Source organism: Primulina huaijiensis, unplaced genomic scaffold, assembly GCF_012295235.1.
Source record: "Primulina huaijiensis isolate GDHJ02 unplaced genomic scaffold, ASM1229523v2 scaffold23605, whole genome shotgun sequence".
NCBI classification, from domain to species: Eukaryota; Viridiplantae; Streptophyta; class Magnoliopsida; order Lamiales; family Gesneriaceae; genus Primulina; species Primulina huaijiensis.
Window position 1 is genome coordinate 425,780 of NW_027355821.1, and position 68,773 is coordinate 494,552.

The 68,773-nt window shown below is 33.8% G+C and overlaps 12 protein-coding genes and 1 pseudogene across 18 annotated transcripts in view; 6 read left to right on the plus strand and 7 right to left on the minus strand.

Moving 5' to 3' along the window:
• The window catches only part of LOC140967132 (plant UBX domain-containing protein 10-like), a 4,194-nt gene extending 3,133 nt beyond the window's left edge, over window positions 1–1,061 (plus strand). The window contains exon 4 of the mRNA XM_073427541.1: window positions 670–1,061. Coding sequence (XP_073283642.1) covers window positions 670–897 — 228 coding nt within the window. The 3' untranslated portion in view covers window positions 898–1,061. The remainder of the gene's footprint in view (window positions 1–669) is intronic.
• A 360-nt stretch (window positions 1,062–1,421) lies between these two features.
• On the minus strand, window positions 1,422–3,110 carry LOC140967151 (probable methyltransferase At1g29790). Its single transcript, XM_073427564.1, has one exon. The coding sequence runs from the start codon at window positions 2,855–2,857 to the stop codon at window positions 1,466–1,468; it is 1,392 nt and encodes a 463-aa protein (XP_073283665.1). The 5' UTR covers window positions 2,858–3,110; the 3' UTR covers window positions 1,422–1,465.
• Window positions 3,111–5,326: 2,216 nt separating this feature from the next.
• LOC140967123 (oligopeptide transporter 7-like) lies at window positions 5,327–9,532 on the plus strand. The gene is made up of 7 exons (XM_073427524.1): window positions 5,327–5,545; window positions 5,616–6,109; window positions 6,218–6,315; window positions 6,982–7,551; window positions 7,781–8,036; window positions 8,126–8,308; window positions 8,797–9,532. The coding sequence occupies exons 1-7, from the start codon at window positions 5,509–5,511 to the stop codon at window positions 9,403–9,405; spliced, it is 2,247 nt and encodes a 748-aa protein (XP_073283625.1). The 5' UTR covers window positions 5,327–5,508; the 3' UTR covers window positions 9,406–9,532.
• A 1,507-nt stretch (window positions 9,533–11,039) lies between these two features.
• On the minus strand, window positions 11,040–12,986 carry LOC140967088 (uncharacterized). 2 transcript variants are annotated; one of them, XM_073427457.1, is made up of 6 exons: window positions 12,684–12,986; window positions 12,390–12,596; window positions 12,209–12,288; window positions 11,628–11,703; window positions 11,420–11,521; window positions 11,040–11,331 (listed from the first exon to the last, which is right to left on the minus strand). In XM_073427457.1, exons 1-6 carry the CDS (start codon window positions 12,798–12,800, stop codon window positions 11,314–11,316), a joined length of 600 nt encoding a protein of 199 aa, XP_073283558.1. In that variant the 5' UTR covers window positions 12,801–12,986; the 3' UTR covers window positions 11,040–11,313. The 2 variants fall into 2 exon arrangements, with proteins under 2 accessions (XP_073283558.1, XP_073283557.1); XM_073427456.1 differs by having other exon boundaries at window positions 11,040–11,336; window positions 12,684–12,985.
• Window positions 12,987–13,508: 522 nt separating this feature from the next.
• Window positions 13,509–20,040, minus strand: LOC140967122 (protein HLB1-like). The gene is made up of 14 exons (XM_073427523.1): window positions 19,483–20,040; window positions 18,177–18,299; window positions 17,589–17,658; window positions 17,207–17,320; window positions 16,634–16,717; window positions 16,347–16,397; window positions 16,155–16,184; window positions 15,933–15,995; window positions 15,777–15,842; window positions 15,508–15,636; window positions 14,875–14,910; window positions 14,648–14,767; window positions 13,877–14,062; window positions 13,509–13,768 (listed from the first exon to the last, which is right to left on the minus strand). Exons 1-14 carry the CDS (start codon window positions 19,935–19,937, stop codon window positions 13,658–13,660), a joined length of 1,638 nt encoding a protein of 545 aa, XP_073283624.1. The 5' UTR covers window positions 19,938–20,040; the 3' UTR covers window positions 13,509–13,657.
• A 1,086-nt stretch (window positions 20,041–21,126) lies between these two features.
• On the plus strand, window positions 21,127–25,310 carry LOC140967164 (methionine gamma-lyase-like). The gene is made up of 2 exons (XM_073427576.1): window positions 21,127–22,526; window positions 24,583–25,310. The coding sequence occupies exons 1-2, from the start codon at window positions 21,737–21,739 to the stop codon at window positions 25,158–25,160; spliced, it is 1,368 nt and encodes a 455-aa protein (XP_073283677.1). The 5' UTR covers window positions 21,127–21,736; the 3' UTR covers window positions 25,161–25,310.
• Window positions 25,311–25,716: 406 nt separating this feature from the next.
• Window positions 25,717–27,609, plus strand: LOC140967091 (mediator of RNA polymerase II transcription subunit 10b-like). 3 transcript variants are annotated; one of them, XM_073427464.1, is made up of 5 exons: window positions 25,723–26,099; window positions 26,333–26,413; window positions 26,495–26,597; window positions 26,955–27,064; window positions 27,275–27,609. In XM_073427464.1, the coding sequence occupies exons 1-4, from the start codon at window positions 25,813–25,815 to the stop codon at window positions 27,051–27,053; spliced, it is 570 nt and encodes a 189-aa protein (XP_073283565.1). In that variant the 5' UTR covers window positions 25,723–25,812; the 3' UTR covers window positions 27,054–27,064; window positions 27,275–27,609. The 3 variants fall into 3 exon arrangements, with proteins under 3 accessions (XP_073283566.1, XP_073283565.1, XP_073283564.1); XM_073427463.1 differs by having other exon boundaries at window positions 25,725–26,099; window positions 26,955–27,044; XM_073427465.1 differs by lacking the exon at window positions 26,333–26,413 and having other exon boundaries at window positions 25,717–26,099; window positions 26,955–27,044.
• A 4,486-nt stretch (window positions 27,610–32,095) lies between these two features.
• Window positions 32,096–35,127, minus strand: LOC140967094 (probable lysophospholipase BODYGUARD 3). 2 transcript variants are annotated; one of them, XM_073427467.1, is made up of 4 exons: window positions 34,203–35,127; window positions 33,610–33,941; window positions 33,245–33,444; window positions 32,096–32,657 (listed from the first exon to the last, which is right to left on the minus strand). In XM_073427467.1, the coding sequence occupies exons 1-4, from the start codon at window positions 34,738–34,740 to the stop codon at window positions 32,333–32,335; spliced, it is 1,395 nt and encodes a 464-aa protein (XP_073283568.1). In that variant the 5' UTR covers window positions 34,741–35,127; the 3' UTR covers window positions 32,096–32,332. The 2 variants fall into 2 exon arrangements, with proteins under 2 accessions (XP_073283568.1, XP_073283569.1); XM_073427468.1 differs by having other exon boundaries at window positions 32,098–32,657; window positions 33,610–33,938; window positions 34,203–35,126.
• Window positions 35,030–38,747, plus strand: LOC140967075 (GDSL esterase/lipase At5g41890-like; annotated as a pseudogene).
• Window positions 38,748–42,290: 3,543 nt separating this feature from the next.
• On the plus strand, window positions 42,291–43,923 carry LOC140967083 (protein BRANCHLESS TRICHOME-like). Its single transcript, XM_073427446.1, has one exon. The coding sequence runs from the start codon at window positions 42,408–42,410 to the stop codon at window positions 43,485–43,487; it is 1,080 nt and encodes a 359-aa protein (XP_073283547.1). The 5' UTR covers window positions 42,291–42,407; the 3' UTR covers window positions 43,488–43,923.
• A 2,082-nt stretch (window positions 43,924–46,005) lies between these two features.
• Window positions 46,006–49,942, minus strand: LOC140967095 (protein IQ-DOMAIN 18-like). Of its 3 annotated transcripts, none has more exons than XM_073427472.1 (5): window positions 49,646–49,942; window positions 49,260–49,526; window positions 48,454–48,690; window positions 48,233–48,370; window positions 46,006–47,315 (listed from the first exon to the last, which is right to left on the minus strand). In XM_073427472.1, the coding sequence occupies exons 1-5, from the start codon at window positions 49,769–49,771 to the stop codon at window positions 46,542–46,544; spliced, it is 1,542 nt and encodes a 513-aa protein (XP_073283573.1). In that variant the 5' UTR covers window positions 49,772–49,942; the 3' UTR covers window positions 46,006–46,541. The 3 variants fall into 3 exon arrangements, with proteins under 3 accessions (XP_073283573.1, XP_073283571.1, XP_073283570.1); XM_073427470.1 differs by having other exon boundaries at window positions 49,260–49,517; window positions 49,637–49,942; XM_073427469.1 differs by having other exon boundaries at window positions 46,009–47,315; window positions 49,260–49,529; window positions 49,646–49,940.
• Window positions 49,943–55,242: 5,300 nt separating this feature from the next.
• Window positions 55,243–57,338, minus strand: LOC140967153 (NAC domain-containing protein 43-like). The gene is made up of 3 exons (XM_073427567.1): window positions 56,940–57,338; window positions 56,564–56,844; window positions 55,243–56,087 (listed from the first exon to the last, which is right to left on the minus strand). Exons 1-3 carry the CDS (start codon window positions 57,124–57,126, stop codon window positions 55,449–55,451), a joined length of 1,107 nt encoding a protein of 368 aa, XP_073283668.1. The 5' UTR covers window positions 57,127–57,338; the 3' UTR covers window positions 55,243–55,448.
• Window positions 57,339–65,927: 8,589 nt separating this feature from the next.
• Window positions 65,928–68,773, minus strand: part of LOC140967161 (probable plastid-lipid-associated protein 10, chloroplastic) — a 3,997-nt gene continuing 1,151 nt past the window's right edge. Inside the window, exons 6-9 of the mRNA XM_073427572.1 lie at window positions 67,630–67,716; window positions 67,179–67,234; window positions 66,974–67,102; window positions 65,928–66,305 (exon numbers count right to left, since the gene is read on the minus strand). Coding sequence (XP_073283673.1) covers window positions 66,979–67,102; window positions 67,179–67,234; window positions 67,630–67,716 — 267 coding nt within the window. The 3' untranslated portion in view covers window positions 65,928–66,305; window positions 66,974–66,978. The remainder of the gene's footprint in view (window positions 66,306–66,973; window positions 67,103–67,178; window positions 67,235–67,629; window positions 67,717–68,773) is intronic.

A 68,773-nucleotide genomic window follows, 5' to 3' on the forward strand; every position in this document is an offset into this window, starting at 1 on the left:
TGGTCTGTTAAAGTTTATTTTAAAGGCTACAGCAAGTTATTTTATCACATTACCAGCCCATTTAATCCCAATATTACCGTGATTGGACAAAATCTCGGCTGTATTTTGAGTCTTTGACTAATAAAAAGGTAATCGATGTTTCTTCAAACCATTTCAAATCTTCCCAACAAAATCTGTGTTTATTGTTTAGTAGGAGACTTGGTGTCCCACGAGGAGTCTAAAAGTGCTTGGTTGCTAAGCATAGTTGAAGAAAGGAGATTGTAAGAAATTCACGAGTATTTAATTGTTTTGTCCCACCAAAGGTAATGAAAACCGAAAAACAAATCAAATAAATAGGCAGGAATCCCTTCTCCATTTCCGTAATCAGTGATCATCTTCATTCTTGCGTGCTCACACTAGTGACTTTTACTATGAGTAGCATGCTAGCTGTGGCTTTGGTCCCTGTCATTTTCAAAAAAAGTGAAAGCTTATCTGTTAGCGTTGATACATTTCCAGAGAACGGTGTCGGTTGACATTTGGTGATAACGGGAGGGTGAGAAGATAATTAATGTTGTGTCACAGAGAGACGGGAAGGGATTGCAAAACTTAGATCAATGGTCCTAGAACCCAACAGGGTTTAGGTGTTCTCTGCTACGGCCTATGTATTTGACACCTATTGTCTCTTTTCAGGTTTTGGTTCGTTTTCCTTCTGGAGAGCGAAAAGATAGGAGGTTTCATTGTACGTCAACAATACAGTCTCTGTATGACTATGTTGATTCTTTAGGCTGTTTGGAAGTTGACAGCTACAGGCTAGTCTCCAACTTTCCTCGTATACAATACGGGCCGGAGAAACTTGCTTTATCACTTAAAGAAGCAGGATTACATCCTCAGGCGAGTCTTTTTGTGGAGTTGAACTAATGAAGCTAGAAAGCATGTATTGAGGCGTGATCAAGAAATCCATGCTTTTTGTGGTAGGAAATCTTGTAATATTGACATAAATTCGAAGACAGATTCAGCATGATGAAATGTGACATTATTGTTTCTAGTGCAAATGTTCGTCAATGACAATTCTTAAATTGGGATTTCGAATATCCTCATCAATTCGAGGAAAAATTTGCAATTTGATGGGTTAAATGCCTTTTGGGTATTACCCTCAAGTGCGCAAGTAGACAACAACTTTGTGTGATCGCACAAATTCAACAGTCTCGTGGAGTAAACATTGCTCAAATTAGACAATCGAATCTATTAACAGACCCTTTCTGCTGAACACTTAATGGAAGATTCATTCCTATGAAAGCGGAACACTTGTATCTCATCTCTATTCTATCTATCAATAATCATTGATATACATGAATGCACCGGTAGAATAAAATTTGATTTTGTATGCGAATGAAATTATATGATACCGTGTAAAATAAGTTAATTGATAATTAATAATGGGGACAAAACGAGAAGAGGAAGAATCATTATTGCATTAACATGTTATTTAAAGTGATCTAGGAGGCTTCTCCAGCAAAGCTGAAAGAAAAACTTCATCCTTAGATTTGGGAGCAATGGCCCACTTGTGTTTCCTATATCTAAACTGCAAAAACATATACATGTACTCATCCAAGTCTTTCCTTTTACAGAAGAACCTATCGATCCATAGCAATCCACCTGGCCTCAAAACACGATCCCAGTCGAACAAGATGAAATCTAACAGCTGTAAGTCGAGCCATCCATCCATAAAGCCTGCAGTGTGAATCAAGTCCATCGTGTTATCAAAGAACGGTAGGCGTTGGTTCAATGTCAGATATAAATGGATCAAGCCTCTTAAAGCAATGGTTTCACTAAAAGGGGCTCCTAAGTTTAAGGCTGTAGAAACTATGGTCACGTTTTGCTCTCTCATTCGTGCTGCAAATGTCCCTGTGCCTATACCAAAATCCAAACCGATTCGTATCTCACCCGGTTTGATTGACAAAACATCTTGGATCAAGAAATCTATAGGAAGGGTAGTGTTTGTAATCCACTTGAGTTTTTCCTTGTCCATTTCGAAGCATCCGGTGCACTTTGAATAACCTCGTTTTGGATTCTTGCTAGATAAGCACTCAAAGTTTCTGCACTGATAATTACTCCACCGCACATTTCTTCCCTCTGGTATCCTCCAAAGTGACTCGTTGATCGAATAAGGTCTCAAGTATAGTTTAGAGGCTCGTGTCAAGCAACGTCTTCGTGGCAGTGGATCACACCCGTGAACCATAAGCTTTTGACCCAAGTTCCAATCATCTTTACAATAAGATCCAACATCATAATCCATATACTCTTCCAATTCTTTCTTCATAAGCACGCAAGCATGCCCTATCGTGTTGTAGACCTTATCGGATCCATATATGTTGATATTGCCCAACCTATTCCCTTTAGGTGTTATGTACTTCCGAATCTCCTCGACTACGAAAGTATTGATCAAAGGATCCTCTTTTATAGTAATGTTTTCGCTCCCTTCGATTTTCGGGAAACGAATTTGCCTGAGAGCAATGTAGGCTCTATAGATTGGCCTAATCACCTCGTCTTCCAAGAACTCCTTGTACTCCAAACTTGAAATACTGCCTTTGTTGTTATTCATTCGATGCACGGCTGATTCAAGATTCTCTTGGAGGCTTTCCATCTTGTTAAGCACTTCATCTACTCGAGCTGCTAGAGCTCTGAAATCGATTTCTTGAAGCACTACATGCTTAACATCATAGAGATGGGGACACACATGGTCACTGTGTAAGAAAATTCCTGCAGAGTAGAGCTTACCCAGTGTCGATAAGCTCACGATTATAACAAGACCTCCTAGCACAACTTGAACCCAACCCATTATTCTTCCTATTCTACAAGAAGGAAAACACGACGCCATTCTTTTTCCCAAACCCAAAATACTACAGAACCATAAAATGGGGAAAATGTGAAATTTGAAGATATATACTCTAAATTCAAACAATGACTTTGTCGTGCAAAAACCAAGATGAAATAATTTAAAATAGAAATTGCCTTGGAACAAGTCTCTCTCGCACTTAATTCATAGCTGGAAAAACTTCGATCACAATCATATACAAGTAGTGACCATTGTTTTAGAGAGAAATCGCTGGATAACTCGTGAAAGGGACCAAAAATTCAGCAAGAAAATACGGCGACTATCGATTAATGTGCTACTATTAATTTACATGCAAGACACACATGGAGTAGTAAAAATAATTTTTATGGAATTTATGGACGTTGACCGGTGCATGAATCTGGGCTGATATTGCGCCAAATGAGTTTGGATTATGACTGGTTCAGATTCAATTCAAATATATGTTATTATAATTCCAAAGTGGGGAAAACATTTTCAAATGAGCCCCCACCCAAATGCAATTGGGGGCTCCAGATTTAACAATGACCCTTACCTTTCTTGTACTCTCCAAAGTAGACGAGTGTATCCATTTTGGTTTTTGGTATAATTGACAAGAGTGACATATCCACATATAATATATTGGAGAGCTTTATTCATGCAGTTTATATGAATATACAGATACAGTAAATGTCATAATTCAACAAAATATTAAAATAAAAATTGTTTTTACATAAGAATTAATAAATCTTAAGTCATAAATTGACTTACTGAACATCTACTCTATAATCTCTCACTTGTCCTATAATCAACCATTCATAGATCTCAAACTTATTGTTTCACGATGCTTATCAAACAATGATCATGACAAAAACTTCATAAGTGTATCAACAATGTTACGTGCAAATGCATCAATCATAAATATTTCGATGTGGTTTTTAATATAACATCAATAATAATAAAAAAATAAGAAAAATAAGAGTTACATCAACTTTTTTAATTCGGAAGAATTTCCATGTACCATGTACCGACATTCTAAAAAATTGAGTCGAGGAGGTGTAAATGAACCTATCGAGGTAGTTAAATAATGTTACTTAAATTTTATGATTTGAGCTCCACGACTCATATGTGAATGAATATAAGGCACATCCTTACGTGACTTAAATCTTTTTAAAAAAATTTACGTCCGTGTCGTCTATGATTCAAATTAAAGGGCAAAAGTTTTAGATATACACACATTTTTATTTTTATTTTTTTTCCTTTTACATTGTTTCGATCTAAATAATTTGTCCACATTTCGACACAAATTTATTTTTTCATTATTTTAATTTATATATTTTGTGATAAATGCTAGGAGAAAAAAACAATATTTTCTTACACACCAATAAATGCATGAGTGAAGGCCACTCCCAATTAATTCACTCGAAGAAATGGACGAAAAAGACTCGTGTTTTTATATTGTATGTGGCTCCGCCACTGTACCCCACCCCCATGCCCCAAATAAATTGCGCAGCAGTACGCAGACATAATTAACGACCCATATTTTTATTACATGAAAACAATGTAACATCATAAGGACTCTTCGTACAAAAAAATTTTTTAAATTAAATGAGAAATTTATTACATCCATATATTTATTTTTTTAAAACTTGATTTCATGATATTATTAATACCCACATAAATAGTTGTAATTGGGATATTCTACTATATATATATGCATGTTTTAATCATGCAAACAATATATTCATTGTGGGCTAAAAATTTTAACTCAACACTTTTAGTTTTTAAACTTTTGAAAACATAACAAAATTAGTCATCATTGTTAATTTTATGGTTAAATATAATGGTAAGGACTAAATTGTTATAATTTAGAGACAAAAAAAAAAGAACACATTTTTTAAATTCAAGAGTATTAAAATATAATTTTCTTAAATATAGCTTTTTTAAATAAAAATATATAATAAATTTTTATTTATATATAATAAAAATAAATATTTTTGTAAGGTAGATATGTGATTATTTATGGTCTTTAATTTTCCTATAATATTTATAGTGACTAATTTAAATATTAATTTTTGACCTAGAATTTAATAAATATCACAAATTAGTCCCTACAATTACGTTTAACCATAAAATTAATGTTGAGGACTAATTATGAATCATTTTTTAATGTGTATATTTTTAAAATTTAAGAACTAAAAGTGTTACGTTGAAATATTTAAAGACGAATGTTTCAGCAAGAATGAATGATGACTAAAAATTTATTTATTTTCATTAATTGTTTTTTTTTTATCATAATGATATGATATAGAATACAAAGTATTGGAGTAATCAAGTTATTTTTTTTAAAAAAATAGTAAAAGATAAAATAATGTAACTTAACATTTTAAAAAAATTAAGTTAATATGAGATGTAAATAGTAGATTTAAGACAAAATAATTGAACAATAGGAATTAAGTTCTCATTACAAAACATTGAGTGTGGATCCAACTAACCTATGTATGATTGATTTGTATTCAAACTATCTACCTAACCAAACCAGTCTACCCTTGTATCAGTTTTGTCATTTATCAATGTTAAATATCTGATTCTTTCCAAATACTGAGAAGATTCATGATTTGAAACAGATTCCACCATACATATTTGCAGCACTTATCCTTTCAAGAATTCGACAGAAAATGGAGTTCTCCGATCAAATAACTCATCCTCTCTTAAGTAAGTCTTTCTTTCGATAATAGACACATGATCTTGAAGGACTTTTAACCAAGAATCTTGTAACCTGCAGCATCAAAAAAAGAGGAGAGCAACGACCCTTCATCCAGCTTGTATCAATACTCGGAATCGGAAGAAGAAAACTCACCAATCCCACAAGTGGCCCTCACGGTTTCAACAACAGATGATCCTTCCCTCCCAGTTCTCACTTTCAGAATGTGGTTCTTAGGCACACTTTCTTGTGTTCTTCTATCATTCCTTAACCAGTTCTTCTGGTACAGAAAGGAGCCATTGTCCATCACGGCCATCTCGGCTCAGATCGCTGTGGTGCCATTAGGCCAACTGATGGCTGCAAAGATCACGGATCGTGTGTTCTTCAAAGGGAAGAGATGGGAATTCACGCTGAATCCGGGGCCGTTCAACATGAAGGAGCATGTCCTTATCACCATATTTGCGAATTCAGGGGCCGGAACCGTGTATGCAATCCATGTTGTGACTGCTGTTAAGATTTTCTATAAGCAGCACCTCACCTTCTTTGTTTCCCTCCTTGTTGTCATCACAACACAGGTATTTACATAGGATTTTCATTCCTCTATTACGTATGAGTACTTATGGTTAATTTGTAAATATTATAATTAAATGTGATGAGTTGCATGATTGGGTGTTGAATGGTAGGTACTGGGATTTGGATGGGCTGGCATATTTAGAAGGTATCTAGTGGAACCAGCAGCAATGTGGTGGCCAGCCAATTTAGTGCAGGTTTCACTCTTCAGGCGAGTTTACTGCATTCTTAAAATTTACCAAGAAAGTATGCCAACGAAAAAATTACTAAGAAAGTCATACATCAACAACCATTGTACTTTAATTACCGAAAATAGATGGTTACCAGAAATAATTGTAAAGATAAAAATTGTTGTCATTTATATTTAATTCAACAAGTTCTCGAGGTCCAGATCTAATCCTTATGTCCAAACACAAAAGGGTTTTTTAGTGAAAAAGATGCCGTCGTGTTTTCACTTTAAATTTGTTCAAGGTTTTAAATGAAAAAAGTGATTGTCTTACTTTTGCCTAATATTGCCTAAAATGCATTTTCAATTCAGTACTTCCTCGTTTCCAAAATATACAATCATATTCCATTCTTGTTATTATATCTCACATATGATTCAAAAACGTAGACATCACATAATTTGACACCATTTTTTCATCAAATTCTAGTTGTAGGTATGGGTTATATTGATTAAAAGATATTGTAATTCAAAAGGTATCATAAAAAAAAAGGTATCGAAATACCCAATGTTTTCATTTAACCTCTTGAAGCATATATTTGTTATTTTTAACAGAAATAACAAACAAATGGAATCCAGATACACTAATTTTTTTTGTCTAAATCCCCCACCAAATGTTGGAGAATCTGATTCAAAATTTTAACATTGTGACAGGGCTCTTCATGAGGCCGAAGAACGACCTAAGGGCGGCATAACTCGAACTCAATTCTTCATCATAGCATTCATCTGCAGTTTTGCTTACTACATATTCCCTGGCTATTTGTTTGAAATGCTTACCTCCCTCTCATGGATATGTTGGATCTTTCCTCAATCAGTTCTAGCCCAACAACTTGGGTCGGGTCTACAAGGACTTGGGTTAGGAGCTATCGGGCTAGATTGGTCCACTATTTCATCATATCTTGGAAGTCCACTAGCAAGCCCATGGTTTGCCACAGCCAATGTGGCCGTTGGCTACTTCTTTGTTATGTATGTTGTCACTCCCCTTAGCTATTGGTTCAACATTTATGATGCTAAAACCTTTCCAATATTCTCCGATGGTCTCTTCACCTCGTCCGGACAAGTATACAACATATCTAACATAATCGACTCGAATTTCCATTTGGACACGGAGGCATATATGCGCCTAGGCCCTCTTCATCTCAGCACTTTTTTTGCCATGACATATGGTGTTGGATTTGCTGCACTCACCGCTACAGTTGTGCATGTGCTTCTATTCCATGGAAGGTACTTAATATTCGGCTGCCAAAAAAATGCACTAGGAAAATCTATTTCTATATTATGCTAAACATCAACATATGAGGTGGGATTATACAATAAATTTAATATATGCGGTGTCAAAACTTGATTTTCCCAATATAAATCTTTTCTTTTTAATCTTATCTAGATTGTGTAAGAATGCATGCGTGATCTTTTTGCTAAATCGCGGTTTGGATCATGGATTGCGTTATTTTAGGGAAATATGGGAGCAAAGCAGATCAAGCTTTAAGGAAAACAAAATGGACATACACGCAAAACTGATGAACAAGTATAGGCAAGTACCGGAATGGTGGTTTTGGTGCATTCTTGCGGCAAATATAGCTTTAACTATGTTTGCCTGTGAATACTACAACGAACAACTTCAGCTTCCATGGTGGGGAGTCATCCTAGCCTGCGTAATCGCCATTTTCTTTACCCTACCAATCGGGATTATTACTGCTATCACCAACCAGGCGAGTCTTCTTTCTTTTCCTTTCATTTATTGAACCTTTGGAGTAAATTTTCGCAACTTACAGAGGCATACTTTTTGCAAAAATGACAGTCACCCGGTTTGAACATCATAACCGAGTACATAATTGGGTACATATATCCTGGATATCCGGTTGCCAACATGTGCTTCAAGGTTTATGGTTACATAAGTATGACACAAGCTATTACTTTTCTTCAAGACTTCAAGCTTGGACATTACATGAAGATCCCACCAAGGACTATGTTCATGGCACAGGTAAATATGATCCAAAATTGTGTATAGGGGTAAATACAGAGGGGTTGAGTAGGGTTAGCAGTCCTCTCCAGCCTCCCTCGATACATGTGGCTGCTAATGCAGAAGAATAATCAAATTTGATGCTTGGACTATCGGACCGATTTCAAAAACTTTATTTCCACCCTCACCTCCAACTATCTTTTAGCACAGTTTCAAAAGTTGGATATTTTAATTGGTACATTAATAGAGACGAGGCACTTCTTTGATCTCAAGGATTGGATTAGCAATTGTTAATAGGGGAATGACAGAATGTATGAGCGGCATCGTCCTCATAGCATGTATAGTTATCTATATGATACGCATTAATATTACTATAAGATTTAAAAGATTTGTGTTGCATATTTATGTTCAACGATTACAAGGACAAATTCTCTATTTTATATTTGTTATATCGATGGTTTCATTATGTTCAAATGTGCATTAACTGGGAAAAAATAACGTATTTCCAGGTTGTGGGCACCGTTATAGCTGCCTTCGTGTACTTGGGAACAGCATGGTGGCTAATGGAAACCATTCCAAGCATATGTGACAAGACCACTAACAGTGTGTGGACTTGCCCCGGTGACCACGTATTCTACGATGCTTCTGTGATATGGGGATTGATCGGCCCTCGAAAGATCTTTGGAGATCAAGGAACATACAAAATGGTAAACTGGTTTTTCCTCGGTGGAGCCATAGCTCCTCTGTTAGTGTGGTTCGCTTCAAAAACCTTTCCAAATCACGAATGGATCCGACTCATTAACATGCCCGTCTTGATTGGTGCCACTGGGAACATGCCTCCGGCAACAGCTGTGAATTACATAACTTGGATAATTGTGGGATTTTTGTCTGGTTATGTAGTGTACAGATACAGGCCGGACTTGTGGCAACGACACAATTACGTTCTTTCGGGTGCGTTGGATGCTGGATTGGCCTTCATGGGAGTTCTGTTGTACATGTGCTTGGGACTTGAGAACATTGGACTTGATTGGTGGGGAAATGATCTTGATGGGTGCCCGTATGCAGCGTGCCCTACAGCAAAAGGGATAGTTTACGAAGGGTGCCCCGTTGTATATTAGCATCGAAGGGGTTTGTGAATAATAAAGTCTGCATTTGTCAAATTGGACTTTCATTTTTTTGCACAGAAACTTTGGTGTTGTAAAGACAGTCAAAATTAATTCCATAATGGAAGATCAAATTCATCCATTCTCCTTTCCACCTCCTTTACTCCCGAATTACACCACCTTAATGTTTGAATTGAATGACTAATTTTTTTTTTTTTTATCCCTTTTATGCCTTCGTCAAATTAATTCTAAATGTTTCATAATGTTACCTATTTCGGTCTCTCCTGTCATCTCCTTGTTAAAGATCCGATCTATATTACATGATATGTTTCCAATTTTTCCCAAATTGAAGAACCCTAGGTCGAACCACACCAAATCGAAGCACGGAGATTACGGAATTGGGTCGTTTGTTGGTAAGTCTGTTGCTTTTGTCTCAATTTCCTTCGTTTTCAAAGTCCGATTCATGATTTGCAGTCGTTGTTCAGATTATATTTTCTTCGTGAAAATAAAATATGGTATTTAATTTAATCTAAATTGTGAGGTTGAAAGAAGGGGAAGTTGGTGAAAAATCCCTAACCAAAACATTTATTTGGGTTCACTCCCTACCCACAAAATTGTGGTACTATGTCATACAAATTGTGGTACACTTCATGTGGAAAAGTGGTACACTTCATGTGAAAATGTGGTACTAAAAAAGTACCCAGGGACTGAACACAAAAAAAAAACGGCGGCTGGGTAGTTAAGTCCAATTTCCCGTTGAAAGAACAATCGAACTACAACAAACGTGGACAATGTGACGTTGAAATATGAGGTTATAACCTAACTTTTAGCTATTCCAAGTTCCAATTGAGTAGTTTCGTAGCCAAGCCGTAACAATTTATGCAATTGTGATTTGTTTTTGTTGTGATATAATTTGTATTGTATCACTTAGTTTATCTTAATTTATTTTTTCCACTTCATAATCAATAAATTTCTGCGAATTGTTTTTTTATGTTGTTTCAAATTATATTCTAATACCAAGTAAAAACATATGTTGCTTTTGTTGGGGAAATGAGAAAGAGATAGTGTATCATATGATTGAGTAGGTTTTTTGTGAGACGGGCTCACGAATCTTTATCTGTGAGACGGTCTCACGAATCTTTATCTGTGAGACGGGTCAACCCTACTGATATTCACAAAAAGTAATATTCTTAGCATAAAAAATAATATTTTTTCATGGATGATCCAAATAAGAGATCCGTCTCACAGAATACGACCCGTAAGATCGTCTCACACCAAAAAAAAAAAAAATTTATATAAAAGAAGTCACTTTTACAGTATTAGAGACCACGTATTACTTCGTGTAATAGTCTCTCACGTAAGCCGAAATCCATATATTTGGACTACTGCTCGAATTCAAGTTCTACCAATACAACATTCGTAATAAAAACGAGGTTTGTTTAAAAATATTTATATATCATAACTCTTAACCTTCTTTTTTTTATATTCGAAAAAAATGTATTTACAACATGCATAGTTTGTAGTACTAATAAATTCACATTTATTCAAAAAATTCCCCGCCTGGTTGGTTAACCAGTGAATTCGAATGGATGTTCATTAGCCTCAGGGTTTGATCGAACTACTAAAGTTTTCCAAACCTAGTTGACACCTTCGGCTAAAATGAAATAAAACTCTTAAAAATGGGATTAGAACTTGCTACTTCATCAGTCCGACGGAAGAACCAAACCAAGTATACTACCTTCTAAGAGGAACAACAAGAGTCCAAGAATGTTAATTCATAAGAAGATGTGAGATATTGTTCAGTAATCATAATCTTCATCTTCATCTTCATCTTCACTCGAGCGTTCTTCATCTTGGACAAGTTTCTCAGGGTCGTTCCAATCCTTTATCTGATTTCTAAAATTTTCGGAAGCCGATGAGAGATTATGGCGGCCCTTTTCTCTATCCTTTATAAAACAAACAAAAATTAAAAGAGATCAAACCAATTAAAGATTAACCAAAATCTTTACGTATATCTCTGTGTTTGTACCTCTTCATAGTTCTTGTCATGCGTACGAGATGAAACACGTCTTGCTGCCTCATTAAATAACTGGAAGCCCTGAAGATCTCCATTTTTAATACTTGCTTCGAGCTGCCAACAAAAAATAATAATAAATGATGATATAAAGTGTTGAATAAAGTGGCTTCAAGAAATTGGTTTTCAGAAAATTGATGAGTGAGATTTAAAAGTTATAGACCTGAATGTGAGCGATGCAAAGAAGAATGCTAGCAATTGGCAGCCAGCTCTCCTCTGGAGATATTGACAAATTTGGCCTATGGCACAAGAAGATCAAATATGTGCTTCCATGATAATGATAACATTCAAATACTGGCACAATAATGCTATATGAATTATACACATTCCAAATATTTTTAAGTCAAGCCAAGCCAACTAATGCAGCAACTTATAAACAAGTCATATGAATGCCACAAATGCCTTATAAACAAGACAAGCCAACTAATGCAGCAATAAACAAGTGTTCTATAACAAATATAGAACAAGGGCAATTGAGGCTCGTCATCAGGGTCGATCCAGTGTAACGTATTTACTGAAGCCAGACGACTTCACCATCTCTGCATTTCAAGAACATCAAACTGATTGAGAGATTTTATGCATCAAATAATTGTAGGTCTGTAAGCTCGTTCAAGTACAATAACATTTGTTCCATAAATATGCAAGTCTCGTTCTCACTTCTTACCACTTATTATCTCCCAAAACCATTTCACACCAAAAAGCACGCAAGATTCACTCAAGAAAGCAACGAGGGAAGGATCAAACCTCAAATAAGGAGCTAAATAGACAAGAGCATAGACTGCATAGCGTCGATTTCCGGTATCCAACCAAGCAAACACCCAACTCTACATGAGAATAAGACCAAGCATATAAAAATGAATACATAGAAAAAATAAATAAATCAATACAATTATCGAATCACAAATAAGTTTAAAATAATTTATACCATCCAATTGAAATAAGGGATGAAGCTAATGATTCCCATCACGGCAAACCTCGCGTCAGCCGAGTCAATAAGTGATTCTGCTTCCACATCTTCCGGCGAGGGAGCCACAGGAAAAACCAGAGAGTTAAGTATACACGCGCCGATTGCCACGGCCACCGGCGCGTCGGCCGAGAACTCCGCTCTACACTTCCCACCCCTTAACCTCCTCTGATCAAAACAGAGAAAAAATTAACTTCAGAAATAAAGAACATATATTTTTCAGTTAGAATACTAATTATACGTGTTCCTTCGTACCTGTCTGAGTATTTTGAATCGATTATATCTGGTATGACAAGGTTTGAGGGAGGGTATAAAACTGGGTTTTAGCGAAATGGAAGATGCAGGAGATGCGGTGGAGGTGAGAGGAATCATTGGTCAGCGGCGGTGGCATCCGACGTTCGGAGGTGACGATCGGAGAGGGTAGTTGCTAATTAGATCCTCTAATTTCAACTTAATCGATTAGTAATAGTGATATTCCCGCGGATTGGAATCAGCTCGGCAGGTGTTGAAAACTGTGCCAAATACTAATATTGGTCGGCCAAAAAGCACATAATTTATTTTTACAATTTTCTTCGAGCTATCATAATAATTTTTTGAAGTATGATTGTGAGAATTATCTCATAATTTCTTATTCTTATACATTGCGGCATTTTGTGTTGAAAGGCTTTCAGATCGATGCATACTGCACCATCAAAAGCGTGCGACAAAATGCTGCTTGCTTCCGGTTCCAACGGGGGTCCACCGTCCAGCGCACCTTGGCCTGCATCGAGGATTATATCATGGGGTTAACACATTCGATGTCATCTTCATAAGGTGGACTATAATTTCACTGGGAAACATCCTTCGATGATATTTAGGATTGTTCCTGTTTGTGTTATACAGTGTATGGACTCCATGATGGTGAACAATTCGGTCTGTTTCTTAGGTTAGGTTTGAATTGAGTTATGGTAAAAACAAGAATTACAAATCCATTCAAGTGACGAAAAACCATGAACTGTAGTGTCTATGCTTTTACACAGAAGAAATCATCATAATGATTAAAAAAAGTAAAAGGTATTTTTTTTAATGATTTAGAGAAGTTTTACATTCAATAAAATTGGCACGACAAACGCGGATAATAAACCTCATTTTATAAACTATCATCAATAAATAAATATACAAGTCTCCTGGAACAAACAAGCTCACGGGTTTCTAAAGCCAAGGCCTCCGACAAAATATTTCCACATGAATTACCCAGTTATGACACCTGCCAAAACATCACTCTTACCCCGTGCAAAAATTGTGTAAACTAGTCGAATAGCATCAATCCAACCCTCCAAAGCTTCCCAAGAATCACTAACCTGCCGAACAAAATTGAAAATATATTTTAGACACAGAAAAAGCTTTGTAAAAATCGAAACTGAAGCAACACATGCTCTCCAAAACCATTAATAAAAAGACAGATATACCAAGAAAACTGGTTCATCAATTGTTTCAATGCGGAGGCCTGCACCAGGTGGCAAGCTTAAATCAGCACAAGCTGATACGCAGATTATATCCGTGACATTCACCTTTATTGCATGTTTGCTAACAGGTGAATCTGCTGATTTTGATAAAAGGCTTGGTGAGGATTGCCTTTGCTCCAGTTTGATAATCTGAAAGTTGCAAATTATGATTACAATCAAAGCAAAAATAATAATAAATTTGTTAGAACCACGAAAGATCATAGTTAAAGGCTAGCATTCTAGTATGTCACGAATAAATAATATAAAATAAAAAGTAAAATTACAACTTAGAAGGCAAACAATTCGAGTTACTGATTTCGTAGAACACCTAGTGCTCGGGGAGGGGAGAAAGCCTGTAACAGTGAGCTGCAAAAAGTTTCCTTCCCGCAGAAAACAGAATCACAAGTAACAGTTAACTCGATTTGTAGCAGAATGCACAGCAGAAAGATGAAGAGATGTGAGGCTGACAGTAACTTCCGTGGCAACATCACCCACTTTTAAAGTTGGGCCTCTTTTTATTACTGGATGAGCTAAAGATATTAAATTTCATCAAGCTAATTGATAAAATTAGAGGACGATTGAGAGGTATTATTGAAATCGGAGAGAGGGTTAATTATGAGTTGAAAATAGAATGTCATGAAATTCTTGGATTAGTTATATTCAATCATATATTAAGTCTTAACAGTAAACAAAAATCAAATGCTTGAGAAGAAAACCACATTGACAACCATCTACCTGCTGGAGACCTTCATGATTTAGTACAAACTGAGAACGTTTCCAATCACCATGAGGTGCAACCGGAATACCCACTGGTGGTGCAGTCAGATATCCAACCTTGAGATATGGTAGAGGCAGCTGAAAAACAAAATTCCAGAGTTTCAGATTCTCTATCCACATATAGCACAAAGCATGTGACTAATGAAGGTACATGGTAACAAATGTTGAGAAGCCAGCATACTAACCATAGAGCGTACAAGCTTCAATGCACTAGTGTAAACCTGTTTCACATCACAGATATTTTAAAACTCGCAAAAACTCAACAAGGTAGGGATAATCCCAAAAAAAATTTCAACAGTTTAAAAAGAATTTGCTAAGACTTTATCTTTTTGCGATTATGAGTGGAAAACATGTGGATGATTGTACCTACCACATAAAAATTTGGATGTCCATTAGGTTTTGAAAATTTTCACTGGGCAGAATGTCACGGATATAGGAAAGAAATCCCTTTTTAATCTCAGTGAAGGTCCATTTTTTTATAAGAAGCAAGTAAAATAATATATTTTTAACAAGACGGAAAACTGAGCAGATAGAAAGAATGGACAAAAGAAAAATAAATTCATAAAAGAGATGGCCTGGTAAGGATAGAGTCCTGTGAAAGAATACCAGAGAAGGATATGCAGAGTTCAAGGTTGTGTTGCACAGGATTTTACTGTAGATGGAGAAATTTGTTGAACAAAAAAAGTAGTATTAAAGTAAAAATTCTTGGATATAATGCAAGGCATCATTCGAGCACATAACAATAGCGAAAAATGACCGAGATGTGAAAAGGTAAAAATAATGCTTAAACCAGATGTGGTTCGAAAATAAATGCATACTGAGTAATTAGGTTTCAGTGAATGTGCAGCTGCAATGTAGATAGCAGACAGGCTATATATCTCATCAGGAGTGACCGCCTTTGCACTAATGTGACCTCCAGTTCTTGAAATGTCCTCTGCTAATCCATACTGCAAATTTGTCCCACATAACAGCATATGTCATATAATCAGTCCACGAATCACATTATGATCAGAGGGTAAAACTATAATATGAAGATAATGCCAGTGTGTTGCGAGGTCATGAAGGAATAGGCAAGTGGTTAACTAACCAGGACAGTTCCCAAATTATAAATTGCCCGATGGAAATCAAACTGCAACTGAATCGCAGCACGAAACTGCTATGCACAGATGAAAGGAATCAAATGCAAAATTAATGTTTAATAACACCATTCAGGCACTCCTCCAGAGCCAAGTGAAGTTCATACCTTACTGATAGCAGTTTTCACTATGGTGTGTTTTTCACGAGCAGGAACAATGGCACTCAGTTCCTGAAACATGGGTTTGACATATAAATGAAAGGCAAAGAATTTCAGGCACAAAGAAGTATTAAAATGCAAAGTAGCTATCCAGTTATTATATCACAACAGCAATATACAACATCAAAAAATAAAAGAGGTTCTCAAAAGGTATATATAGTTCTTAAGTACCTGCAAAGCAAGTCCCCAATTGTTAAGCGCCTGAAAATTTATCAGAAGATTAGATAAAGTTAGTAAAATAGTATTTAAAAAAACAGCAGAGATACACTTAAGATAAAAAGTTAAATAATAATGTGGAGATTTTGAACCTAAAAAAGTGATTCAAAGTTAACTCTTAATTTGATTAAGAAACGCAAAAATTACCTGGGGACTGTTCCAATTGAGTCGGACTGCCTTTTCATAATTTTTTGTAGCCTGAAAATTTAATTACAAAAGGAAATTTTGTAACTGTTTATTACTTGTATGGTTAGAACAAATGTCTTGGAATGCTAGTCAGGCGTTCCCTATAGTCAGAAAAAATCGCATAGTAGATTCACCAGCACATGATGCCTACTCAAGTCAAAGATCATGAGAGAAACATGCTAATAAATTTATATACACAACATTATAGAATCATAGCATTATATAAAAAAAATTATAAAGGATTCAACCTGTTTCCAAAGTTCTTCAGCTTCCTTTGTACGGCCACGCATTTTTGCCCGATCAGAGATTGCTATAGCCCAATTATAGTAAGCCTAATATCACGTGTCAAGCTTTAAAAATCTTTTAATTAAAAAAGGACACCTCCTATTAAAAAAATCTACAAAAGAAATAGGAATAAACAATGTGTTAACAGCTTAAACAGACAAGTGATATTAAATATAATACATGACATCACGAAAGCTACATGCGATAGCGATTTCGGGTATGAACATATATAGAACTTCCCATCTGAGTCATGTTTCAACAAAAAGATTCAAGTGCTTAAAAGCTCGCACCAACCATTAAATTCGCGCTATCTTAGTCAAGTCCTGGCATGAAGATGAAAATTCTAGTAGAAAACATTTGCACTGCATTCACGTATTCTTGTCAACAATCACATATATTATTGTAAAACAAGGCTCACCATAATTCTGGAGCACCAAATGACACCGCAAGATTCTTCTTTCTATTTTAACAATCAACAATGCCTAAATGGCAGCATGCAAAGAATAACAGAAAACACTACATCTGTTGACACATACATCATTTAACGTAGGGCAGAGACGGGTAGCCTCCTCGTACTTCTTACACGCCTCTTCAAGTAAAGCATCCTTAGATGGAGAACTGGATTCTGGACTTACATTATCAGCACTTTCCTACATGCACAACGGAGTTCAAAGCATTCAAACATTAACATCTATAAGAGGATGGGACTTCAAGTATTGACTGAATGGTTCAAGGAAAAATATCCAATAATTTAAATCGAGTAAGTATCCATGTGATTACTATTAATAGATTTTCAATTTGACTTGATACAATTAAATGTATCTGTTTGAATTAATTTTCCTGCAGCCAAAACAAATGAAAATAAGAGAAAAACAAGTGCTTGACCATATTAGATAAGTCTAATTTAGACAATCAGACCTGAAGAACCAGTGCCCAATTGTATAAAGCATCATAATCTTCTGGATTTCTCTCCAGCGCACTAGCATATCTGAAAATAAATTTCCAATGGTGTAAGCAAAATATGCAGCCTGTCACTGAAAGGGCTCCAAATGAAAACAATGCTCCAATGATGGCTATAGCGATGATAATCTCATGATTGTGAATATTTATTATACATTTCAAGCAATTAAACACTCATCTTTAAAAGAAAAAAACAAGTGCAATTAATATATGAGCATAAACCCAAAATAAATGAACATAACTGTGTATTTCACAAGGAGGTCAAAAATTAAAATCAAACAGTAAGAAGGGAGTTCTTTGCAGCTACTAAAACTGTTATGAAATAAGATCTGGTGCAATTACAAAAAGAATACAGTGGAGCCACCCCACCCACCCATACACACTTGTACAGATTTCAGTAACACAATCCATATCAGCAAGGAAATAAAGTAAACTCTTAAGGCAGTATAAGTGATTTGATCTATAACTCATTAAGAAAGGAAGAAAATGAAATAATGTGTGAACTGAAATTCGCTGAATAATGTGGTCCAAAAAAATTGCAACTACCTTCTGGCAGCAAATGTAAGAACCTTTTGACGAGATCTACCTTCTTCATCAAGACCAGTGACACTATTAATCAGCTCCATAGCAGCAGTATTCTGTTCAGTTTGCTGTTCTGAAATTGGTTCACTGAAACAACAAAAGAAGCCACAAATAACAGTCAGACCTTATTCGCTCAGTAAATTAAAAGAATAATGGGCCTTCCCTGTTATATGTACTATGAAGAGAAGGAATAAAATAGAGGGAAATGGGGCATGGTCACTTTATACCACCATTTTCGCAAACAAGAAAATCTTTATCAGCTTCACATACAAAAATATCTGAGCAAAATAATATCAATGATGCAAAAAATTAGGAGAGAAATCAAATGTGAAAATAAGGACGGGGAAAAGGTTGCTTGTAGCATAGGAGAAACATTACAGTTGCATCACAGATAGCATTTCTTTATGCGTGTAAACGTAATAACATCTAATGCCATGTAAACAAACACACAGACCAGAAGGAAATAAAAGTTTAGTTAACACTGGGGTGCATGAAAACAATAAAAACTGTGCTCTTTACAGAGAATCACTCGTCATAAACTAATCTAAATTAATGAAAAGATATTAGAGAAAAGGACACACAAAAGAAACAATGACAGCAATGCAGAGAAAACTGGTTCAGGTAACAAAAACATTAGCCTTCTGTAGCCTTAATATAATCAGAAACAACTTGGAAACTCGAAATAGAAAAACTGGTTAGACTTAAAAAAAAACAAATATCAACCATATATTGATGGCCTTGAAATATCGCAACCATTTCTAAGACAATCAATTTTTCTTTGAGAACCATGCACCAAAACAGTTTTGATTGTGTTGAATTAGACAGCGCAACTTGACCCCTATTGCTTCTCAAGCATCCAGATAGTACCCTCGCAAATAACTAGCATCATACTGATGTATACACTTTAAGTGAGTATGCCTTTTCCCGTGAACATATGGATGATATGATGATTAGATTGTACTTATTAGCCTGGTTAACTCGCCAAATCTTCAAGATTCAATTTTTTTTACATAACTATGTTCTTGAAGATCTAAAACTATTGCATTGCAGCTCTTCTTCACATGAAATTATTCCTGTATCAGCTTTTTTCCCAAAATTCCAAGAATTAACACTTAGGCAATGAACTTCTGAATCCTAAAACACCGTAAAGCCACAAGTCCACGGACTTCTGATTAATTTGCTTAAATAAATTCAGTCAAATTCAGAAAATGATCTCCTGAATTGATCGAGCAATAATGAACCATTATTTCGTTTCCTGAAACGAACAGACCTATGAGGAGTATCCACCTCTCTTGCGTCTTCGTTGTCGGGATCTCCATTTTTCAATTCATTCAACAATTCTCGCATGGTAAACGTCCTATTCCCCTCTTCCTTTGCCAGCTTCGCTTCGTTCCCCGTAGCTTCGTTAGATTGAACGGCACGCGAGTCCACATCACTTAACTCTGACGAAATTTCTTCTTCTGGCGATGCTTCCGTGTTGACTGGTCGATCATTGGCGAGATTGGGGTCTGGCTCAGAGGCTGGCGGTGCGTCAGTAGCTTCGGGATCGGAGGCTGGAGGTGGGGCAGCGGCTTCGTCACTGGAGGCTGCCGGTGCATCAGCAGCTTGGGGATCGGAAGACGGTGGTTCGAGAGTAACTACAGTATCGGAGGATAGCGGTGCAACAGAAGCTTCGGGATCGGGTCTTCCATTTTGTAATTCCGATGGATAAGCGTGTGAAGACATGGGGATTTGGCCTTTTCTACTTCGAATCAGCTAAATTCAATCTCGCGGGCTTCTTTTGTTTTGTCTTATTGGGTTCATATCTCTGGAGACTTTTGGAAATATTTTCTGGTTTGATTTTTTTTTTTCCTTCTGCAAAAGTTATTTTTCCGGTTATCACGTGTTCATAAAAAATGGAGGTATTATTTTTAACTTCGATCAATTTTTTTTAAAAAAATGAATAAAAATACAACTGAGAATGTCATTTTCTTAAAAAAAAATGGTTGACCGATATTATTTAATCAAATTTTTCCTTAAAAACCAGACAAACATCAAACGATTTTGTAATCCTTGAATAATCATACGCAACAAACATCAAAATCTAATACTTGAAAAAAAAAAAATCATTTTTGCCCTACTCAATGTCAAAGCTAGTTTCGATTATTCCAAATTTTGATAAATAAATAGAAATTCTTTTTCTAACACTCTTATCTCGATATTTTTGTATAATCCAAAATTACTATTTACATTCATGCAAATAAATTAAGAGATGTGTAATAAGGCTATTTTCTTATTTTATCGAAAAAATAGAATCAAAATCATTTATTTATCAAATATTTTACCTTTTAAAAAGTTCAGTTTTTCACTTCAATTTTCAAACTCTATCCACTTCAGTGTTTTCTTTTTTAATAATTTATGAATTTGATCAATTTTAGAAAAAATATAATCATTTCCAAACAGTTTCCGATACATTTTCCTTGATAAGCAATTATCATGTTTGAATATTTGTAATTTTAGATTGAAGACATTGATTTGAATAAAAATCTTTAAAATTAGTTAATTTCTATATATAAAAAATGTAATAATAATATTTTAAATATGTACTTTCCGAGTATACCACATAAAGAAACAATCACAATACCGTCGAAAATTGAAAATATTTGTGGATCCAAGGAATGGGCTGCCAATCCGTTAGGCCCAAAACGCTATATTATGCCCTCTCTAAACACGCATAACTCCACAGGACCCTCGAGTGGATCTTGGTAATTTTTAAATTTTTACAATAGGAATTCTTTGTGGATCTTTGGAAATTTTTAAAGATGACAATATTTGATTTTTTTATTTATTTATTTATTAAAACAACATAATTAATTTATTTTGTAGAATGTTATATTTAAATAACAAAATTTAAGAAGAAAATATACATAATATTCATATGATTATTTTGTTTGTGTGCACAATGACTAATATATTTATATAAATATGTCGAACAAGATATTCTTATTCTAACTACGAACTTGATATAGCAAATATATGATATCCAAATAACTTGACATTTGTAAAATTTCAAATCTAAATACACATTATCAAAATCATTTGTTATATAAACAAGTCGATTCCCAACACCATAATTTGGGATTGCTATTGAATGCGTGAAATCAAACATAAATGTATGGTCTTTATATTTTCAAAAGTTTTGAATTTAATTCAATTTTCATTTGAATCTCGGTAATATTGACTGTGATTTAGTTTTAATTTGAATCAAACTTTAATTGAAATAATTTTTTTTGAGACGATTTCAAATATTAATTTTATTAGTGAAAACTTCTATTTAAATACAAACACCAACTACTCTGTTTTCCTTTTTTTTTATATTTTTTATTTTTATGAATATACACTCTTTTTAATGTTCTTCTCGTACCCTATAAATAGATTCCCATTTTTCCATAATTTTCTCACCATCCAACTTTCATTAGTGATTATTCATTCAGATTTGAAAATCATCCTCCGCTCCTTCCAATTACGAAACACAAAAAGCAAAAATGGCTGCCGAGGCGACCGACGACCGTAGCATAGACAGCTTTTCTAACAAGAAAAGAGGGGCTTCCGATGATCAATGGGACCAGCTTGCCGCGACCAAGAAACATCAATCGAGCAAGGTGTTGCCGATGCATGCGGTGGACCCGGCGGAGGCGCTGGCCAATGCCCGCCACGAATTCGGCGAGCATGGCGGCGTTAACATGTCCATCGAGGCATCAGCCACCTTCACCGTCATGGAACCAGAAACCATGCCGAGAATGTTCTCCGGAGAATTGGGGCCCGACCGGGATTTCTTCATCTACAGCCGCCACTTCAACCCCACGGTGCTTAATCTCAGCCGCCTCATGGCTGCCCTCGAAGGAACGGAGGCCGCGTACTGCACCTCATCCGGCATGTCCGCCATCTCCTCCGTCCTCCTCCAGCTCTGCAGCTCCGGTGGGCACATGGTTGCCTCCCGCACTCTCTATGGAGGGACCCACGCTCTCCTCACCCACTTTTTCCCCCGCGCGTGCAACATAACCACGACCTTCGTGGACGTCAGGGATCTGGAGATGGTGAAGAGAGAAATAGTGGAAGGCATAACAAAAGTTCTGTATTTCGAATCGATGTCGAACCCCACACTGACGGTGGCTAACGTGCCGGAGCTATGCAGGATAGCGCACGACAAGGGGGTAACGGTGGTTGTGGACAACACGTTCGCACCAATGGTACTGTCTCCGGCGAGGTTGGGGGCGGACGTGGTGGTGCACAGCATCTCCAAATATATTAGCGGTGGCGCCGACATCATCGCAGGTTTGTTCTTGATTTGTTCTTTCGCGCAGGTCCTAAAGAGTAGATTGGTCTCATTCAAACTAGAGATGATGTTACATAAGTTTTTTGCAAGTCCGAAATTAAAATTATGGAACCCAAAATGACCCGCTCGTGACCTATGTTTTACTAAGATCAATCTTTTATTAATTATATTTTATAAATAGAATTGTAAGATTTACTATAACCTTATCATATATTAAATCGTAATTAAGTCGACGATTAGGAAGTCATTTCGTATTTGATGGAATTTTTATCGTAATTTTTATTTTTAAATTAAATAATTACTATTATTATTTGTTTAAATGACTCATTATGATGTCTAACCATATTATCCATAATAAATGTAGTCATGGTTACAGTCAATGTGGGATTATAGTTTTGTGTTTGCTCGCCTCTTGGAAAATAAATCCAACAAATTTTACTAGTCTACCCGATATATCAAAATTATTTTATAATTACGTTATTTAAAATTAATGTTTTAAACTTAAAGATAATAAGCACTCATGACCTCTCTTAAATAACTAAAGATAATGATGTTATGTACATGTCTTGTTGCCTACTTTTGTATAATAATAATAATAAATCTTATGTCACATCATTATTATCTTCTTTGGCACCACTTAGCATATGATATCTAGGTGTGTTACATCGTATCGTACCAAAATAATATATTGTACATTGTATTCATAATTATGATATAAAAAATTTTATATCGACAACGTTTCGAAATTTTCGATCTATATATATAAATAGCGTACCGATTATATCGAAATTATATAGTATATCGAAATTTCGATACGGTATCAGTATATACCGCTTTATACCGAAAAAGTATTATCATTTTTAAATTTTATAAATTTATTGTTTTAAAATATTATATATTTTAAAACAATAAATTTATAAAATTTAAAAATGATAATACTTTTTCGGTATAAAGCGGTATATACTGATACCGTATCGAAATTTCGATATACTATATAATTTCGATATAATCGGTACGCTATTTATATATATAGATCGAAAATATATTTTAAAAAAATTATGTAATTTTTTTGGTATTTCGGTATTCTGGTATATATCGAAATTTTCAAATTTTATACTGATATCGTTACCATACCGAACCAAAATATTCGGTAAATTCGATATTTTTTCGTTACGGTAATTTCAATATACCGAAAATTCTGTATTTTCTCCCACCCCTACTCATACCGGGTGGGTCTATATTATACATAGAGTAGTTCTTTCGATTTTTGTTTTGTATAAGATGATTGACGATCATCTCACTTGAAAACAAAAAATGTGAGATCCATCAATATTTTTTATTTTACAGTGAAATGATCGGACGATCATCTTATACAAACACACCAAGAGTTAAGGTAGACTCACCTCTCATATCCTACGTTTTGATCACGATCGGCACATGTATATCTTTTTTACCGAATAAGCCTGCCAAAGGTCATTGTAACAGTCGATTATTTTAGCCACTCGAATTCATGTGATTTCCACATTAAAGTTCGAGGGGATCACATGTTGATGCAGTAGATTGCCAAAGGTCATTGTAACTGTCGATTATTTTAGCCACTTGAATTCATGTGATTTCCACATTAAAGTTCGAGGGGCTCACATGTTGATGCAGCAGCTTTCTTTTGGTATCACATGTCCCCTGGTGCTCTTCTTCCAGATCTTGGTTCCCGTACATTGAATTATTAAGGTAAAACGATTCATGTATAATATTCCCTTTTCTGGGGAGTAGGTCCAAAACGCTGGTAAGGATATTGTAAAAAATCACAGGATGAGCGACTGTTGTTGGTTATGTGTGGTTAATGATTTCTCAAAATGTGGTGTCTATGTCAGATAATTAGGAATATATTATGATCCCATTTACTGATATTTTTGCTATCTTTGATGTTGGATTCTGACTATTTTCAGAATCCAAACGGTTTTGGGTTGGTGAGTTCATTTGGATATCAAGAAATTTAGCTCTATATAATATCAAACCTGCAAAATTTTGAAATTATATGCCCCTACCCTGGCTCAGGTTCTGTGTGCGGTCCAGCCAACCTAGTGAATTCTATGATGGATGTACATCAAGGGGCTCTCATGTTATTGGGGCCGACCATGAACCCAAAAATGGCATTCGAACTTTCCGAGAGGCTCCCCCACTTGGGCCTTAGAATGAAGGAGCATTGTCATCGGGCCTTGGTGTATGCTACCAGGATGAAGAAGCTCGGTCTCAAAGTTATCTATCCAGGTCTCGAAGATCACATTGATCACACCCTGCTAAAGACCATGTCGAATAAAGATTATGGTTTCGGTGGCATTTTGTGTTTGGACATGGGAACCGAGCAAAAGGCCAACAGGTTGATGGGTCTTCTTCAAAACTGCACTCAGTTCGGTCTGATGGCTGTCAGCTTGGGCTACTATGAAACCCTTATGTCGTGTTCTGGGAGTAGCACGAGCAGCGAAATGAATGAAGATGAGAAAGAATTAGCTGGCATTTCTCCAGGGTTGGTGAGAATGTCGATAGGCTATTGCGGCTCACTGGAGCAGAAATGGAGCCAATTCGAGAATGCCCTTGGTCGAATGCAGGACCCCGGTTTACTTGAGAAGAAATAACTTATTTTATCGAAAAATATTAGACTACGCAGTTAACTTGGTATGTTTGCTATGTGAATGTGTGAGGTATTTGTTACTTAAAATAACTTTGGATGCTCTGACGATGTCCATTTTAAGCACCCACCATCTATATATAGTATTTATTGTGGTAGAACTCAAAATGAAAATGAAAATGACAATTATCGGATATTAACATATTTAATAATTGATATGATTTCGACATTAACCATCAATTATGGGGAGAAAAAGATTATTTTCGATCTGGAGAATTATAATTAAATTTTTATATACATAAAAAAAGCATGCGTACAACACGAATCTTTATCTGTGAGACGAGTCAACTTTACCGATATTCACAATAAAAAGTAATACTCTAAGTATAAAAAGTAATATCTTTTCATGGATGAGCCAAATAAGATATTCGTCTCACAAAATACGACCCGTGAAATCGTCTCACACAAATTTTTGCTTTTTTTTTTTATACAGTTTTAGTTGGTTGGTTGAAAAAAAGATATTAAGTTACCCGATCAAAATATAACCAGAGTTTGTATATTTGTAGATTGGGCCGATGACAACTTTTTATATTGGGTGCATAAGTGATTACGACCACAAATACATGAATAGCTAGCGGCCCATCTCCAATCTTGCGAACATGGACTTTTCCTCACAGACCACAGCAGCAGGGGCAGCGGCAGCTGAAGCCGGCGGCGTCTCGCCCGGCGGTAACGGCGCTATGATCCATCAGTTAGATGACTTATCTCCTATGCAATCTTCCGCCGCCACCGGCGTCTCCGCTGCAGGAATTCTTGCGGACGATTCGAAACAAAATTTAACTCATGTCATTAATTCGATCCAGAAAACCCTAGGCATCCTACACCAGCTCTACCTCACCGTTTCATCTTTCAACGTTGCTGCTCAGCTCCCTCTCCTGCAGCGCATGTAATTTTACATACAATGTTTTTACTCTCTTAATTTTTTATATCTTTCATATTGTTTGATGCTAGGGATTGAGGAGTAAGTTTTTCACTCAGATTTGAAAAGATCTCATCAATTTGTATTCATTCGATAACTCCATGGATCCGAGTGCACTGTTCAGTTCTTTGATGTAACAATCTTTCTAGTTTGATTTACGTGTCATTTTGCTTTGATTTCTTTTCTATTCCTGGCTTAAGGAATACTTTGGTGTCGGAGCTGGATAACATGACCAAATTAGCTGAAAACTGTAACATTCAGGTTCCCATGGACGTTATAAAGTAAGGTTTTTGTTCTTGATCTATTGACCCATGGTTTGGTTAATATCAATATGTTATCGTGTTTGATTGAATTGGGCGCAGTTTGATTGATGATGGGAAAAATCCAGATGAATTCACTCGGAATGTATTGAATGGCTGCATTGCCAAGAATCAGATTGCAAAAGGGAAAACTGATGCCTATAAGGTTGCTGTTTTCCTTGAAAACTTTCATAGATAGACAATATGAATGCTTCTGTTTTGCCTATGGCCGTTTACCATTTTCACATCTCAATGTGCCCTGAGATAAATGAAGCTGATGACATAGTGTTGTGAAGTTGTGATTAGTCAGAAGAAAAGCTTGCAAATGAAGGGTATTTAAATGGCAGAATAATACTATATTTGATTTGAGCCTGTACTAACATCTTATAAACGCGAATACAATGATACATTTAACATGCATTTTAACTCTTCTGCACCACTACGCATTAGTGTAGATATTCTAATTTCTGCCCATTTCAATCTTAATCGTGTATTTTTTGTTGTTGCTCCGTATATGATGCAGGGACTGCGAAGACATCTACTTGAGGAACTAGACCTGACATTTCCTGATGAAGTTGAAGCTTATAGGGAGATACGTGCATCATCTGCAGCTGTGAGCTAGATTTAATTCCGGTTCATCTGTTTTCTTACTCGCTGCTAAATATTAATGACTGATAGTTGAATTATTATATGTTGTTTTACCTTTTCACCATGTTTTTTTAATTATTTTTTGGTGGGAACATGATTCTGCTTGTATGGCATTTTATGAGGGACACTCTCACCTTACTGTTTGATTGCATGGACAATTTTAGAAAATCAATGAACCTATTGAAACTTATGCAGGAGTCCAAGCGCGTAGCGCAATTACAGAGCGTTCTACCAAATGGAGATGTAAAAGTTAAGGCTGAGAATTGAGAGACTCAGTGTTCTGAACCAGATAGTTTCGACAGTTATTGATATAAATTCACGGTCTGTTCTCCTAGATCTTGTGTATGTAATGTGGCCATTATATTATAGTATTCATAGAGGGTTCTAGCCGTAATTACAAAGTGATGCTGCTTTGTTTTTGAGTTATTGTAACTTATTAAGAATATAATTTCTGCTTCCTTCCGAGTTTATTAGCATCAGAATCTTCTTGTAATTCTTTATGCCCGCAATAAAAATGTGATTGATGAAAACAGGTTTTGATGTGCTAGCTATCTCGGGAGCGAGTCTGCTACACCGGGAGTAGACCTCCTGCATGCTTCACATTTTTTGTTTTCACATGAGATCTTCGGTCAATCATCTTATGCAACACAAAAACTGGGAGATCTACTCTTTGTGTAGTATAGACTCACCCCATCTCGTGGTATTACATATGTTTTAACTCTATCCTTTTATTCTGCAAGAGATAGTAAAAGAAAATTTTTGTTTTTTTAGCTTATCAAATTCTAATTCCAGAACTACTTATTCAATAATTTGTAATAATTAAAATTATGATGATTTAATATTTATCGAAAAATAACTTTCTAGGATCCCACGACATGTGGGACAGATACTAGTGGAACTGATTAATCTAGAAAATAGCAAGGAAAATGGTGATCAACAAATCAAGTTGTGAATATTTTAAAAATCTTCCGAGAGTACGAACAATTTGCATAATGTAATATTCTCAAAAACATTTGTCTCAATGATTCATACGGTTGGAGGATTCATTTCTTATCACCCATGAATATTTATCGGATGGCTTTATTTTATATTAAATAAACAATGATTTAATACTAGATGGAATTGTTTTATTTTCTTGTAGTGTACGTTAATAATTGCAACCTTTTAGAAGATACTCATACTTCTAAAGCTTGAAGAAAAGTAGGCTCAAATTAGTGGACAACTAAAACCAAAGATGAAGCTGGCTAATTAATTAAGTATAAGTTTCGTGTATTTCTGGGTACATTTTTAGTCAAGTATATAGTCAATTTTCTATGATCGACTCATTCATCATGTATCAATTATGAACATTTTAAATAATCGACTGCTTTTGAGAATAATGAAAATCAGATCACGCCTGATTTCATATTCTTTAAAATCAGTTGTTATCAACACAACAACTGCAAGATTATATTCAAGTCGAATTTGTTTAGAAATCTCGTTCTCTAGGCATCTAAAATATGCAAATCTTACAGTCAATGAATTCTTAACATGCAAGTGGTTTAGTATTTTGATTGATTACAAACACGACAAGATCCTGTAAAATAACACGGCAGATATATCATTTCTTCGCTTTTATGACTCTATATATATATTTATATATTTGTCCTTTTATTATTGTTGTTAATAAAATAATTAAAATAAATAAATTTTTTCCTCCCTTAGACAAACAGCGTTCTTGTTTCGATCTCAATTCTCTATTTATCAAGATCCACATCTCTCCATTATTCGTGCACATACTTCATTTCTTTCTTCTATCAAGGAGACCTCCAAAAACCCTAATTTTTTTTTCCATGTATGGAGGAGTGGGAGGCTTACTTTTTGAGGGGAATGTTGTCTGGTTCGAGGACATCAACAAGATGTAGCACGTTCAAACGTAATCAGAAGAGAAAGGATCAGAACTTGTTCGTTCTTGAACTGTATATTTATATATGCTGTACTTGTTTGTGACCTCGGACCAGGCTTCATTCCCCTCAATTTCTTGCTCCATTTTTTATCTAAAATTTTTTGATATTTTTTCCCGATTCATATTATGGGTTTCTCCCAGGTATAGTAGAATTTTGTTAGATTTTTGAAGATCTTCTTCGTTTGAGCTAATTTCGATATTGCGTGTTGAATTTATATGGTTGTTGGCATGCAACAGCAGATTGGTGTAATGATTAAAGATTTTGAGACCAGTGGAAAATAGATTACCTACCTATACGGAACTTTTTCCATCATTGCCTGATGATAATTTTTTGAATATATATTCTGTCAGTTGACTATATCCGGTTTTTGTAAGGATGCTTCATCATGATCTGCTCTGAATCTTTCTGATATGCGCCTTCCATGATATTGACCTTTATTTTTATTTTTTTCCTTTTTCTTTTGCAGCTTCTTTGTTGAAACTTTGCCCCCCTGTGTACATGAAAAGTTATTTCATGCTTAAATTAATTAAAAGATGGAAACTTGGCTCTGATTTTTGATTGATAAAAGAAACAGAAGGGCTGGACTGAGTCTCAATTCTTTTAAATTTAAAATCTAGCTAGATCTGTAAGCAAGGGTGGATAGAATTAGCTTACTGTCGGTCACCTTCTCCATTTTTTATATTTTCTTCATCGATCTTTCAAAATTAAATGATTTTGAAGAACTTTAGCTTTGATTGGAAGACCTTGGATCCACGCCCATCAAGTGATCTTGGCTTTGGTTATCATCTTTTCAGATTGGCCCTCAAGGTATATATATGTTATGTTATGGGAGAGACTGAAAATTTATAACTCAATTATTGCCAAATGAAAAAAATGCGTTGGACTTTAATTTGATGAAATGAATTTACCTGTAATAATTCATAAATATTGGTTTCTTTTTTTCTTTTGTATTGTCTATCTTTGGACATAAATTTGGTTTAAATGTCTGTGCTCTGCATTGCTTGAAAATAATGATCTCTGGACGTGTTTGTGCTTTTGTTTTGATTTTAGTTATGTCAAACATGTATCTCAAAATCCGAAGAAATTATATGTCTGTAGAGTGAATCAGTTCGCTGGCCACATCAATCCAGAATCCAGATCACTTTATTTGACAAGAACTGTCATTCTAAGTAGTAATTTCTTTTCCCAAATATTAAAGTCATGTTTTTGTGAAATCGAATTATTTAAAGGTAAAAATTAATATTGATAATATATACTTTTTGGAAAGACTCGTCTCATAGATATAAATACATGAGACCGTCTTACAATAGACCTGCTCTCAAATAAGCTTGAGACCATCTCATACTCACACGAGTAGGTCTATTGTGAGACGGTATCACATATCTTTATTCGCGAAACGAGTCAATCTTGCACATATTTACAATAAAAAATAATATTTTTGTCATAAAAATTAATATTTTTTCATGGTTGACCCAAATAGAAGATTCATATCACAAAATTCACTTATTAAACCGTCTCACAAGAGTTTTTGTGCTCTCAAATATATAATATTGATTAATATATCAATGGGGAACTAAAATTAATTTACAATATTTTAGCATAAAATTGATTGATTTTATCTTATTTATTTCCATTGAATTTGTGATAGTCTATTTGAATAATTGTAGGCCAGAATATTATTAACAAATTTTAAACTCTACAAAAATCAATTAAAATAATTAAATTTTCAAGATGGAATACACAGCCCCAAACGTAGACCGCCATTGAAGAGTTATTGGAGGGAGAATCAGGAGACAGAATATAGAATGTTTCGGTGATATAATGGGCCGGGCTTCTAATGGCTAATAAAATTAGTGGAGGCCAACAAATATTGTACAGGCTTAATTATATCTCGGAGCCCACTAGCCCATTATGACACTATAAATCGTTTGAATAGACAACAGTCAAATCCATTCAATTGGAGCATGCCCATTCAAACAAACATGACTATTTGCGGTATCTTCTGAGATGGTCTCGTGGATATCCGTAAGACTGGTCAACACTGCTCATATTTACAATAATAAATAATATTTTTGACATAAAAAATAATATTCTTTTCGTTAGTAACTCAAATAAGATATTTGTCTCACAAAATTGACTCATAAAATCGTCTGACAATAGTTTTTGTCTTTTTTTAGAATGAAAATGTGACATCTTAAATAATGGCCTATTTTTTTTTTTTTTGTCAACATTGAGATGCCAATTCAAAAAAATTACACTTTTGTTTGTTTTGTTGCATGAGGATCCCAATTAATTAACTAATAGCTTCAGCTCCATAACCACCTGCACTTATTCAAGAAAAAATCTCACATGAATTAAGAGCTCCACATGTAGTTAGCCATGCCATAAATGTTGGATGGCTACGTGCATGGATTTAAATTTGTGGTCAATTATCTGCACCTTTAATCACACTTTTATCACTAACAAAAGCATTTAATTCTACAAATGATATGAGAATCCTGATAAATTGCAAGTTAATATGATTATCTTGAAACGAAAATTGAAATTTATCCTTCCGATCCGTTTATTGACAAAGATGGCTGATCTATGTATATATTTAACGTGATAAGGATTGATTGCTCTAAATCTGCCACAGGTTGGCATGAAGTGTGGTTCAAAGAATGATCATATATATAAGGTCAATATTCAAAGAATAGTTTAATTACATCACAACCTTATTTGTTTCTGCCTTTAAATAAGATGTCCAAATTGTCATGTTCCGAGCTCGAGCATGCGTGACTCCACCAATAGGCCTATACAGCAACTACTTCGTATTCGTTTTCGTTTTACGAAAATGATTAACTCAAATTGTCATAGAAGTCCATTGTAGTTCATTATAAATTCATTCTAAATTTTTAATTTTTACCATGTGGGACAAGAGTCAAGTATCACACAAATGTTGTTAGTTTGTCCATGCGAATGGATATTTCGATCTCTACGTGAAAAATATTGAAGGTTAAAAGATAGAAACCATTATAATCAACTCAAATTTCACAATGTTGTTAATGGAAACACATTGCATGTTTAAATTCAAATGTACATGTCACAAGTTGCAAGTATATGCAACATATATAGATTTAGTGTAGTTAATTAACACTTGGATAATAAACGGGGGTGATCACCAATACTCGACTAAATTCCAAATATATACTTATAAGGAAAAGGATTTAGAAAACTTGAAAAATCCCATCTTTCCTATACGACCATCTTAATCAAATATAATAAAACTTTTTTTTCCCTTCAATTATATATCATCTTGTTTTGTTCCTCAAAAACTTGCATTTCTCCAAATTGCCTCGAGCTCTCTAGCAAAAGCCTTTTGCCTCCCTACGACAATGGTAATGTGATCCTTGTCCTCGATAACCTTAAGATTAGCTCTAGGGATTCTTGATCGCATGTTGTAACTGCATTCCACAGGGATCAGTTCGTCGTCTCGGCCATGAAATATCGCGACATTGCACTTGAGTCGATTTTTAACCTCGTCTATGTATCCTTCGATTTTTCCAGCCGTCCCGCAAATTATATTGTGTAATGTATGCCACGCAGCGTTGTGAGTGTGAAGGAAGAAACCCTCCATCAAGTATGTTCTGATCCTGGAAAAAAAAAAGTGAATAAAATTTGGTGTTGAAATTTCATATACTATGTTATCAAGGGAGAATCAGATAGGATATTTTGTAATTATTTCTTCAATATCCTTTTAATTTCTAAATTTTCTAATATTTCTTCAATATCCTTTTAATTTCTAAATTTTCTAATAAAATATAATATTATTTGCGATCATTATGATTTAAAATGAGATAAAAATTTACATGTGTTCAATTTTGGATCAGACAAGTGGAAATTTTGAGTATTGGATCTATCATTACTATACTTCTCTGACATGAATACTACTTTCATTAACGATCGAATTGGTCCACATGATTATCATTCAGAGGACAGAAAGAAACCTATTTCAAAGGTTTAATATCCATTACTGCATTTCTGTAAATATATGTATTTTTTTTTCAAAAAGAAAATGACATCAGTGGGAACAAATATTTAAATGTAATAATAGAACACACAACTAACATAATTAAATTGAAGTATGACGTCGAATTTATTTAAAAATTTGAATAATAATCCACTAAGAAAATGGGAACAAATTTTTAAAAAGCATTATATATATATATATATATCGCACCTGTTTCTTGTGAATAGTTTGGCGAGAAATTCCCACAAGCGGTGATTTTTGCATATAAGAAGACAAATGGTCCGACTAATATGCTCGTACCAGCAAGCCATGGACGCGCCCAAGCCAATCAGTGGCCACACGCGCCGTGGGGCTATCCTTCTCATCATGTACTGTGTCGCTTGTTCGCCCTTGGGTGTCGGAAAATATGGCTGCCACGACAATTTTTCGGTTTCAAACCCAAAAAAATAAAAAAATAAAAAAATTCAAACGATATATGAAAGTGTTTTTACATGGAATTATTCTTGATAATAAAATCAATCCAGTTAGATAGATATATCATGAGTAGTAAATGAAATCAACGTGAAATTGCGTACCGGCGCGAGTAGAGTCAGCGACTTGACCGACGTGGGATGGTTCACCGCAAGCGCAAGGGCCAAAATGCAGCCAAGCGAATGCGCTACGATGTGGAAACATTTCACTTTGTATGGCTCCATTACAGACCTTTCAATCATGTCCACATGCTCCCTCAGAGTGTATAAAGAATCTGTGGGCTTGGGGCTCCTCCCGAATCCTAGCAAGTCCACTGCCAGTAATCTGTACTTGGATTTTGCGGACTTGGAGAAATTTGGATATAGTGTCTCGCTCCAGAAAGCAGATGATGATATGAAGCCATGGATGAATAGCACATCTTCTTGCACGTTATCTGCTTAAAAATTTCAAAACCATTAATTAAGACATACAATTTAGATTTATAAAAAAAAAAATAATAATAATAATAATATTGGGTTTTAATCAGTTTCATTTTTGATATAAATATAGTCACAATTGCTGAATAGTCAATTTGAAATGTATAGTGAACACAACTAATTACAAACGTAAACAAATTAATTAAATGTGAGTTGTTCGTCTCCCTAATGATTTTGTTGAGCGAATTAAATGATGGGACTTTAATTTGTTTGTTTCTTACCTATTGCTCCATCAGCTTTGACAAAAAGAGTCTCTTCCCTAGACGAAGTCCACGAGGTGCAGGTTTTGCAATTGCAATCGGACCACCTGGGAACGGGGAACGTTTGCTGCGCTTGCAGCATTTCGATGATAGTCGAATTAACGGTGTAAGTCGGTCGAACCGTCCCGACTCGTCTCCTCGTTTTCCTTGAGGGATTTCTCGTCACCGTAGATTTCGAGACTTCGGACACAAGGGAGGGGCGAGTGTATAGTGTGTCGGAGATTTCTTCCAGCTGCAGCTTGCTGCAGGTCAATCGAACAATTTTCGATTCGCCTTGCTCCGAGACTAAGATCTTCCCACTTCTTGTGATCACTTCTTTTGAAGATGAACAATAACAAGGCTTGCATTCTGACTCGATCAAGAAATCAGCCACCCTGTACACGTAACACAACACGAAATCCAGGATGTCTAATAGAGCAAAAACGAGGAAACTCATGATTTCATTCAGGGACGTCCCTGCCATTGTTGAGAACTTTTGGATTTGATTCTTCATCTCCATTTATGCCACAAATGACAGCAGATTCTGACGAGCTCGATATTCGACGTGATCACAAATTTCTTTTCTTGAATCACATCAGTTTTCTTCTCCCTTTAATTCGAGAAAATGGCCACTCCCTCAGGCTATGCAGGGCAAAGAAAACATAATGTGAGAGTGTTTCTTCTCGAAAACAATCAAGAAAAGATATTGACAAGGGGACAAAGAAGAAAAGGCCGGATTTTTTTTTTGATACACGAAGACACGTAGAAGCAAATGAATTTATTTTAAGACTAAAATCATTTTGCAAGACATGGGGAAAGAAATAGGGTTGGTGGTGGTTGAACCTCCAGCAGAAGATGCTACAAGTTTTGCTCAAGAATTTAGACCCACGCTCAACAAGCTAAATAAATTAGTTCCTAGTTTTTTTTTTTTTTTTTTTTTTTTTTTTTTTTTTTTTTTTTNTCTTCCTTCTTTATATAAATAGTACTTTTTAAAAAAACCATTAAATTAAATCACAAAAATCAAGACAAACAGCTTGCAAGTAATTGCCATATTTCTTCCCTCGTTATAATATTACTTATGTTATAGACAAACCAAAATTAATGATGCAACCATTTTCAAAGGGAATAGGTCCCAAACTTGAGGCATTAATTGAAAGTTGTTTAGGCCACATGACTCCCATCTCTCCAACCTCTATATTACAAGGACAAAATTCTCTCGATCTTCTAATCCTTTAATCAATTTCGAGTGGTTAAATTAGCTAGGGATGTGAATGTGAAATCACTTCTTCCCTCGTTTTAAGAGAGGATTTTCACAAACTATTTATAAACTTCGGGTTAGAGGAGATCCTGGGTCGTTGTACGCTTTTATCTCCATTTCGAATGAATTTATAATCGTGGCGGTATGGTATCGAGTCGAGGGTCCTGTCTTTGAGTCTAGTTTAGCTAACCTTAAAACCAGGTCATCTAACTTCTATCTTGCCGGCCATGATGTGTTATTCATTCGGTATATGGGATTATATTGCTCTATGTTAAGGGACAATATATCTATTTGTCTCGTAGGTTGTCATAATTCAAAAACTACGATTCGCATACGAGCTTTGTGTTTGCTAAGGTTGCCATCTTATTTCATGCATGGAAGCTGACAAACGCAACTTAAGGGGATCAATTCTTCCCAACTTACACCATGCTTTCTTTCATATTTATTCAATATTAACCCAACATACAAAAAATAAAAATAAAAATAGCCTTGCGTGTTGAGGGGCCAAAATCGCAATTTTTTCATTATTTTTATTTAACTGATTTAGCATATATACTATTTTTTTATTTGACTTTATAACCATAGTCGGCACTAAATATGATTAATGAAAAATGCGTTTTTAAAATTTGTGTGGTGTATTGCCTTATTCATTGCGACATAATCTACTTTGGAATCCTCGAAAACCATAACTATATCTATTCGAGGACACTCTCATGTGCATCCAATTCTCCATATTTATATTCATTTGTTGGATCCAAAAAAAACGATCACGGACCACATATATAAAAATCAATGTCAATTTTTTAAAAAAGAATTATCGAAAAATAATAAAAATTTTCATAAATAACTTCTTGAAAGATATCTTAAATAAATCTTAATAAATATTCCATTATCTCTTCTAGTCTTGTTAAGCATAATCATGACTTGAATATTCTTGGACAAAAAACAACAAATCTACATCGGAAGCCAACAAAAATTAAACCAAATATGACCCAAAGCTAGTAATACGTAGGTGTCGTTTGTCTTAGAGACAATGTTTTTAGCTAAACAGCTTATATATGTACATATATTCACTTCATTTGGGTATTAATTAGTATAATAGAAATGGAAAAATGAGCTAAAAAAATATTTTTGGGAAAGAATGCTACGGCGTATTCCATCCAAACTGGAATTAATTAAGCTTCAGGAGCTTCCGGGATCCTAGATGAGACTGGAACTTTATTTGTCTGTATATATATGTTCAACTAAATTTACCTCAGTTAGCATATAATTATACAATATTTATACATGCATGAATATTGTAAAGGTTAACAAATTCTCAAAGTTTGTGTCACAGATAGGAAGATTGCCCTTAAAGGAGCAAATCAACAATTTCGAGAAAACCAGAGAATACATTGCGAGTGTGATGGGAGTAACAAACACAAACAATCTCTTCAAGAAAGCAATTTTCTCCATAACAATTGGATCAAATGATGTCATAAACTATTTCCAACCGATGGTTAATCCATTTCTAGGCAACAATATTAATGTTTCTCCAACCAAGTTTCAAGATTTCTTGGTATCCAATCTGACCATACAACTTGAGGTAACAAAAATAAAAGTTGAAATTTATTTCAAGTTCGAGAATAGTGCCTTTCTTTTTAATGATTCAACTTTTAAAAAGTCTGTAAAATTGCTTTAATAGACATCTTTAACTTTAAGAAGTTGTCTCCAAAAGTGATGTGCTATTTGCATGCAGTGGTTGAAACTTGAAGGAACAACTTCTAAAGTCGAACTGTATAAATGGTTATAAAAATCGTTAATTAATCCAAGATGATATTATTAAAAAGTGATTTTTTTTATATATATGATAAATCCTTAATGCTTTACGTGATATCTAGCCCTGATAAAAGGTTGAGTCACATTTTCTGAATAGTTCAATTTTTTCGCAAAGCGACTGTATGTGTTAGGAGCAAGAAAATTCGTAGTTGTGGGCATCGGACCTCTAGGCTGCATACCCTTTATTCAAGCCATCGATCTTATTCCATCCGGAAAATGCTCCGGTGAGGTAAATGCTCTGGTTCAAGGCTACAACCAGAAACTGCAAGCGAAGCGTGATCAAATGAATAGAGATTTATGGCCTAATTCTGTCTTTGTATATGCCAATTCATTTGACATTTTCAGAGATATCATCCTTAATTATCACAAATATGGTAAGCTGGCTAACCAAAGTACTTCTTGTTCCACTCAAACTTGTCATTTGTTATACATGCATGTACTAATTCTAAGATAAATTTTTCAATCCTAATTGACATATGATCATAAATGAACATATTACATATATAATCTGCGTGTATAGGTTTCGAGGACAACGACGGGCCTTGTTGCGGAGGATACTTCCCACCGTTCATGTGCTACAAAGGGAGAGACGCGAATTCGAGTTCTTCATTGTGCAGTGACCAGAAAAAATACGTGTTCTGGGATGCATACTGATGTGACCGGGTAAAAATGGATGCAAGATGCATTGGCAATTTCACCGGGTCGAGGAATGAAAATGATGAGGGATAAGAGCACGGCGAGATGTGTCCAAACCAGAGATTTTTCTCCTAAGAAAAACTGGCCTTGACCTGCAAACACGAAGGTAACCACGTGAATGGACGTATGATGGATGTCAGGCGTGGCCACTCCGATATTAAGTCAGCAGGTGAACGAAAAGAACTAATGTAACAAAAAAAATAGTATACAAGTGATGTATATTCTAGAGGATAAATGATGGGGGCAAGATATATGTCAATGAATCCTTTAATGTTTAAACAACCTTGATATTTATAGAAAGAAAGTCAATGACGATCTTGTTTTCAGTGCCCACTTACTAATTATGACAAAATAGTTGATCATACTCTGCTTTTCTAATACGCCAAACTGTCCTTTTCGCCTTGTGAAATCCATGCGATTTTGTCAATAATGATTGCAAAGATAAGGTATCTCATACTTGTGCACTCGAGTGGGGTATTATTTATATCGAGGTAACCCGGTTAGAAAGCCATCACCTGAGAACTCGTCTAGAAGCCCGGGCTTCTGAAAACCCGGAGAGATGATATTTCGGACATTCATTTGTCCGAATATTTGTTGGATTGGCCCAAAACACCCATGACATGGGCTTCCCCGTGGGTATCACCACATATCATCCCACAGAAGCAGCAAATCTAGTCGTAGCTGATCAATTAATGAATGGTGATTAAAGTGAGAGCCACCCTATGAATATTCGGGAGCTTTATGATTTAAAATGAATTAATGATTATGACATCAATATNCCAGGACTTGTCATCGGTACTAATTGTCTCAAACCCCATATCCATTTAGTTCATGAAATGAATAAAAATTTCAATTGTGTTTATTTTTATATCATCAACATTTTTTATTTTTTGATATTATCCATTGATGATTGATGTTCTGTCTTTTGGTATTCCAGATAATTTTATTACATCTATTGTTTTCCGCATATCCTTGATGTTTTGAATAAGTGATTTCGTGCCCATTGAATCTTATGTTTGTGTTTAATGAGTTATTGTGACCGGTCAATAATGCATGCTTATTGTTTTGACTTCTTCTTTGTGTGTTTAATCGTGGCAGCTGAATCAACGCTCAGGAAAGAAACAGATTTATCTATTTAATTATTGCTCACAGAAATCCTTTGAATCACACTTCCTCAAATTAACTGTTCACTCTACATCTATACGAATTTTATTTATGGCTTGCAGAAGTTGAATCAGACTTCCTTCGATTACATGTTCTCTCTACATCTACACAAATTTATCTATGACTTGTAAAAGTTCTTTGAATCCTACTTATGAAAAACAACACACTCTATTTTGCAAAAAATAACACAAGTGAATTGTTGATGAAAGTCGAAGAAAAGTAACTATTGGTTTGACTTTTGGATTTGCGGCTTACAATGGCTATTCAAAGTTTCCACAAGAAACTCTTCATTATATTTTATTACCTTAATAAATACAATAATAAATTTATTCTAATTTCCATCGTTAAATGGATTATAGCTATTAAAATATTATTTTTTGTCAGTTTTATGAAAACTTGTTTACAGTGGAATATATTATGTATGAAACGTTGATGATCATGTATTGTACATTGTCATATTATTTTTAAGTTATTTATTTATCTTTGAAGTTGGTTATTTATTTTAAAATCATAGTTTGCAATATTTTTATTATACTATATTATTTTTTCTATGATCACATTTTTTCAAATATATATTATATATATGTGTGCAAATATATATGTAATATATTAGAACACATTAGAATAAAGATTATATATTTCTAAAATAATGTTTTGCTTTAGTTGTTTTTATGATTTAGCCGAAAAACCATGGTATCATGCAAGAATTACATTATTCCGCCTTGATAGGTATTCGAGTTGATGAAATATGTGAGCATTTGACTAATGGTCAAGAATTCAATTTCATACACCAACCCCTTCTTGAGTGATCCTACTGCACAGAATTTGCTCAGTGCGATTTTATATGACTAGCATAGTATATATTATTGCATTAGTCTGATAAATAATTGAGATACCAAATGATGCAATTCATCAATAAATGAATTTAAAAAATAGAGGGGAAAAAAAAAGAACAGAAGAGTGGAAAAATCAAAATTAAAGAATAAAAACTTTAAATAAATATCTTGAACGTGTTCTATACTAGTACGATAAAAACTTAAAAAATGTAACAAAAATGACGTAAAAATGTTGCGGCATGGTGGGGATACTAAATATAGGTGTAGAAATCATAGAAGATATATAATTCAAAGTGGCAACATTAGAAGAGACGACCGATTAGAGTACACACTTTTCTTTAAAGAATGTAGAAATTAGTTACATTCAAATAATAAATGCTACCGTTCGTAAATCAGTAGTCGGCAGTGGGAATACCACAATTTTATTGACTTGGTGAAATTGTTTCTTTATTATTATTAGTATTTCTCCACTCTTCTTTTGTTTTCCTTTTTCAATCAATGCATCCGAGCAACTACCGTCGGAGCAACAAACTACCCAGCAAGCTTCATCTAAATTTCATCAGGGGTTAATTGGGTTGGTATTATGTTGAATTTGAGATCCCACAATTGATTAGATTCTCCATAATTCTTAAAATAACCACTTTTAGATATCTAAAAACTAATTCAAATCTCACATTAAAAGAAATGATAAGTTGGATAATAATCTCATGTCACATTAAAATACGAATTTCGATGAATAAATTTGAAGTTCATGATTTCAAATCCACGATAACAAATCTATTGGTTTGTTTGGGATAAGTATATTAAAAAAATTATTTCAAATCCCAATTTATTATTATTTTTTATTATGATGGATTTCAAATTCAAATCGTTAGTGTATAAACACGAATCATCAGAAGTATCCAATTAAATAAATTCAAGCTCAAAAGTTATAATTGGGCTTACAATATAGCGTTGAAGCCCATATCTTGGGTATGGCTATGCTTTACCTCACTTTATTTTAAATCGTATGCTTCTCTCTCCATCATTTAGGTGGAGTTTTTGGAGTGAGAGAGAGCAAGAAAATACGGTTGATCCACTCATTATTTTACCTGAATCCACTCCCAAATAATATTCCCAAAAAATGAAATGCTCTCCTCAACTTTTTCGTCTAATAATCTCAAGGTATAAATTGTGTTTGTATATAAACAATTTGGTCGTCGATGTTAACCCATGAACAAAAGGTTTGGTAAGAATATCAGCACTGTCGAAAAATAATAGTAATAATGATGATGGGTAATTTGTTTCAGAATAAAATTCGGTTTGTGAACTACGACACCATACATATTTGCTTGCTTATACTGAGTGAAGTATTTATGACAAATAAAAAAGAAGAAGAAAAAACACTGCTTTAAACATATCCATGAATTGGCACAATTATTGTTTGGTCCTGTTGCATCACAATGGGTCCAATAGGCAATAAATTTCCCGATCATCACGTTTAATATTTATACATACATAGATACACACACATCCTTAAATAATTAGCTACATACATATATATAATTTTAGTAATATTTTAGTTTTGGAAGATTTTTACTGATAATTACAGAAAACTAGAGATTTAGTCAGTGATAATTTGAGTTACTAATGAAAAGATTATTTCTAATAAAGAAGACATGATAGCTAGGAGACCATCCATGTGGAAATATGATGTAATTAATGATTTAGACAGATTGAGCATGTACGTCTTTTCTTGTATATGGGATATACTGATTCGAGCTGGATATGTTAATTTTTATTTGTGCTTCAAATATTTCAAATCCTAAATACTTACGTTACATATAAACTTTTTTTTTATATGCTCATTTCCCAAAAGTACTTGTTAATATATTATATCACAGTTGATCAAAATATTTTAATACGAGGAAGTTTGAGTCGGTGAAGTATATAAGTTTTGATAAATTTTTAAAAAAACTTTGAACCAAAAAACAAATTTTAAAAGGCAAACCCTCCAACTCGAAACTTCAACAAGAAAATGGTTCCAAAAGCAGTGAAGCCAGCCAACTACCATTATCTTCTTCCACTCATTCAATACTCATGTGGATCATATCATATCTTCTAAGTAAAGTAACTTAATTTTTGTATAACTTTTCAAGAACTGACCATTTGGAGAACAAATTAACATATTAGACTATCCCTAAAAAAAATTAACACAATCATCACAAATAAAAGAAGAAAATAAATGTGAGAGAAGCTAGTAAAAGCGAAAGGGATATTGACATTTAAAAGAGACCACCTCATTCCCACCATTCCCCATCCATATGCTGTCAATAAATACAGAGAAAGAGGTGCACCAGCATGTGATGCACGTAACTTTTCCCTCTCCCTCTCTTCAAATTGTCTTTTGATCAAATGGCTTAGAATTATATATGTATGGACCTACTACACTTAGCAAAGCACAAAGGCAAAAGAAATAGGTGGTATTATTGGTGGCCGAGAATATTTAAGTTTCTTCAAAAGAAAAGGCATCCAATCTTACCCAAAAACGATCGAGTTAAAGCAAGATTACACCCCATGTTAATGGAGGAGATGATGATGGTGATGATGAAGATAAGAAGCCATGAAACTCCCTCCACTTGTGTTCATCAACACAACAATCATACCAATTTCCCTATCAAAACTTCAAGTTCTAGTCCAACTTGGAAACTTTACGAAAATCCCTTTTATATTTCTCAACAAAATCAAACGCTGCAGCATCAAGAACATAGCTCAACCGATAAGAAGCAAATTCACAGGCTCCACCTGCCTATATCCTCGCGTAAAATCGCGGCTTCTTTCTGGGATTTGACGTTTATCAAGCCTTTCATGGGATCTGAACTCGAAATGGCTAAGGCTCAGATCAATGAGCTGAAAGGTGAGCTAGAGTGTGAGCGAAAAGAACGTAAGAAAATGGAGTCTTTGAATAAAAGGCTGGCTAAGGAACTGTCGGAAGAGAGGAAGGGCAGAGAATCATTAGAGAGAGTATGCGGAGAGCTAGCTAAAGAAATTTCATCTGATAAAGGAGAGATAGCGAGATTGAAGAAAGGTATTGAAGAAGAAAGGAAAATGCTTCGCCTGGCGGAGGTTATCAGGGAAGAGAGAGTGCAAATGAAACTCGCGGAGGCGAAAATCCTGTTAGAAGAGAAGTTCACTGAGCTGGAAGTAGCTAAAAAGATGGGAGCTGAACCATCTTTATCATCTTCTTCGGAAGCAAAACAAGAAGCGGAGATCGATAATCAAGAAACACACGTTCATACAATGGCGGTTATTCAGAAAAAATCATCTCCAGAAGCCGAAAATCCTCACATAAAAAGAGGGATTAAAGGGTTCGTTGAATTCCCGAGAGTGGTTCGAGCAATTGGGTGCAGAAGTAGTAAGCAACTGAGCAACAAATTGGAATGTCAAAAGGCTCAGTTGAAGATTCTGCTAAAACAGAAAGAGCCTGTGAGATTTAACGGCGTGATTGCAAGATAAGATCACATATTTTGATTAGTTTGATGTGCTAATTGTTAATTTGTTAGAGTTGATTTTGTGATTGAATTTGTTTCTTTTTGGGTAGCAGATTCTTAAGCTTGCTGTATGTGAATATGGCTTATTACCCCACGGGAGAAGAAATCTCTTGAATATTGGCTTAAGAAAATGTTTGCTAGCTTTGATTATGGATTTGTGATTAATATATGGATTTGGTGGAAGTAATCATGAGTAGATCTCAACCAATAAAAATAGGATCGACAGTAATGGAATTACTTTCCATCACAAGAGGAACAGAAACAACCAATTCAGCTACCTGCTTTGAAGACCATAGCTGCTGGCTTCTTCGTTGATACTTATCAATTTCATGTTCACATCTTTTATCTCATGGCCCATATTACTACGAAATGCAACATTACTAGGGACCGACGAGCAGAAGCAGCAGCATAGCTTCTGCTTCATTTGAGTTTGGATCTCAACTTTACTACGTATTATCTCGTAATTGAACTCGTCCATCAAGTTGTCCACTTCATAGGCGACGTCCTCCAGATTTTGTAGCCACTGCTTCACGGTTTGATCGTTTCCAGTCTTCCGATTCGATGCTTCAACTTAGAATGCCTGAATCATTCTCAAATCTTTGTCCCAGCTTTTTCAGTTCATTCTTGAAACCCCGACAACAGAAATCAGCTTCTCCACCAAAACTTGAACAGCATCGATCGCTATTTCAGCCATCCCTGAACTTTGTTCTGCCGTTGAAAAGTTCGATCAGTTGCGTGTTCCTACTTCTGAAGCCTAAAGAGTTGACGTTAGATTTGTATTTCTTTACCAGTTGGCCAAGTAATGTTATACTTAATTTTGCAATTAAATTAATTAATGCTTTCGGGAAGAAGAAAAACTTGAACAAGTGAAATCTCCATAACCGTATTTGAAAGAAACTTACAGGATGTTCAAATGAAAAATATATGCAGACTAGTATTTATACACAGTAAACCAAAACAATAAAATACGAATAAAGAATACTAAAGAATAATGGAGATGAGCGTGTTTCTTCAAATGCCCTTCTAATACTCCCCTCGAGATGGAGAGTGGATATTTTGGATTCCCACCTTGACCATTAAATCCCGAAATCTTCCACGAAGAAGAGATTTTGTGAAGATCTCAGCTAGTTGCAAATGCGAGGAAACATAGAAAACTTCGATGATTCCAGCATGTAATCTTTCACGTGCGACGTGGCAATCAATATCGATATGCGTCTTTCGTTCATGAAAAATGGGTTCGAAGCAATATGTATGGCTGACTGGCTGTCACCAAACAGAGCCACTGGACCAACAATGTGAATGTGCACATCACTGAATAAAGACAACATTCAAACTACTTCATAAGTGTCATTTGCCATGGATCTATAATCAGCTTCAGCTGAAGATTTAGATACTGTATGTTCCTTGTTTGATTTCCAATATATGAGGGAATCTCCAAGGAGGACTCAAAATCTAGAAATTGATCACGAGCGTCCGAACAATCTGCCCAATCTGAGTCTGTGAACAGGGGCGGAGCCACCTCCAGCTAGGGTGGACTCGATGCGCAATTTATTATTAGGCTTGTATTGTTATTTTTTTATTTATAATATCCAAAAATTGAATATTTATGAAATTTGAAAAATAATTCTTTGTTGTAATTTTTTGGGATAATTGAATTTTTCTAGTTAGATTACTCAGAAATGAAGAAAAAAAAACTACCAAGTTATTTTAAATCAAAAAAGCATATATCAACAAATAATGGGCAAACATCATTTATAGTCTGTGAGTGAATAAAATATCGGTTTCAACCAAATAACAGATCGAACTGAATTAATTTGAAAAATCGGTTCTGTGTTGAGATGCAATAATTGTCTCTACTGGGTAAAGCGATCGAACCATGATACTTTTGATGTTGTACGGTTTAAAATATTTGAGTTGTACCATTACCACCAGCTATAACTTTTGGTAAAGCGGCAAGCGCCTGGTCTTACATTCGTTTTATTCAGAAGTTTTAAAAATATAAGCCAGTTCGGTTCGATTTCAGTTTTTAATAAACTTCAGTTAATCTAACAAATTGAACTTTTATAAATAAAATTAATATTATTAAATTTTCTAATAAAGTTCCTGAATATATAAATATTAAAAATTTCTAATAAAATTTATTGGACGATAGAAATACACTTAAAAACATTTTTTAATAAATAAAATTTAAATTTATTTAATCTAATTTTTATATTGCACTTTTTTTTATTTAAAACTTGAATATTTTTAAAAAATTTAAAATTTCGGTTAATTGTTACTGATCGAAATAACCGATTTTTTCGGTTGTTATGTTTTCATGATAAAGTTCAGTCGGTTCGTTTTGTCGAAAAAAGTTCGGTTAATTCTATTTCTGAAAATTCAGTTCGATTTTGATCGAACTTATTACTGTCTAACACAAAATCAAGTCAACCCCAGATACTTATGAATCTTGACATCGCCCCTGTATGTGAACAAACTTGACTTGAGATCAGAGGAGGAATCATAGAGTAAGCCTTGACCTACTGTGCCTTCAACATATTTGAGCACCGAACACACAGCTTGCTAGTCTTTATCTCGTGGAACAGACACAAATTGACTAAGTTTGTTGACGGAGTAAGCCAAGTTAGGCCGAGTGACAGTAAGATAAAGAAGTTTGCCACTACTTGCGATAAAATGAGAAATCAGGAAGCAATTCACCATCATTTTGTGGGAGTTTGAGATTGACATCCATAGTAGTTGGATTTTCTTGCGCACTTGAGTAACTTTTCAGATTTTGGCAAGCCAAACAATGTCTTGATGATTGAAAGATAATAATGTTAGAAAATCGAGAAATGAAAGGGGCAAATCTAAAATAACATCAATCTTATTTTTCTTTTTACTGAAAATAAGGAATAGGGATTCTCAAATCAAGATGAACATCAGAGCAAAGTTCTTTACAAGCCATCATATTCCCATTTCTCACGCACATACATTGCAATAATGGGTTAAAACTTAATTCCCATTACTGCATATGGTTTTCTCATGTTAACCATCTTCGAAGATCCGTAGTCGAGCATGGCGAAATCTCTCCACCAATACTATCTGTGTAACATGAATAATTCGACTGTTGCTCCATCCCTACATAGCCCGCTTTTACACTCTTGAAGCTTGGACTTCTCAGATTCTGGTTAAAGCTACCGAATCCCCAATTCGCATAATACGGTTCTGGTATAGGGTATGTGAGACGTTTTTTAGCCGACCCTCCACCACGATCTCTATCGGGAGTGAAGGGCCTTTGTCTTGGTGCACTGTGTGATCTAACCCGGGCTTTTGCTGACTCGGTGCTAGCCATGTAATTAGGCATCATGGTGTTGTTTGAGCATGGCATGGAGCGTAGACTCGGGGTATTTGCAGTTGAATAGCTGCTTTCATCTCTTAGGCATCTGGGGCTCGAGGAACGAACTTGCAGGGGCCGTGGTTTTGGTACAGTGGATGGGGTTATAGGAGATTGAGTAATAGTGTGAAGTGATGATGATCTATGGTGAGATGAGACCGCGGCATGTGGGATAGATTGCCTGTGAAGTGGGCTTTGGCAGTTCGATTTTCGAGCATTCGTGGACGAATAAGAGGACGTCGTTTTTTGAGAGTCAATCTCAACCGTTTTGAAGGAGTCCCTTCTACGTTCTGTTGAAGCCCTGCTGCCGATCTCACTTTGCTTTGTTGCTGTTGTCCACTTATCAAGGTAACTTGCTCTGTTTTCGAGCTCGTTTTCGCCTTCATCGTATGGATTCCTATAGGAATCCCATATCTTATTCTGAAACAAAGAAATGGTTTTTAAAACCCTTCTGATCAAGAGATAGCAATGAAAACAGAGTCGTCTGAAGTCAAATCACACTTGAAAATCACATAACAGTTCATTCAAGAACTATGAAGAAATCAGTCAATCTGCATGAAGTCGACTTTTTGAATAGTTGGTATGTTATTGTATTCTAGTCGATAGTACAGTACTACGATTTAAATACTTCTTTCTACACCTCAATGGCATATATCCCGACACCAAGAACTACAAATGAAGGAATAAAAGCAAAACTGGCGATGACCCACCGGTCACCCTCAATACTTCTTGTAAGCAAATCTTGGTCAACTTCTGACCAAGGTTTGAGGGACCTCGAAATGTGACAAAACTAGTGTTAGCCCACTTTTTATACGTATCTCATGTCATAAGCCTTAAAACAGAGCTCCAACCCAAAAATTTGCCTGAAAACTCCATCCAATTTATTAGTTATTCCACATTTTATTACGGATCTCATATGAGACATGTAACGTAACAAAATTTTGAGAAACAAACACATACAATGGTCCAATCTAGATGACTTTCACTAACTATCAATATTCGAAATTTACAACTTAATCCAACTTGTTTTGAGCTCCATTACCATTACAAAAGAATAGTGGCCCTTCCCTAGGTTGACCACTCTATTGTGCCGACTCTCAAGAGCAACACCAAGTTAAAAAATAAATCCAAACCCAAAGATTAGCATTTTAAGTAAATATTATTAGCCACACCACCTTTTTTTTATGGGGCTAATATGAGACACGTAACATAGCCTGACTTTATCAGTTTTACACCACTACTTGTTAACATATAAAAATTATAGTTGAGCCCTACTTCATAAGTTTTTGTACTACTAGTATTGGTATTTTACTGAAAGTTATTGTAAAGACAGAGACCTGTTGGGATAAAGCAAAAGCCAGGGTATTTTCACGCGTGGATTCAGCTTCATTGCTGGCTTTTACAATGTCATCAAGGTCCTCAAGTGTACTTGGGCAGTCTCTCCATTCATCAGTGGCCCAGCTTCCATCTCTAGACTGTAAAACAACCATCATCAAATTACAATCAAACAATTGTACAGTAAAAAAAATCAAGACACAAATCAATCAAGAAAACATACCATGGACCTCCTGTTTCTTATGTCGTTAAGGTACATAGTACGGTTTGTTTCCCCAGGCATTGATCTTCTCCCTTCATCATGCGAAAGCCGGGCACGTTGATCACGCACTCGGGCCTGAACTCGAAGGAGAGCTTGCATGCATTTCATGGTCATATTAGCTTGTTTTCTTACATTCTGCCCTCTTACTAGAGCTTGAAGTTTCACTATTCCTTTAAGCGCTGCTAGAGCACTCCTCGCCTACATTCATTTTCAAAACACTCGTGAGGGAACTAGACACTTATAATGTGTCGAATCGGCTAATAAGTTGTTTGACTCGAGCTCCATAATAACTGAAGCTCGTTCGGAACCACCATTTCTTTTGGCCTCCTATTTCTAGGAATTATTCGATCTTCGAGTAATTTGACGTTGAGTTGGGTCTATTATCATGGAAAGCTGCTTTAACACTTGTATCTTTCATTCAAAATATTCAAAGTCTTGATAACTTGCTTAAATGGAACCAACCCTTCGTACGACTCGAGTCAACTAATGTTGATACTGAATAATATCTAAATTTTCAGTTACATCAATTATTAGCAACCTCCATAGGAGCCGCAAAGTCGAATTTGAATTAAAAAACGTATGAACCTGAATATAAGCATGTAAAATTTTAAAAAGTTACAGTCATTCATCCATGAAAATTCAAACAATATGAATCAATTGCAAAACAGCAATATTCAGATATTCCAGAAAGGCGTTGTCATTTTAGCATTGCTCATTTAATTTTTACCTTCACTACTGTAAGTTATGGAAGTCTGTAAATGACTTACTAGGTATCGCCTAAATGCAGTTTGAATGACTTTGGCCGCAGAATGCTCTTTAAATGAAGCGGCATTAGTTGGCTGAGTCAACCTGATTATCTCAACCGCCGCTTTCGCAGTCGCCACCGCAGCTTCAACCGCCGCGGCCGTGGCCGCAGCCACGGCTATGGCATGTCTATGCTCGGAAGCCAACACAGTCTCATCTGTTGCAACTATTTTTCCTTCATTTACATTACTAGATTGCTTCTTGAACAGCCATCTCCTCCTCTTCTCTGTCTTCTGCACAAAACCCACGAATCCAAATGAAAAATTATTTAGTAAAACACTTTACACTTCCAAATTACTACGCCAAATGTTAAAAAAAATTGGAGTTTGTAGAATGACACATCTATCACCTTTTCTTCTTGTTGATCTTGATGCTCCGTTATCCTTCTGCAGCTTTTCTTGTCAGTGTCTTTGGTTGGAGACCTGAAAGCTCTTTTCACTGCTGTCAACCATGAACTACCTCCCGTCTTTCCCATCGAAAAGTTTGCGGAGATGCTGTACGTACGAAGTGGAGGAAGGAAGGATATATAGAGTAAATATTTATATATAATACACAACACAGAGATTCGTTTATTCCTTTGTCACATTAGGCGATTTCATTTGCAGATACGCCCCGAATAAAAGTAAATCAACCTCTTAATGTATAATAAATACCCATTATATATTACAATTATTAATCTAGTGAAACTGACGAGGTTTATATTTCTGTTTGAACACAATAAATGTTGTGTACTACTCCAATTTAGAGTCTGATTCAGTTAATTGTAATGAATGAGTTTGTGTGCAGAAAAGAAAGTCATTGGAGCGGAGGTGATAGATAACATAGAAGAAGGGTAGTAGCATTCGGTTGCAGTTCTATTTTTGGCTTAAAATGGTAATTGGGTCGTTAAAAGTGACAGGTAAAAAGCTCCAATTTATTTAGGTATTTTTGTAGTGGCATCCGAGTGGTATTTACTAAAGGACATTAACGTGAGAGAGAAAAAGAGAGAGAGTTTCAAATGAAAGAAAGCTGTCACATAGGAATCCCATGCCCATTTACTTACATGATAAATGGTGATTCTATGATTTTTTATACAAGTTGTTCTCATAAACATGATTTAAAAACAAATTATGTGGCATAAAATCATCCTATTAACACATAATAAAACTGAAAAGACCAAAAAAAAAAAGGTGGGCTTTGTGATTGAACGTGCCATAAATAATTGCTGACTCTCCTCTTGCCTTCACGTGGTCTGTGTCATTATGCAAGTGAACCGTTGGTAAAAAGAAAAGGAGCCATTTTATCAAATGCGTTGGCTAATTTTCACTCTTTTTTTGGGAGTAAAGATTAACAGATCTGTTAAAAAAAATTAGGGCATCTATATTTTAAATAAAATATTATTTACCGGTACTGGGAAAGAAACTGTAGAGCAGACTATAAAATAATGAATAGAGTCGTGTTTTAAAGTAAACTGTGCCAAGAATCTTGAGTTTCAGTTCGAAATGTGATGCGTTAAAAAAAAAGATATATCAAATTCAATAGAATCATTTTATTCCCAAAATAAATCCACATGGATTACTATTATATCAGATAGCAAGACATGTGCAGGTGCAGGGGAATCCAGATTCTATTTATTTTTTATTTTGGTTTTTTTGGGTAAAGGGGGCCAGTGACAGTGGTGCATTTACCTCTGGACTGGTCAAACAATATTCAAAATACGGTGGAGCAAACGGTGTGCTGCGCTCAAAAAGATTAATCTATGGACCACAGTATATTATCACTTATGAAGCTTTTACTTGGAAAACTGGACTTTGTATTTTATTCTCTGCAATGATATTCTACGGTCTTTGCTGGTGTAAGATTTTATTAGCAGCAACCCTGGCTCAAAGGGGGAGTAAAATTTTGAAATTTATTATTATTTAAAGAACTTAATTAGGCAGTATAGTGATCTATAGTCGACCGAGCTTAGTTCCCGCCATTTCTGACTTGATGAAACTTCTGTACGATGTTGCAAGGAAATCCCAGCTGCACAGTTCAATCTACAAGTAAGGAAAGATATTTATTCACATAAGGATTAAGAAAATCAATGAATCATCCATGTTGGTATTTGTCATTCCTTTGAATCTTAACTCCGAAAGACCGTATGCATCTAACTTGGGCCAGTTCATGACTGAATTCCGCCCTGTGTATGTCAAACGTAGTCATTGGTTGTTGTAAATCCACTCGGTGCAGATAAATCCCTCCCCGGTGTTGTAAAAATTGTCTGTGTCATGCCTATTTTCTTCGATGTAGACTAGTTAACGCTCCAATATCTAACTGTAATATGAGATGCTCGTTAAAGAATGAGCATCAGGTCCAACTTCCACATGAAGTTGAAGCTGAACCTCAAAGGGATATTTGTTCATATATTCTGAAAGTATTTTCATTTCCCAGAAATATGCGTACATCCTTATTTTATAATTCTTTCTTTACAGTAAAAAAATTTTTGTTCAGGAAACAATCGAATTCACACCATATTCTCCTATCCACTTTTCGTAAAAAATTGGAAATATACCTTAATTTATGTTGAATATTATATAAGTTTGTGTAAATGAAAAGATTTGGTAATTTTTCAATGAACAGAATTGTATTGTATGATTAGCTGAGTCTCATAATGGATATGGGGAAATACCAGTTATAAAAATTGTCAGCAAATTAAATAAAATTTAAAGAAATTTGTGCTGGGTCTGTAATATACTAATATTTCAGCTCACAAGCTATATATTTTGGAAAGGAGCAATCATTTGCATAAGGCTACCAAGTCCAAATCAGGCAAAAAGATTTCCAGCTGCTCATTTAGCCTTTTTACTAGCCAGGACGTTATTATAGCTGGGTGTGGGCCGTGAATTGTAAGAGGAGAAACAAAAAATAATAAAAATCCAAATTAGAAAAGTTTATGATCGGAAACCTATTTAGAGAGTTTTTAGAAGAATCACTTCTTCGAGTCTAGCCGAGTATAAATGTTTTGGAGTATTTGTGAAAACCAGCTAGTTGAATTTCTACCACTTTTAACCAAAATCTAAAAGTAAGATTGAGATGTCTTTTTGTCAGCTTAATTCTGTTTTTTTGTTAATAGTTTAAAGTTACAATATATCATTCGAATCTTTAAAAAATTGATAATATTTCACAATTACTCTCATTTTTTCTAAATATTGTTGAGATTTTTTAAAATGTTAAATTTTATGAAAAAAAAAAAAATGGAATCAATTTTTCTCTAAAACACTAGTTCCTTACTTTTGCTTCTCCTGCACTTTCAAAAAATCTCTAAAATAATCACTTTAAAATAAGCAAAAATTCTCTCAAAAACTATTTTAATCATTATCCTATCTTCACCAAATTTGTTTTTCGGATAAAAATGTTATCTTGAAGTCAAATATTTAACTAGCTTTTCATGCAAACCACTATGTGTGAGTAAATTTCTATCTATATATGAGGGATATCAATTCAAAATGATGACAAATCATCAGTTAAAATTTTGAAAAGAAAGAAGTATGAATACTTACTTGATTTGATGAAATTTTGGTCACAAAGGTGAAGAGTGGTGGGTTTGTTATTAGTAAAGGTTTTTGCGTTAAAACGTAGGCATCAATCGGGTGAAAGAAAGTGAAACGTCACGAAGAAACATGAGAAATCAGTGTCATATTGTCCTCTTTAATTAATTTCTCAACACTAATTGGCCAAAACCCCCTTTCCCCTTCTTTCTTATCAAATGATTAACAAAATGTCTTTTTATTTCCTTAATGAATATCATTTTGACTCTTTAATTTCCCACTATACACCGGTCTGTCGGTAAACCCCACTTTATATTTAATTTGTTGAAACATCATGTGATATATATATATATATATNGCTGAGCCCGTTTGGGTTGCGGGCCAATATTGGTCGGGCCCAAACGGGGCGGGTTGGCCCGCCAAATTAGGGTATAATTTTATATTTTTAAATTTTATATAAAAATTGGAATACGTCTCCTGCGCCTCCATCACTCTTTTATATTATTTCTTTCTTATTTTTCTCCTTGGACTCACCACCATCACTTACTCTGATAAAATCTGAATCTCTGTAAATTTTATTCATGAATCTTAAAGGAAAGAAATTTCTGTAAATTTTATTCATGAATCTTAAAATAATTTTTAAGCATAACAGTTGTTTGTGAACCTAAGAGCGATTTTGTTTGAAGTCCGACGAGTTGTAGTGAAAATTTGTGGATCCGACGAAGGTTTGATAATTATGTGTATTGTTGAACACATAATATTTTCTAAAATTTATAACATTTTCTTTCATCGACTTTCTGTTCTCTTCCATGTCTCAATCTTCATGTTTTCATTATTTTTAAATTTAGTCCCCAACAAGTCATATAATTTGGAAGTATTAATTATTATTTAGGTTTTGATATATTTACTCTTTATTGTCGTCTATTTTAATCAGATTGCTGAATTAGTATCGGACAAGTCGGCAAGTTCTGAAGTCACATTAATGTCATGTCAACATTCATCAAATATGACCGAAAAGCAAAAAAAAAAAAAAAAAAAAAAAANGCATTGAAACTAAAATTTGAAAGTTATGTGTGTTAAAATTAATTTAAAACAGAAAAAGTCATTGGACAAAAATACCATATTTCTTTTAAATTAACTACAAGACGACACATAGAGGTTTTTGGCTCGAATTTAATTGGTTAATTACAAACTTAAAAAAACTTTGCATCGAGTAAATATTTTGTTCAGTTATAATTGTTATTTTTTTAAAAAAATCGATTTCTGGATTATAAATATTATCTATACAAATATTCGACCTAACTAAATTTTTTTAACCACGTAACAATTTTAAACACGTACGAAGGCTTGAAAAAAAATCAAAAAACAGGAAACATGGATCATTCCATCAAATCAACTGAGATTCAACGACAGGATTGGATAAATACTTTTCTTCAGAGTATAACGACGACGTATTTATAGTTTTTTAGTGCATGAATTTGAATTATTCTAAATTTGACGGGACATTTTTATTATAAAATAATAATAATAATATGAGACACACAAATATATACTCCTTGCCAACGTTAAATGTACGTGTTTTGATGTAAGTGATACGCAAGAGGAAAGGCAAATATCAATCCTATTAATTTTTTTAAAAGTATGCTGATATATAATACATAAAAATATTTCAATAATATTAATTGAAATATAAAGTTTGAATTATTTAAAAAATATTATATAAAAATTATTAGACTATAATGTTAGATTATCAAACGTCCCTAAGTGAAATATGCATGAGACTATAATATTAGATTATCAAATACTTCCCATAGTTTAAAGGACTTCAATTTGTTGGTGTAAGAGTCACCCTAAACATGGAAGCCGTGCCGATTGGTCTTGGTGCGGCATAAAAAGAAGAACCCTAAAAATCATCCACAGTTCTTACTAGTAGATATTGCGGGCATGAACAAAAAGAGTAATATTATATGTACAATCAAATTTGTACAACAATTCTTACAACACAAAAAATTCAATACAAAAATTTCATTTATCAAAATCTCATGATAAATTCAAAACAAAATCTCACGAAATAATAACAAAATATCACGATATAATTATTGTAAATATATATCGTTGTACGATATTTACGTTGTACCTTTAGCATTATCCGAACAAAAAAAGTGCATACATCTTATCATACTCACTTTTCTAAAATTGATTTCGAATTTTCAAAAATCAAATTCTAAAATTTAAAACTTCTGATTCATCTTTTCTTTAAAAACAAAAGAGAAGTTTTTTTAACCATATTTATCCGAACAGACAATAAAATCTTTCTTTCAAAATATTATTAGTTCCATGCATATTTCACTTAGATTTCAAATGCAATAATCTTAACAAAGTGAAAGGACGTAGAGAATAAATTAGTCGCATGACAATGCATGTTTTAATAAAGATGGTTGAAAAAATTTAAACACCACCCAATATTATAAGATCTTCCGAATTATCCTTAATATAATACACATGTAATACAGTAACCTCACGTACTTACGTATGTATTAACGAATTATTATTGTCATCATTCTCATCATTACTATTATCATTACCATTTACGACTCTGAAATTTAAAACCAAAAAAAAAAACGACTACAATATTTTGTATAATTATACAGATAAATGGCACAGTGGATCTGTAGACGACGATGACAAGGACGACGATCGAGCGAAGCTCCAGAAATCTGCGTCGGAGCTGGAAAGATTTTCTGGTGTGATATGATCAGAAGTATTATGCATGTTCGGCAGTCGTATTTCATTAGTGTCATTACCGAATGAAAATGAGAAATCATCATCGACAGTCGGGTCGTCGTATCCCGAAAACTGCTTGGAGCCGTGGCAGTCCAGCTGAGACGCCACGAGGCGGTCCAACGCCACCCAATCACTCGGTTCGATATTGGGTTTGACGGACGAAGATGGCTCCATTTCGGCTAGGATGTTATGAACCGTTGGATTTTCCAATCCCGGGAGGTGCACGAAACAAGAAGGATCCTGATCTGGTAAGTAAAGGGTGACACTGTTTGTTTCGTTCTCTTGCTTGCAGGAAGAAGATGATCTTCCCATGTACATGAGCAGGTGGTCCAGAACTACATCGTTTTGGGGGTGGTTTGGGGTTAAGATCGAGGTAGACGACGCCATCATGTGCGGCGCGGGGCTTTCCAATGCCTTGTGGTAGTTTTTCTTCTTGAAAACCCGACAGACCACCCAGCCTTCCTCTGTCCCGGAATCTCCGGTTAAATTATTTGGAGCCTGCAATTTGTTTATTTTAAGAATATGATCGGTTATATATATCTATATTTGCAAAAAATTCCTTAATAATTGTGTAAAAAGGTATTAAAAACACCATAAATTTCTGTTAAAACCATGTGAGGTTGCTTTTGGAGAAAAGGGTAGATGTTGGTTCAAGGACATGAATTTCAAAGAATAACTCAAATTCTGGTATTTATTTTGAACCCATTGGTATAATTCCGCACTTATTACAAATTAAAGTAAATAAACAAATAGGAATTCAAATTATTTATTTGTAATTTTTTGCCATAAACTTTTTTCGATATAGTTATATACCAAGTGTTATGTGTATTCATCTTATAAATGTCAAATATTTTTAGACAAAAGTTCAATGGTGTGTGCGAAGGTAAAATAAACTTGAGGGCATAATAAGATGTAAAAAATATCGAGTGATATTACCAACCAAAAAAACAGGTGGAAAAAATCTTGTAGCTTACATTAGCAGTGGAGTCATGAGTGTTGGCATGATCATCCAACCTATATTCATGCATGATCCAGTCTGATTTCTGGCCATGCGGAGCCCTTCCTCTGTAGAAAACCAAAGTCTTCCGCATCCCAATCCTCCGGAAATTACTGTGTATCACTTTGTCACGCCCAGTAGCCTTCCAAAAACCCGCAGCAGTGGCCCGATTAGTTCGAGTCCCGGTTGGATACTTCTTGTCTTTGTGACTGAAGAAATACCAGTCATTTTGTGGGGTTGATCCTATTCTGCATTTCTCTGCAAAAAAAATCGTGTCAAGAAACTGGTTTTCATCTACATATATAAATTTGTTGGGGATAAAATCATTTATATTATATAGATAATAGATATACCTTGAATATCCCAGGGCTCGAGTTTGTTAAGGTCGACATCCCGAATGACATCAAGATCGATTTTCTCATAGGCGACTTTCTTTCTGAGGTAATAGTGCAGAAGTTCTTCCTCGGTCGGATGAAAACGGAATCCAGGAGGCACCCGGGACTGACCGTTTACGGATAAACTCATGTCCTGATCCGACATTGTAATAATATTATTTTTCTGTCTCTCAAAGTATATACCGATCTGTCACTAAATATTGGCTATATATGCATAAGTCTACTTTCGCTAGCCGGGAAAGAAGATTGAAATTAAAGATGAGGGTCTTTTTTGTTCTCCTTTCTGAGTGTAAGCGGTGTGAGGATCGGAATTAGGGGAAGATTAAAGAAGAGATGTGTTGAGGGAAAAGTGTTTGGAGGAGATGATGATTTATATAAAGTTGTAGGGCTAAGATATATGCATGGGAATTGGGGTTTTTGGTATGATGGAGTTAGAGTGGGGCCTTTAGCTTCTTCAACAATACCAACCACAAAAATCCAAAGGATATACCATACAATTAATTATATAGGTGAACTAGCAACAAAGAAAAAACTCTTCAAATTAATTATTGAAAATAATTAATTAAAATTTTTTTTATTAAAAAAAAAAAAAAAAGTCGAGTATGAACACCTTAAAATGTGAGTTTCTTAGTCCCTAGCTAGTTCTAAATCATGCATCGGATCATCTGACAATATATTTTTAATGTTCTAAACTTGCACATTATATGTATACAATTACACATTGACATCGTGTGATTTCAATGATCAGACGTTAAAATATTGCATGTATATCATTGTTTCGTCATGTGTTTATCTCAAATTCTACAAATAATTTGCGTTTGTATATCATTCTGTAATTATCCACATATATATATCGATATATCATCTCAAAATTATATATTTTTCGTCGTCTTATCTTTCAAACCAAATGATGCTATAACAACTTTCTTTTTCCCCTTTTTTGTATGCTTGAATTCAAACATCTATAAAAATGCAACGACTTGTGTTAAAGAGCCTTGTTTGCAGTTTCTTACGTTAAAATGAATTATCTTTTCGAACTCAAAAGGGGAATTATGATTATAAAGAAGATAACACAGTAAGATTTTTTTTGTAATGTGTCTCTAAAATTATTTATATATTATTAATTTTAGGACTACAATTACAACACATTATATATATATATATATGTGTGTGTATATGTGTTGAATCTATATATACATAAAAAGAGATTTTTTGTCATATTTGGAAAGTTTCAGCCTAAATATTCCTATAGAAAGAAATATTTATTATTACTAATGTATTCACCTACAACGTTAAATATTTAAGAAAAAATCTGAAATAAATGTGTAACTAAATATGAAGTTTTTTCAATTTATTTTTAAAATTCAAATTTTAATTTGATATACATTTAAGCGTTTACATTGATTATATCATTTAATTTAATTTCGGCTATGAGTTTGAGTTTTGCTACTTTTATATTTTAGTTCTCACTACTTTCTATCATGTTAAATAAAAAAAAAAATTTTATACAATATTACGCTTTCAACTTTTTAAAATGACAAAAACTTGTGTGAGACGTTCTCACAGGTCGTATTTTGTGAGACGGATTTTTTATTTGGCTCATTCATGAAAAAGTATTACTTTTTATGCTAATAATATTACTTTTTATTGTGAATATCGGTAGGGTTGACCCGTCTCACAAATAAAGATTCGTGAGACCGTCTCACAAGAAACCTACTCTTTTAAAATAGTGTCGCCGTATATGCTTGTTTATTGACTTTTAGTAAACTACTATTATTATACTTTTGCATCTTAATTAGAATTTTAATATAAATATTTTTAACGTGTTCTAAAAAATAACTAATATTTTTAATCAAAATTTATCCATCTAATAAATAACGAAAGCTTTGACTTTTGAAAAATATTTAAATATTGTTAAAATTTTGATAGAAAAATAATATATGATTTAGTAAACATATTTTTATTAATAACAATTTCACCCAACCAAGACAAAAAAAGTCAATTTAACGGTAAAAAAATGTTATCATTGTTTAAGCGTTATCTCATAATAATATAAATATTTTGATATAATAATTTTTAATAATAATATTTAAAATTTAAATATATCCATAATATTATATCATAATTTAAATAATCATTCAAAAACTAATACTTACTAATTTTAATAAATGATTAAATAAAACAACACTTTGTATATTAGTTTATATATGTAAATTTAGTTTTATGAAACATCAAATTGGAATGATGGATACGACTAAATAAAGTGGAAGAAGGGCCCACTATGGGTAGCATAAAGTAGGTAATGGTCCTACTTTGGGCGTTTGAGGTCTCAATTGTCTAAGCTGAGACCATCCCAAACCGTGACATCCGACCTTAAAATCTCAAAGAAAAGCTCCCTCCAAACAACCATTATCGTCAGTCGTCACACCCCATCGCTTAATCATATTCTTTCCTCTCCCGACCGAATACAATAAGTGTAATGTTCCGTCGTCTAATTTTTCGATTTTGAGTTATAATTCTATAACTTTGTTTTCAATAATATTTCGTTAGATTCCTCGTCGATTTTCTAACATCACATCAATACTATTTCGTTTTATTTCTTATATAACTTTGTTTTCAATAGTATTTTGTTAGATTCCTCGTCGATTTTCTAACATCACATCAATACTATTTCGTTTTATTTCTTATAAAAAAAAAACGTTTTCATAAAAATATTTTAAGTACTTATCCAAACATAGTCATAATCTCGATCTATACTTCATCATTAATAATTGAATCAATAGACACTTCATACATTATTTTAATCAGCTCTACTTAGGGTTTAACCATGTAAGAGTTTTCGTAATTTTCATACTCCTTTATTTTTCAGAACAAAAGAGGAAAAGGGAAACTAGAATTAGGAAGTTTGCAATTAGGTCTTTTTCAAACAGCTTGATACATATGATGAGTTGAGAAATATGGTGCTAGGAAGGATGGAGATATTTTCCCCTTTTTTCCATTTTATTTTATACATTTCTTTATCAAAACAATATCGAACTATTTTTTTATTATTACTTTAGTTATAATTTTTATTCACTTAGGCAACAATGTAGTCGCTTCTGTATTTAAAAACTTTCATAAATTTCTATATATGCACTTAATTTTTGTAGCAATGTGTATTGATGCGATAAACAAATAATGTTACACAAAAGTAGTGAATCCAGTTGATCAATCACTCGGGGTTAATAAGTCAATCCGGGTGGCTAGATGATCCTTAGATGCCCATACTAGTGAAATTTAGAGATGTCATCTACATCATATACAACGTTACAAGTCATGTACAACGTTAGAAGTGCTGGAGGATGTCCGACGAAAATCTTCCGACGTTCAAGTTAACGATCACCACAAGAAATGTACTTAAAAAACTAGACAGCTTTTAGAACATAAATGAGAGTCTACAAGATCACTCTGCATAGTCCTTTTTCAAATGGATCAAGAACTTGAAGGTGTGGCGCTCTATTTTCGGTCTAATGTTATTTATTACCCTGCTTGGACTCTTTCTTCCTCGATTATATTAATTATATTTAATTTCCTCAATTTGTTATAATCTAATTATCCTAAAATGGGTTATTCTCCATCATGTATGTTAACGATTTTGTATATTACAAAAATATTTTGAAGTTTAACAAGTTGAATATGTCCCAACTGCTAGAGGTTACCATACCGGCATACAATCCCATCTTGTACGTACGTACTTACCAAGAGTATTGATAAAATTCTTGGTAATGATGCTTTTTATAAATCATATTTAAATTTTTTTATTTGTGTCGATTATTTAAAATTCTCAAATTCAGTAATTTAATTCCTGTTATTCAATATAATTGGTTTAAATAAATTAAATTACGAAATTTTTAGTGTCTAATAGTCTAATACGTACAATTATGAGATGATGATTGTTATTTGCATTCTAAATTGTGTTAATTACGCTCGAACTTACCTTTTTAATTAATTAGATGACTAAAATACCCTCTATTGTACTTATTTATGGTAGTTAAAAACTTAACCTAGAAATATAATAAATTCTTTTTATGTTATCCATATAATCAATTATCATTGTAATTTAATTTCATACAATTTCAAAACAATTAAATGTTTTTTTACCATAAGATATGTAATTTTTTTATTTTAAATATAAACATACTTACGTAAAAGGATTTTTTTTAGCAACCAAATGTATTTTTTAATAGAAACTAATCATAATCAATTAGTAAAATAAATTTAAAAAAATAGTTTTGAAACCCAAGAACATATGATGGAAAAGAGATAATATGAAATTTTACATTTCAAAATTGTTCTAATTAATAAATTCTAAAATTCACATTTTTTTAAAACTAAATAATTATAAATAAATTTTAAATATATTATTGTCTTGTATAACGATAATAAGTATTATGGGAAATAAACAATATTAAGTATCTTTAAAAAACATTGATGATACAAAAAAAATGAAGAGAAAAAATATTTTTGTTGTTAGACTATACGAGACCGTCTTATAGATTAATTTTGTGAGACATATCTCTTATTCGTCTTGACCCATGAAAAAATATTATTTTCTATGCATGCCAAAAATATTTTTTTCTCTAGTTATGGATGTGATATATCTGTCTCATGGATATAAGTATGCGCGATCATACTTCTCCGGAGATCCATAGCACAATATGAATTTTTGTGATATTCCTTAATATTGTTCAAATGTGTACCATTATCATGTTTTGTATGCATACTTATACATGAAGGCATAAAAAATTAGCTTATTCAATACCTTGAATCGGAACAAATATATGTGTGAGAAATATATATTATAATTAAAAAAAAAAAAAAACACCCTTCACCAGACCCACTTCTACGACAAGATCATTGCATATGCTAGACAAGATCATGGCACCACATCATGGCATATTGACTTATAAATTTTATTATTAATGGAATTAGTTGTTATGGTAAAATTATTCAAAATTGGTATTTTTTTTTAGGAAAAATATAATGGTAAATGATGTATATATAGGTTATATGGAATTATAATATATTTTTTAGGCTACCGAATATAGATTTTTTAGAATAACCTTACTCGTAATTTTCTTTGGTTTTTCTTGAAAAGTTTGGATCTTTCATCCATAGATTATGCATGGTTAATAATATAATATGGAATAAAAATTTCCATATGCATGCATATACGTGAACTTAAATTTGATTGGATGATTAAGAAAAATAAGATACAATTGCGTACTTTAAATTTTCGAGCAATAGGCTGAGTATCGATAATTTTTCAATTTAGTAAAATGGGCAAAATGTATATATTTCACTGTACTAATCCAATAAATTTATTATGAATATACTTTTGTGCAACGGTCTTACGAATCATGTTTATGAGACATATATCTTATTTGAGTCACTCATGGAAGAATATTACTTTTATGTTAAAAATATTTGTTACTATTATAAATACGAACATGGTTGATTCGTTCATAAAATACCTACTTAGTTTAAAAAAGTAGGAAGTAACACAGAGAGTGTAATAGACATGTAAGTTAGGGCCGGTGTGGGAAGTCAATTTTAAACACTCGTAGTCTTACAAGACACGTGAAATTAATATTGCATGTCCCGTTGGACATATTTGGGATGGATTTTTCCGAGAAATAAAATTTACATTTGATTCTATTTTGAGAAAGTAACTCGAATAATTAGTTGATGCAAAACGGAGTACTTGAGAGGTGATGAACATTAATTATTATTTTATTAAACAAGAAATAAGTATTAAAATTGACTTTTAGCCTTGTATATTTTTTTCTCGATTAGTATTTTTTGCATGAAAGTGTACATGACATTGACACATCAATATCACGACAGCGTCTCATCGACGATGCATGGAAAATGAGCTAAAAGTACAAATAAAAAAAACGAGTTAAAACTGAAATTGGATAATATATATGATCAAAATAATGACAAATATATATAAATGACCAAATTTGTAATTTTGTCAATAACTTATTATAGTTGGCACCTAAATTATCAATACTACTTGAACGTTTCTCAATCTTTATCTATATTTTGAATGTATGAAAATTTAATATAAATTATTTTCGGTTTAAATCATGGTTAATAATAAATCACAAAAATAAATAACTAGTTTTTAAAATATCAACACAAGTATTTTCGTGTATTACTAATACAAATAAAGACCACTCAATTTTATCACACAAAAACTATTGTTGAATGATCTTACATGTTAATTTTATGAAATGGATATCCAACTCGATCTAATTAATTATAATTATTATTTTTTACTTCAAAATATTTTTTCATTATATTTTATGAACCGGATCGATCTGTCTCTCATATATATATTTATGATATCATATCACAATAAACATATTCATTTTATTAACGTGTTATTCATATGGCATTTGATTTATGAATTTGGGCATATGGATATTCCATGAACAATCATAAAAGACATAAAAACTTATAATAAATATAATTTTTCTATGCTCGACGTCTGTTTCTTAGGCATCCGGCCATGATCGCTGCGAGATGTCCACATTAACATTTCACAAGAATATAATATTTTCAGCGATATATTCTCGCGAACATCTCGTGGCGCTCATGAGTACGTGTACATGTCCTCCAATATGCGCTCATGATAACATAACTATATATGTATGCATGTATATGTAGTAGATAGAGTTTTTTTTTTTTTTTTTTGTCGTTGTTCGAGCATAAAACTACGTCATCGATGATATTCTTGAAAATTTTAGAAAATAAATTTTATTGTAAATCAAGTCTTGACATAAAAAAAAAAAAAATTGGAAACCAGTCTCTGTTATTTATTATAAAATTTCGGAAGAGTATCTTATCAAAAAAGCATATAAAATGTGAAACATAATAAATTTAAAGAATAAAAATGAATTATTTTGTATCTTATAAAATCATGATAAATCTTTAAGCTTAAGCGACAAAATTGTATTTGTAATTTAATTTTAAGCAATATAGAATCGATTGAGTCAATTTATAATCATTTATCGATTATAGTTTGCGCATTAAATGCTTACTCAATATTGTAAATAACTGATTAAGATATGATATAATGTTCGTCATTTCTGGACGTAAATAATTCTTTGCCATAACTTGCACGTCTCAACAAGCATATTTTCATCAATAAAAATTCATGTGTGTTAATTATGGAAATATAAAATATTTTACAACTCATTAAATTTGATTCAACCTAGGAATATATATCGTAAAGAATGTTGCAGAAGATTTGGTCTATGTAATTAGATTTTCCTGACACGATTCAATTTCTCCAATAAAATAAATAAATAATGACCATCTTCAGACAAATTAAAAAATTGTGCTAATTAATTAATTGGCACAAGTAATTATATATATGTATTATTAGGGGGGAAAAAGAACAAGTTAATTGAGAGACAAATGGTGAATTAATGCAAGATCGATAATTATTAGCCATGAGTATCACTAGCATAAAAAAAAATAATTAAATTTATACAGATACCGTTATTACATGATTACCATCTCCCTCGTCTTATCATAATCATAATCACCATTTTATTTTATTTTTCTCTTGATTTCTAACCCTAATCATGATTTTAGCCTACAAATTGACCAAACAACCACTTCACTTTTACGTACCTGCACTCCCCTTCTTCTTCTTCCTTAATGAGATGATCAACATGATGTTGAGTATAATAATTGATCATGCTGAGAGAACAATCGAAACGTGACGTTTGAGTTGTTGTACGATTTAAAAGACTGAAATTATGTTATTCGGTCGTGATCACATATTCTATCTTTAATTATATGTAGACTTTGATTAATTAAGCTTGATATTTTGTGAAATCAAACTATATGAACAGTGGGTTAATTATGATATCTTAATCTACTGAATACCAGAGTTTTAATTCGTTACACTCAATAATTATTTCTGGATTAAATCTATGCATGTACGACTCTTTAAATAATAATAATAAAAAGCAATTACTCGATTAGGAAATATTGCAGAAAAGATGACGTGGGATGACGGCAGATTTGTCATTAGTTCGCAAATCATGCATTATATATATAACATACACACAGACATTATTATGGATGGGAAAATAATATATCTGTGATGAAAAGCAATCTCAGTATTGCTGTCGCTGTTCATTTAAATTCAATCTTCTTTTGATTGGATTCGGGAAGCGCTGATTTTAACATTATATTCACTATTTTTGTCGTCCCCGATCGAGCTTCTTCTCAAATCTTGGTTAAAGATTCGTAAAGATATGTAGTACTTTAATTATATGATCTACATTTAATCTCCCCAATAAAAATAATAATAAAAGATTTAATTAGAAAATAGAGAATATATATGTAATCTAAGTAGCATGTATACATATATAATTATATATAAGTTTGACAAACGAAGAAAAAAAGACTCTAATTAATTAAAAGATACCGATATCTTCATTAATAAAAGTGATTTATCTTTATGTCACGAGAGAAGATGCCTTGAGGATGGATCCTGTCTCCCAATTATTGAAATTACTAAATATTTACACAATTTTTTAATGATGTTATTTATTAGTAAACTGGCTATACACATCTTTTTATAAGTATAACAATACCGGAAAGACACCAAAGATACAATAAACGAAGCATGGTTTCAGTTTTACATATGCTTTAGATTTGGCTCGGTTTTGTACGCATATGAAAAACTAATGATAGCTTATGATTGATACGAGAGACTTAAAAATGTAACATCGATTCAAATTCTTTAGTGACTGGTGTTGGACCCAAGACTCCTAAGCTGTCTTCTGGTTTCCCAGTACCCTTTGGTCGAGGTCTGATGAACGGATATCGCGGGTTTCATACTCAAATGGAAGTAAATTATTCGCCATGCATCAGACACCATGATAACATCAAAACATATATATAGATGTGAAATGCCTGGAATATGACATAAAGATGTAGTCGTATGAATGAAATACAGGTTGTAATTGAAATGAAATATTGAGCATCCACATCCATAATACCTGCATGTCACCACAAACCACAAGCTTACCAGTATACAAGATGCAAGAACAAATATTTCAATAACCTTCCCTCACATCCCATGGCTGTGTTCCCGGTGGGTCTCGTGGCGCACCTTCTTGTAGAAATTGCACCTCCACCATTGGTGGGTTAAAGTCACTCATTGTGGCGCAAATATAAAGGGATACGTTCCACCAGGACTGCAATGAGTCTATACATTATAACCCAATGAAACAAGTTCACGGTAGATGTTCTTACCTATGGATGAAGAGCCAAAAACACATGCTTCGGTTACGGTAGGTATGGGCAAGAATATAACCATGATTTAAGTCAATTCACAAACTCAATAAACGAGATAAAGTATGTAGTATGTTTGGGATCCAAAATCATGGAGCGAGAATCGACATGAAAACTTCGGGCATGAGTAACATTTCAAGGAATAGATCAAATCAGGTATCAAACCTTCTAAAACTAGATTACACCTTTACCAACTTTAGTACAAATCAATTGGTATGCTCTCATATGTGTTTGGATCAACGATTAAACATGATTTTCTTTGCTTGAGCAATATCACATAAGTTGTAAACAAATTCAACAATTTAGTAAATATGAAAACTAAGACATAGTTTCCCTAATAATTTTTTTTATAAATTATTATAATTAGATATAGGGATGTATCAACGTCAAAATATTATGTTTTCATTAGATTAGAGAGATTTAGAACAATTAACAGGGGAGTAATAAATCCAGTAATCCATTAAATTTTAAAATTTCTACAATGCCTTCGTTATTAATTGTTTTATGAATTATTTTTATAAAAATAATCATAATGAAGTTAAAAGGTTATTATTTTATAGTAATGTTATCACAACAAATTAAGAGAGATTCATTCTATTGAGTGATATAAGAAGAAGTAAATTGCTTACAATTTTTATATCAGATCGATCAAGGATTGAGCCCTTGTGAAAATAAAAACTCCACCACCTCCAACTGCACGACCCAAAAGCATATTACTATCCAGGTATGAAAGGTAGTAAATCCCGCCAACTGATCGCCTTCATACAAATACATCCATATTAAACACAAAACACTCCAACTTAATTATGATCATCATTTTCAAGAATTATCTACCTCTGTAAATTTCTCACAGGAAATTGAGCTTTGAATGATCTAATGAACTGCAAGATCTGCAAAAGGCAGTCACATTTCTTTCAGAGTACATGATAAGCTTCAAAAACCAATTTGGAACTTGTCCATGTTCATTGACTCTAATCTTAAAAAACTTGTTTCTTCACCAATGACAAAGTCGAGACAGCGAATGTTGTATCGAAGCTAATTTGTATGTATTCAGTGATCCTATCACCTAAAGTGAATGACAAGATACAATTACTGCCCTCAAGAAGTTGAATTAGTGTTCATAATTTTCAACTCCATACATGGCATTATTCAGGAGGATAAGTCACCGAGTTTCCACTGGATCAATAATCCTACCTTCCTTTTACTTATTACAACGTGTTCATTAAGTAGGAGGAAGTAACAGTAAGGCAAGTGACAGATGTAAACTCGAAAGATCATCATTTACCTGTAAACTCAAAAATGACCTCGGTAGAATTGACGGAGCAATTAAAGCTTGCAACTCTTCACTGATATTTACATTCTGAATGGATATCTGGCCGAAAATATGACCATGGTCATAAAGCGTATCCGTGTTTTTATATGTAAAAAAATTAATATAAATTTAGATCAGTTGGGAGATAGAAAAAAAAAACGAAATGATATAAACTAGTCTCCAATTATGCAAAATACATGAAGTAAATATGTTTGCAAATAGAGCATGATGATAAAATTAAGTTAAGCTTTGATCATCTTGTAGACCACACCAGTCTAATTGGCCTAATGAAAGAACACAAGGTGATTTTTTATTTTTATTATAATTCTGCAAAATACATGAAGTAAGTATGTTTGCAATAGAGCATGATGATAAAATTAAGTTATGCTTTGACAGACTTGCAGACACACCAGTCTAATTGGCTAAATGAAAGAACAAGAGGATTCGATATTGAAGTCAAATAGAAAAGATTTCCTTGTTTAACGTTACCACGCATGCACTAGATGTTGCTCAAAGTTGGGACCTAAATTCTTACCTAATTGCTAGGCCATAAATATTGAGGAACATGACAAACAATTACATATAAAAAAGGATTTAATACAAGGGAGATGATCAGATGAAGAGGGAAGGAAACCATCTGAACACTTCTAAATGGTGTACCAAAGTCCAAAGACAATGAAGAGAAGGAAAAAATTAAGTTCAGATGTCCAGTTCTTTGGATAACGTTTCTCACCGCTCACCCAAAAGCTACTTTAACCTTAATTTAAGCTCTTCTTATTTGCAGGATTCATTTCCACACACTAAAGAATTCTACCTTAGCCAAATGCAGGATCGAGGCAGCAATACGAACTCTTAAAAAAATTTTAGTTTACCATCTTTGCACCAAAACAGAAAGAACGATTATTTTTTCATGCTTTCGGGCATAACTGTATGAACTTAGGTATAGATTTTACAATAAATATTTAGCAGAACAAAAGTAAGGTATCACAAAATGACAAGTAATGAGATTTCATTTTTCAGAGGCAAACCTCTTCAGACTCGAGTTAGTTGTTACCTGCAGAAATAACAGAAAATTTTGCAGGCAAGAGCAAGGTTGAATCAAATGCAAAGTACTTAT

What these genes read in the sequence shown, in the direction of transcription:
- LOC140967095 (XM_073427469.1), bottom strand. Translation starts at nt 49,771, where the DNA reads ATGGGAAAGACGGGAGGTAGTTCATGGTTGACAGCAGTGAAAAGAGCT. An exon ending in CTGCATTTAGGCGATACCTA is followed by an intron (nt 48,691 to 49,259) that starts GTAAGTCATTTA and finishes AAATGAATGTAG; the next exon opens with GCGAGGAGTGCTCTAGCAGC. An exon ending in TAAGAAACAGGAGGTCCATG is followed by an intron (nt 48,371 to 48,453) that starts GTATGTTTTCTT and finishes GTTGTTTTACAG; the next exon opens with TCTAGAGATGGAAGCTGGGC.
- LOC140967153 (XM_073427567.1), bottom strand. Translation starts at nt 57,126, where the DNA reads ATGTCGGATCAGGACATGAGTTTATCCGTAAACGGTCAGTCCCGGGTG. An exon ending in CGAGCCCTGGGATATTCAAG is followed by an intron (nt 56,845 to 56,939) that starts GTATATCTATTA and finishes TTTTTTTTGCAG; the next exon opens with AGAAATGCAGAATAGGATCA. An exon ending in CTCATGACTCCACTGCTAAT is followed by an intron (nt 56,088 to 56,563) that starts GTAAGCTACAAG and finishes AACAAATTGCAG; the next exon opens with GCTCCAAATAATTTAACCGG.
- LOC140967088 (XM_073427456.1), bottom strand. Translation starts at nt 12,800, where the DNA reads ATGATTCCTCTCACCTCCACCGCATCTCCTGCATCTTCCATTTCGCTA. An exon ending in TCCCTTATTTCAATTGGATG is followed by an intron (nt 12,289 to 12,389) that starts GTATAAATTATT and finishes ATTCTCATGTAG; the next exon opens with AGTTGGGTGTTTGCTTGGTT. An exon ending in TATTTAGCTCCTTATTTGAG is followed by an intron (nt 11,704 to 12,208) that starts GTTTGATCCTTC and finishes CTTGTGCCATAG; the next exon opens with GCCAAATTTGTCAATATCTC.
- LOC140967091 (XM_073427463.1), top strand. Translation starts at nt 25,813, where the DNA reads ATGGACTTTTCCTCACAGACCACAGCAGCAGGGGCAGCGGCAGCTGAA. An exon ending in CTCCCTCTCCTGCAGCGCAT is followed by an intron (nt 26,100 to 26,332) that starts GTAATTTTACAT and finishes TCCTGGCTTAAG; the next exon opens with GAATACTTTGGTGTCGGAGC. An exon ending in GGAAAACTGATGCCTATAAG is followed by an intron (nt 26,598 to 26,954) that starts GTTGCTGTTTTC and finishes TATATGATGCAG; the next exon opens with GGACTGCGAAGACATCTACT.
- LOC140967122 (XM_073427523.1), bottom strand. Translation starts at nt 19,937, where the DNA reads ATGTCTTCACACGCTTATCCATCGGAATTACAAAATGGAAGACCCGAT. An exon ending in ATTGGGGACTTGCTTTGCAG is followed by an intron (nt 15,996 to 16,154) that starts GTACTTAAGAAC and finishes CCCATGTTTCAG; the next exon opens with GAACTGAGTGCCATTGTTCC. An exon ending in CACTGAAACCTAATTACTCA is followed by an intron (nt 14,911 to 15,507) that starts GTATGCATTTAT and finishes GATGTGAAACAG; the next exon opens with GTTTACACTAGTGCATTGAA.
- LOC140967151 (XM_073427564.1), bottom strand. Translation starts at nt 2,857, where the DNA reads ATGGCGTCGTGTTTTCCTTCTTGTAGAATAGGAAGAATAATGGGTTGG.
- LOC140967094 (XM_073427467.1), bottom strand. Translation starts at nt 34,740, where the DNA reads ATGGAGATGAAGAATCAAATCCAAAAGTTCTCAACAATGGCAGGGACG. An exon ending in CAAAGCTGATGGAGCAATAG is followed by an intron (nt 33,942 to 34,202) that starts GTAAGAAACAAA and finishes GAAATTTTTAAG; the next exon opens with CAGATAACGTGCAAGAAGAT. An exon ending in CGCTGACTCTACTCGCGCCG is followed by an intron (nt 33,445 to 33,609) that starts GTACGCAATTTC and finishes TTGTCGTGGCAG; the next exon opens with CCATATTTTCCGACACCCAA.
- LOC140967164 (XM_073427576.1), top strand. Translation starts at nt 21,737, where the DNA reads ATGGCTGCCGAGGCGACCGACGACCGTAGCATAGACAGCTTTTCTAAC. An exon ending in TGGCGCCGACATCATCGCAG is followed by an intron (nt 22,527 to 24,582) that starts GTTTGTTCTTGA and finishes ACCCTGGCTCAG; the next exon opens with GTTCTGTGTGCGGTCCAGCC.
- LOC140967123 (XM_073427524.1), top strand. Translation starts at nt 5,509, where the DNA reads ATGGAGTTCTCCGATCAAATAACTCATCCTCTCTTAA. An exon ending in TTGTTGTCATCACAACACAG is followed by an intron (nt 6,110 to 6,217) that starts GTATTTACATAG and finishes GTTGAATGGTAG; the next exon opens with GTACTGGGATTTGGATGGGC. An exon ending in TTACTGCTATCACCAACCAG is followed by an intron (nt 8,037 to 8,125) that starts GCGAGTCTTCTT and finishes CAAAAATGACAG; the next exon opens with TCACCCGGTTTGAACATCAT.
- LOC140967083 (XM_073427446.1), top strand. Translation starts at nt 42,408, where the DNA reads ATGGACCTACTACACTTAGCAAAGCACAAAGGCAAAAGAAATAGGTGG.